Below are 72,089 nucleotides of genomic sequence, written 5' to 3'. Positions count from 1 at the left end.
AGGGAGATTCGAACCAACTAAATATCCAGATGTTACTGTCAGGAATAGCTTTAGTTGTAACAAGCATTTAGAAGACTGATAGACTGTGTCTTGTCGGTAGAAAACAAAGAAGGTGAATAAATTCACTGCTTACGATATGCGTGTCCGTCCTGTCCTGGGTATTGCTGTGCAGTATGGTATCCTAACCAGATAGGATTAACCGAAGATATCGAAAAATTTCGTAAAGGGCAGCTTGTTTTGGTTCTACAATGTAGGCGGGAGTGTATCACGGATGTGATAAGTGAGTCGGGATGGCGTCACTAAAAGATGAACTTTTTCATTGCGACAGAAGCTTTCTAAAACATTTCAGCCAAGAACTTTCATTGGTCTGGGTACTGAGAGGTTTGTTTGCGCGCCGTGTAGGTGGTCAGGTGCGCGCTTCGTAGCGCGGCGCCGCATCGTGGGAACAGAACAGCTAGCCTCGCGCGCTGCAGCTGCAAGAAAATGGGCCTCGTAAGGCAACTGACTACTGCGCTCCGTAAGTCACACTACACCAGTCTGTAATCAGCTGATTTGAAAGCCGACAGTTCTGTCGCATAAACCATTTTTCAAGAAGATTAATAATTATCCCTTCACGCGTACAGTAAAATAAAAAATACACGTCTAAATTCGTAGTATCCCAGTTGTGAATTTACAAAGAGCAGTGAAGAACCTGATGGCAGATAGAACGAATGGGCGAAGAGACAAGGGTGCTGTTAATGCTCTTGCTCGGTTTGGAAGCTCCTCGTAAAAACTAAAATTTATAAGGTTGCCACTAACTAGGGATTGTATTCAATGACTGATTTACAGGTTAGTTTTTCTTAAAAGAAAAATTATAATGGTTTAACTTGTGTGTAACATACTGTTGTGGTTCAAATGGCTCTGAGCACTATGCAGCTTAGCTTCTGAGGTCATCAGTCGCCTAGAACTTAGAACTAATTAAACGTAACTAACCTAAGGACATCACACACATCCATGCCCGAGGTAGGATTCGAACCTGCGACCGTAGCGGTCGCTCGGTTCCAGACTGTAGCGCCTAGAACCGCACGGCCATACTGTTATGATTATAATTGAATTATTTAATTTTTTGGGGGGTTTTCCAACTATCCATCTGTGTTCAAATGTTCAAATGTGTGTGAAATCTTATGGGACTTAACTGCTAAGGTCATCAGTCCCTAAGCTTACACACTACTTAACCTAAATTATCCTAAGGGCAAACACACACACACACACCCATGCCCGAGGGAGTACTAGAACCTCCGCCGGGACCAGCCGCACAGTCCATGCTGCAGCGCCTTAGACCACTAGGCTAATCGCGCGCGGCTCCTATCTGTGACGGTAGCGAACCTCAAGGAGGGAAAAGAGCTGTGTTTTTCTTCCAATCACTTCATCTGTTTATTGTTCTAAATCATTTTCCGTGGAGTGGTTGGGCAGAAGGACAGAGAGGTTTAGTACCAGGCAGCACTGGACTTCAGCTCAGCGCTCTCCGCCTCTATGGTTTCTGGAGTGGGCAAGTGCTGGTCAACGGAATCGTCGGACACTCTTGTTCCAGGTCTTGGTAACTCAGGTTGTATCTCTTGTAGACACTCTGAGATGTGGGTACATGTAGCAGAATGATCTTGGTATACTGTAATTTTGTTTTAAAGTGAGATTTCAGACATACAAGAGAATGATCAAATTCGATAAGACGAAACATACCGTCACATATTTTTATATTGGAATAATACCTGAAAGAAAGACCTTGTCAGAGTTTTAACTGCTAATACGCACTGCAAGTATTTTTTAAAAATGTTGAAAATTGCCGAATTTATAGCTCGCCAGGCGGCTGGAGATATGCGTACCCCTGCCGTAGGTGTAGCGGAGTGCACGTGCGCAACATGACAGGCGCGTATCCTTGGTTTACGGCGCATCGGTAAACAGATAACACTACTCGGGGCGACTGTAGTTTATAAAGCAAATTTCAGTTTCCGTTGATAGTTGCTCTGAAAGAGCTGCCCGCACCTACTGTTAACTCAAATTCGCAATTCATTTAAAGTCCATAATAATTACAGTTGCTTTTGCAGGAGTGTAAGTGTAAACAATTGAACTAAACTGAATTGATATTCATTGTGTTTAACGCTTAATGTTAAGCACAGTCTGCAAACTCAGTTTTGCTTTGTAAAATCTGGCCATGAACTGCATAAATGGAGGAAAAACCTATATGAACTATAAATATGCGCCAAAATGAAACTCGCAAAACTGTAAAAGAAAAACTATCCGAAGAAAGATCTAGTGTACAGTGTGGCCACAAAGTGCCGCTATCCCGCTCCCCAATTAATAACCAACATAAACCTCTAAACTTGAATAAATACGAGGGTTCGAACTTAAATAGTGGAAACTATTTATTCACAACCGATACAACAACAAAAAAAAAAATGGTTCAAATGGCTCTGAGCACTATGGGACTCAGCTTCTGAGGTCATTAGTCCCCTAGAACTTAGAACTAGTTAAACCTAACTAACCTAAGGACACCACACACATCCATGCCCGAGGCAGGATTCGAACCTGCGACCGTAGCGGTCTCGCGGTTCCAGACTGCAGCGCCTAGAACCGCACGGCCACTTCGGCCGGCCCGATACAAAAGAGTTACATGTTTCCACCTGTAGTAGTCACCAGCGATGTATAGAACCCGTTGCCAGCGATGTGGAAGGCGTAATATACCGTTAGCAGAGCCTGTTCTGATGATGGTGCGAATGGAGCGGTCTAAAGTTATGGTGATTCTCCTGTACGACTGTGATGGTGTTATCCTAACGCATTACATTCCTCCACGGCAGACCGTCAATGCACAGTATTACAGTTCGTTTTTGGAACATCACCTGCGACCAGCTTTGCGAATGAAGCGGCGACACTTTCTGCGCAACCCACCCATCATTTTGCACGACAATGCGCGGGCGCATACAGCGCTAGCTGTGGCTGCTCTGTTCGGTCGATGGGACTGGGAAGTACTGTATCATCCACCATACTCTCCGGACGCAAGTCCTTGTGACTTTGATTTGATTCCGAAGATGAAGGAACACTTCGTGGCATTCGCTTCAGAACTGTTCCAGAGATTCGAAAGGCAGTAGACGGCTCCACTCGCACCATCAACAGAACAGGCTGTACTAACGGCATACTACGCCTTCCACATCGCTGGCAACGGGTTCTACTTAACGCTGGTGATTACTTTGACGGACGGTAACAGGTGCAAACATGTAACTCTTTTGTATCGGTTGTGTATAAATAGTTGCCACTATTTAAGTTCCAATACTCGTAATATGAACAACAGTTCTTTAGAGTAGTTTTCTTATGATATGAACCGTGTAGAGCTGCTCATGAGAGGCACTGCATCATTACCGGTGGAAATCTATGAGACTGACTTGTGAGCCTATGAATCGCCGTTGAGATGAACTTTGATAATTACAAATCTTCTTCAACGGGGTTGAGCAAATTGAAGAAAACATACAGTATGGGAGCTCGCAAAACAAAGAAGTTTACTTCAAATAAAAGTATAGAGGAGATGTCATTAATTCGTAGCTGACGGGAAGGCGAAGAATGCTGTTATCTTCACATCTTCTGTGTCGAACAATGATCCGTCAAGTGTCATGAAAACTGCGAGCTAACCGCATTTTATAATTTCGAGGCAAAAAAACACAGAGTCTGTTGAACATTCGATTAATGCTATGACACATTCATATGCAACAAAGACAGTGATACTCATATGAGCATTCCACAGCATTCTATCTGTCTTCAGCGACCTCAGGATATAAGTATTTGAAATAAACGAGAGTAAGCCGGAGTACATTTCCTATAATTTTATGTTTATGGTTATCCTTAATGTGAGTGCTGGTTACTGTCTTACGCAGAATGTTGATTGCCTCATGTGAACTTTGGTTTCTGATGAAATTGAAAATGACTTACAATCGTGACGTCTTAAACAACCCCTAGTTCTTCCACTTTGCAAACCCACGTTCTATCGGATCAGTTCAAATTCTGTTAATCTCTACAGTACTTGTCCTAACCTTTTTTTTTTTTTTTTTAATCTTGCGTCTCCGATGTCACAATTAAATTTGTATCTTGGTAAAGCTTGATTTATGGCCAAAGATAGTGAATTTGTCCCCCTGTAGTCACAGGATATGTTACAGAGCTCAGAAATAAAGTTCAGTTAAATGAGACTAGGCAAACAGTGTGTTTCACTAAACCACAGAGCTCAGGACAAATTAAACCCTATAAACAGTAGGAAACAGGTAGCTTACAGCCCAGTACGCACACTGACAAAAAGACTGTACATCCAACCAGAAGTAATGATGTCGTAAACTGGCTGCAACAACAGATTTAAGAACTTGAAGAATGCATTAAAATCTCACCCTCGAAAAGCTGACAATATCCTAACGCGAGGTATACTACTTCAAAGCGTCCAGCACAACGATAACCGGTGATGACATCGACGTGGGGTTAAGAGAAAGTCTGCAGCTTAGAAACGTTGTTTTTTTCGTTCAGATTCACGAGATAATCTGAGTCAAAGATTCCTGCTCTTGGAACGAATAAGCACACAGCAGTTAACAGTGTCCTGATAGTAAAAGAAGGCTGGGTAGAACAGTCTTGGTATAGGCAACGGAAGGTTCCAAAATACTTAGACGAACCAATGTACCGAATAAATGGAGTATTTAGGAAAGAAGACCGTCAGATTAAATCTGAATCTTTTTTTATTTTTATGCTGCCAATTTTAATTTCCATGGAAACTTATTGCAAGTGCAATTTTCAGGGTGTTGCGCAATTGCACCAAAATCCTTTGGACAATATTATTGTAGTGTATATTGTTTTTGTATTGACTGATCGATTGCCACAGCTGCTTCTGAATAATTTGAACGTATTGGGATGGCAGTATTCGGATTCCCAAAACTTTCTGTTAAATTTTTTTCTGGAAGAAGATTATGATCTGTAAATTAAGATCTTCTGCAAAACCCACCTCATAAGTGGTACTCAGGAAGTCACGGATTCCTCTAGTTTTGCCTTCAGGTCGTTGTGTAATGTTTTTAACGGATAAGCTAATATATGTTTAGCAAATTATTTTGTAGTGTATAATCCCTGTAGTGCATCACACGGGCACTTGCTGAGAATTTAATCCACACACATATTCCGAAAATTACTGGATAGTTGGGTAAGTGGTTTCAATCTACAAATCCAAAGGCTCGCCTCTGGGAGTTGTTTTTCGGGACCGATTCGTAATACGCTGAAAATAGCTACCTCAAGAGTTATTCTTGGAATTTTTGAGGTAGATTTTTGGTCGAGGGTATATAAGGGTCTTCCCTCGAATATCTTATAACTGCGAATTTTCTGCGTGTCTGTTACGCTCTACCGCTAGTCAAACAAGATTGCGACCGTTCTCGCTGATCATATGCGCTCGATGCCCCTCGTTCCATTCGCGTGCGGAATACTTGAGTTGTTTTGTGTTCCACTATATTGGCAAGAAAAACAATATTCATTTTTCACGCGAACTCTATTCCGGTGTCTGACGGCTCACAAGCCTGCACCTAAATGAATCGTTTGATCGACGAAATTGTGACTGACTACGGTGTTGCCCTAGCCGCTGTGATACTATACACAAATGGATTTAATTCAGAACTAAGATTTAATCTCCATTTTTCGCAGCAGATAGTACAAGGACAAACCAATTCTTGGTTGTCAGGATATCAAAACTATTCACAATTACATATGGTGTTTTTTTTTGTGGTCTTCAGTCCTGAGACTGGTTTGATGCAGCTCTCCATGCTACTCTATCCTGTGCAAGCTTCTTCATCTCCCAGTACCTACCGCAGCCTACATCCTTCTGAATCTGCTTAGTGTATTCATCTCTTGGTCTCCCTCTACGATTTTTACCGTCCACGCTGCCCTCCAATACTAAATTGGTGATCCCTGGAAGTCTCAGAACATGTCCTACCAACCGATCCCTTCTTATAGTCAAGTTGTGCCACAAGCTCCTCTTCTCCTCAATTCTATTCAATACCTCCTCATTAGTTATCTGATCTACCCATCTAATCTTCAGCATTCTTCTGTAACACCACATTTCGAAAGCTTCTATTCTCTTCTTGTCCAAACTATTTATTGTCCATGTTTCACTTCTATACATGGCTACACTCAATACAAATAGTTTCAGAAACAACTTCCTGACACTTAAATCTATACTCGATGATAACAAATTCCTCTTCTTCAGAAACGCTTTCCTTGCCACTGCCAGTCCACATTTTATATCCTCTCTACTTCGACCATCATCAGTTATTTTGCTCCCCAATTAGCAAAACTCATTTACTACTTTAAGCGTCTCATTTCCTAATCTAATTCCCTCAGCATCACCCGACTTAACTCGACTACATTCCGTTATCCTCGTTTTGCTTTTGTTGATGTTCATCTTATATCCTCCTTTCAAGACACTGTCCATTCCGTACAACTGCTCTTCCAAGTCCTTTGCTGTCTCTGACAGAATTACAATGTCATTGGCGAACCTCAAAGTTTTTATTTCTTCTCCATGGATTTTAATACCTACTCCGAACTTTTCTTTTGTTTCCTTTAATGCTTGCTCAATATACAGATTGAATAACATCGGGGATAGGCTACAACCCTGTCTCACTCCCTTCCCAACCACTGCTTCTCTTTCATGTCCCTCGACTCTTATAACTGCCATCTTGTTTCTGTACAAATTGTAAATAACCTTTCGCTCCCTGTATTTTATCCCTGCCACCTTCAGACTTTGAAAGAGAGTATTCCAATCAACATTGTCAAAAGCTTTCTCTAAGTCTACAAATGCTAGAAACGTAGGTTGACCTTTCCTTAATCTTTCTTCTAAGATAAGTCGTAGTGTCAGTATTGCCACACGTGTTCCAACATTTCTACGGAATCCAAACTGATCTTCCCTGAGGTCGGCTTCTATCAGTTTTTCCATTCGTCTGTAAAGAATTCGCGTTAGTATTTTGCAGCTGTGGCTTATTAAACTGATAGTTCGGCAGTTTTCACATCTGTCAACACCTGCTTTCTTTGGGATTGGAATTATTATACTCTTCTTGAAGTCTGAGGGTACTTCGCCTGTATCATACGTCTTGCTCACCAGATGGTAGTTTTTTATCAGGACTGGCTCTCCCAACACTGTCAGTAGTTCTAATGGAATGTTGTCTACTCCCGGGGCCTTGTTTCGACTCAGGTCTTTCAGTGCTCTGTCAAACTCTTCACGCAGTATCATATCTCCCATTTCATCTTCATCTACATCGTCTTCCATTTCCATAATATTGTCCTCAAATACATCGCCCTTGTATAGACCCTCTATATACTCCTTCCACCTTTCTGCCTTCCCTTCTTTGCTTAGAACTGGGTTTCCATCAAAGCTCTTGATATTCATACAAGTGGTTCTCCTTTCTCCAAAGGTCTGTTTAATTTTCCTGTAGGCAGTATCTATCTTACCCCTAGTGATATAAGCCTCTACATCCTTACACTTGTCCTCTAGCCATCCTTGCTTAGCCATTTTGCACTTCCTGTCGATCTCATTTTTGAGACGTTTGTATTCCTTTTTTCCTGCTTCATTTACTGCATTTTGTATATTTTCTCCTTTCATCAATTAAATTCGATATTTCTTCTGTTACCCAAGGGTTTCTACTAGCCCTCGTCTGTTTACCTATTTGATCCTCTGCTGCCTTCGCTATTTCATCCCTCAAAGCTACCCATTCTTCTTCTACTGTATTTCTTTCCCCCATTCCTATCAATTGTTCCCTTATGCTCTCCCTGAAACTCTGTACAACCTCTGGTTCTTTCAGTTTATCCAGGTCCCATCTCCTTAAATTCCCACCTTTTTGCAGTTTCTTGAGTTTTAATCTACAGTTCATAACCAATAGATTACATAAGAATACTATATATTCAGTTCATTACACATAACTCTGTTCTAACTAATCTCTTACTTTCTTAAAACAGAGAGTCAGTAAAGCACTTTGAGACATTAAATTTTCAGGGTTCTTGATAGATACGAAGATTTAACTTAATTAGAAGTGGAAGTCTTTGTCTTAAGATTTATCTTAGGATGAAAATAAGGTCTATATAGTTACGAGCTTTGTTTTGAGAATAGTTCCTCAGACACTTTCAGTACAAATGTCCATGAAATGTTTTGCGATTTGCGTATGTAATAGTAAATATACAAGGGGGTATGAAAAGTAATGCCTCCGCGTCACACAAAAATATGCAAAATTATGAGACCTCCAGAACTAGATTGTGTACAACAAGAAGAGAAGCTGTTAGGACGAATCAGAACACTTGCTCTAGGTTGGAGATTTAACGGAGCGATGGCATTTTAAATAACCAAATGTAATATGTTTTTTAAAAATAAACCACAGATCCGTTCCTGGCAAAACAATCCTGGTGTTAGTTTGTAAAGAAGCGGAGAAAATTCTGTCTGAAAATGGAAGTATCTGTATTGTTCGCAACATGTACAACAAGAGTACACAACACACGTCAACATCGGAAACATAGAAGACTAAGCCACTTCCTGTTTTACTTGCTTCGCTCCCAGAGAAAATTCAAAATAGGTGTAAAAGGCTTTTTCCCCGACTGAAAACTAAAATGGTTTGGTTGTCGCCGAGAACTGCAGAGTTAGACTTTGAAATGGTTGCGGTTAAAGTTATAAAAACAGTATGCTCCGAAACATGCATTTTCGATTGCAACCTTCACTTCAGCCAATGTTTGTGGAAGAAATTAGAAGGCTTGAGATTAAGCCTTTGAATACCAGTGATATATGCTGTTCTAGTTTATCTATTTATTTACTTATTTTTAAGTGCCGGTGTCTTTCCTGTCAAACCACCGATGCCATTTATTGCAGGACACAGACATCTAGTGATGCACTGAGGTATTTCTACTAATGTGGCGCACTGTAGCAGTCGCTTACAGCGTTCAGAATAACAGTGGGCGCCGAGGCTGTGCTGCGTGATAGTAGGAAATGGTGAGATGTAGTATTTTTATAGTGATCATACTGAGGAGATAACTGACAGTGAAAGTAAGTATATCTACAGTTACTGTAACCTAAATTTGAGTTTATACTAGTGCTTTTATGAACACTTTCGAAATGAAACCACTTTGGTAGTATATATTTGTAACACAAATTTATTAAATTTTATCCTCATTTTTGCTTGTTGTTTAGGACTGTAACTTGTTTTAAGCGTTATAAGCTCATGGAAGTTTCGAGATGGGGGATTGTTTCTAGGAAAACTGAGAAATTACTTTCAAATATGTGTCATGAAATAATGGGTGGTTGAAAACACCTTGTGCCAGTGGTACCAAAGCGAAACCGCTTCCTTAAATCAGTTCATTGTTTACTTGTTGCCAGTGTCTTGTGTTTTTTCCTTATGATGAAAATGAAGGTTAATTCTGTAAAAAAATTTAAAATTATATTCCAAAAGGAAACCACCTCCTTGAAATACTTTTCTGTTTACTTTTTCCCAATTTCTTCTTGTATTAGTTACTAATTCTGATGATAATAGTCCGTTTTGCAACAATTTTGAAATTAATTTTTTATATTTTTGGTACTCAAAGGGTTAACGGAGGAATACAGGGATTGAGAGAAGGCCAATTACTTTGTCGCATGTGTGCTGCAGTGGCACAACTGGCATTAAACTGTGTTGTGTTGATGAAGCGTGATGGCGATAAATGTTGTCCAGTGGAGAAAAAATCCACGCAGTTCGCAGACTACGTGCTCAATCAGTGAATAGAAAATGTAGTATAACAACTGAAATGTGCGACGTTTTTAACCAGCAGCACAGGACCAAGAACACTCTCGAAGGCTGGTACAAGAAACTCTTAATACATCAAAACATTCTAAGTATGCTTTGTAATAAATAAGCTGAAGGAAGATGTAGTAAATGCTATCTTTGAAGTTAAAAAGTATTCCATTAGCCTGTGTTTCCAAAAAGGAAAAATATACATAAATCTTGACAAAAGATTAAAAGACATTATAAAGATATATAACGACGTAACTGTCGTCTGCTTCACGTCTGCTGTGCAGCGAGCTACCTTAATTTAAGTATTAACTGTATTTTTCTTACTTGTCACTTCTTCTTCCGTGTGTTTTTGCTTTTAGGAAGCTTTAATTGGCTGGCTGGCTCTGAGCACTATGGGACTTAACTTCCAAGGTTATCAGTCCCCTAGAACTTAGAACTACTTATACCTAACTAACCTAAGGACATCACACACATCCATGCCCGAGGCAGGATTCGAACCTGCGACCGTAGCGGTCTCGCGGTTCCAGACTGTAGCGCCTAGAACGGCTCGGCCACACCGGCCGGCGGAAGCTTTAATTGTCGAGTGCTAGTAATAGTGTTCCATAGACTTCGTGTTTGTTTTGAATACAGTCAGAGAGAGTCCCTTTAGTCAACCATAGTGCCAATAGTGCTAGTGTTTGTTTTCAATACAGTCCAGAGACAGGTAGTGCTATTTTCATTGTTTTCTACAAGAAGTGGCTAGCAACCACAGTTTAGTCAGCCGCCTTTAGTGAATTAGCAGTCTAGTTAAAAGTTGATTAACTCTCTACAGTAAATTGATTTCTTAGGATGGATAGGATGTGTGAGTGCTGTGTACGGACGCAGGAGGAGCTGGCCACTGTTCGCGAACAGCTGAACGTGTTGATGGCCGCTGTCAGCCGTCCTCAGGCTGTTGCCTCGGAATGTAGCGGCAGTGGGGAGTCTGGTGCGTCGCATGGTACACCCCAGGTGTTACATGCTTCACCCACTGTCCCTGCTGTCGAGACATCTTCGCGGGTACCGGGCGGGGTTTGGCCACCCTCTCCCCAAGAGGAGTGGCGGGTTCGGCGGCGTTCACGGCGCACGAGGCGGAAGGTCAATGTGGAGGCTGGCCGTGTGGCAGGCGCCCGCTCTGCCTCTGAGTAGACATGTGGCCGTTCCTTCAGCAAGGTCCGAGCAGGCACACGGGGGGAGGGGTTTATTGGTTATTGGGAGCTCCAACGTTAGGCGGGTGATGGAGCCCCTTAGGGAAATAGCAGAAAGGTCGGGGAAGAAGGCCAGTGTTCACTCTGTCTGCTTGCCGGGGGGTCTCATCCGAGATGTGGAGGAGGCCCTTTTGGCGGCTATAGAGAGCACTGGGTGCACCCGACTTCAAATTGTTGCTAATGTCGGCACCATTGAGTCCTGCCGTCAGGGTTCAGAGGTCATCCTCAGTTCGTACAGGCGGTTGGCGGAACTGGTGAAGGCGGAAAGCCTCGCTCGCGGGGTGGAATCAGAGCTAACTACACTCCTGGAAATTGAAATAAGAACACCGTGAATTCATTGTCCCAGGAAGGGGAAACTTTATTGACACATTCCTGGGGTCAGATACATCACATGATCACACTGACAGAACCACAGGCACATAGACACAGGCAACAGAGCATGCACAATGTCGGCACTAGTACAGTGTATATCCACCTTTCGCAGCAATGCAGGCTGCTATTCTCCCATGGAGACGATCGTAGAGATGCTGGATGTAGTCCTGTGGAACGGCTTGCCATGCCATTTCCACCTGGCCCCTCAGTTGGACCAGCGTTCGTGCTGGACGTGCAGACCGCGTGAGACGACGCTTCATCCAGTCCCAAACATGCTCAATGGGGGACAGATCCGGAGATCTTGCTGGCCAGGGTAGTTGACTTACACCTTCTAGAGCACGTTGGGTGGCACGGGATACATGCGGACGTGCATTGTCCTGTTGGAACAGCAAGTTCCCTTGCCGGTCTAGGAATGGTAGAACGATGGGTTCGATGACGGTTTGGATGTACCGTGCACTATTCAGTGTCCCCTCGACGATCACCAGTGGTGTACGGCCAGTGTAGGAGATCGCTCCCCACACCATGATGCCGGGTGTTGGCCCTGTGTGCCTCGGTCGTATGCAGTCCTGATTGTGGCGCTCACCTGCACGGCGCCAAACACGCATACGACCATCATTGGCACCAAGGCAGAAGCGACTCTCATCGCTGAAGACGACACGTCTCCATTCGTCTCTCCATTCACGCCTGTCGCGACACCACTGGAGGCGGGCTGCACGATGTTGGGGCGTGAGCGGAAGACGGCCTAACGGTGTGCGGGACCGTAGCCCAGCTTCATGGAGACGGTTGCGAATGGTCCTCGCCGATACCCCAGGAGCAACAGTGTCCCTAATTTGCTGGGAAGTGGCGGTGCGGTCCCCTACGGCACTGCGTAGGATCCTACGGTCTTGGCGTGCATCCGTGCGTCGCTGCGGTCCGGTCCCAGGTCGACGGGCACGTGCACCTTCCGCCGACCACTGGCGACAACATCGATGTACTGTGGAGACCTCACGCCCCACGTGTTGAGCAATTCGGCGGTACGTCCACCCGGCCTCCCGCATGCCCACTATACGCCCTCGCTCAAAGTCCGTCAACTGCACATACGGTTCACGTCCACGCTGTCGCGGCATGCTACCAGTGTTAAAGACTGCGATGGAGCTCCGTATGCCACGGCAAACTGGCTGACACTGACGGCGGCGGTGCACAAATGCTGCGCAGCTAGCGCCATTCGACGGCCAACACCGCGGTTCCTGGTGTGTCCGCTGTGCCGTGCGTGTGATCATTGCTTGTACAGCCCTCTCGCAGTGTCCGGAGCAAGTATGGTGGGTCTGACACACCGGTGTCAATGTGTTCTTTTTTCCATTTCCAGGAGTGTATTTGTAGTATCGTTCCCAGAACCGATCGCGGTCCTCTGGTTTGGAGCCGAGTGGAAGGCTTAAACCAGAGGCTCAGACGATTCTGCGGAGATCTGGGGTGCAAATTTCTCGACCTCCGCTATCGGGTGGAGAAATGTAGGGTCCCCCTGAATAGGTCAGGCGTGCACTACACGCCGGAAGCGGCTACAAGGGTAGCGAGTACGTGTGGAGTGCACATGTGGGTTTTTTAGGTTAGAGAATTCCCTCCCTAGGCCCGACAAGACGCCTCCTGAGACGCGGCAAGATAGGAGTAGGCAAAATCCAACAGGGATTAACAGTATTAATATGCTAATAGTAAACTGCACGAGCGTCTATAGAAAGGTCCCAGAGCTGCTCTCATTAATAAACGGTCACAACGCCCATATAGTACTAGGGACAGAAAGTTGGCTGAAACCAGACGTAAACAGTAATGAAGTCCTAAACTCAGATTGGAATGTATATCGCAGAGACAGGCTGGGCAGTGAAGGGGGAGGCGTGTTTATAACGATAAGAAGTGCAATAGTATCGAAGGAAATGACGGAGATCCGAAATGTGAAATAATTTGGGTGAAGGTCACGGTTAAAGCAGGCCCAGACATGGTAATTGGATGTCTCTATAGGCCCCCTGGCTCAGCAGCTGTTGTGGCTGAGCACTTGAAGGATAATTTGGATAATATTTCGAGTAGATTTCCCCACCATGTTATAGTTCTGGGTGGAGGTGTTAATTGGCCGGATATAGACTGGGAGACTCAAACGTTCATAACGGGTGGCAGGGACATAGAAGCCAGTGAAATTTTTTTAAGTGCTTTATCTGAAAACTACCTTGAGCAGTTAAACAGAGAACCGACTCGTGCCGATAACATATTAGACCTTCTGGTAACAAACAGACCCGAACTATTTGAGACAACGCAGAACAGGGAATCAGCGATCATAAAGCGGTTACTGCATCGATGATTTCAGCCGTAAATAGAAATATTAAAAAAGGTAGGAAGATTTTTCTGTTTAACAAAAGTGACAAAAGGCAAATTACAGAGTACCTGACGGCTCAACACAAAAGTTTTGTCTCAAGTACAGATAGTGTTGAGGATCAGTGGACAAAGTTCAAAACCATCGTACAATATGCGTTAGATGCGTATGTGCCAAGCAAGATCGTAAGAGATGGAAAAGAGCCACCGTGGTACAACAACCGAGTTAGAAAACTGCCGCGGAAGCAAAGGGAACTTCACAGCAAACATATACATAGCCAAAGCCTTGCAGACAAACAAAAATTACGCGAAGCGAAATGTAGTGTGAGGAGGGCTATGCGAGAGGCGTTCAATGAATTCGAAAGTAAAGTTCTATGTACTGACTTGGCAGAATATCCTAAGAAATTTTGGTCTTATGTCAAAGCGGTAGGTGGGTCAAAACAAAATGTCCAGACACTCTGTGACCAAAATGATACTGAAACAGAGAATGACAGACTAAAGGCCGAAATACTAAATGTCTTTTTCCAAAGCTGTTTCACAGAGGAAGACTGCACGGTGGTTCCTTCTCTAGATTGTCGCACAGATGACAAAATGGTAGATATCGAAATAGACGACAGAGGGATAGAGAAACAATTAAAATCGCTCAAAAGAGGAAAGGCCGCTGGACCTGATGGGATATCAGTTCGATTTTACACAGAGTACGCGAAGGAACTTGCCCCTCTTCTTGCAGCGGTGTACCGTAGGTCTCTAGAAGTGCGTAGCGTTCCAAAGGATTGGAAAAGGGCACAGGTCATCCCCGTTTTCAAGAAGGGACGTCGAACAGATGTGCAGAACTATAAACCTATATCTCTAACGTCTGTTGTAGAATTTTGGAACACGTATTATGTTCGAGTATAATGACTTTTCTGGAGACTAGAAATCTACTCTGTAGGAATCAGCATGGGTTTCGAAAAAGATGGTCGTGTGAAACCCAGCTCGCGCTATTCGTCCACGAGACTCAGAGAGCCATAGACACGGGTTCCCAGGTAGATGCCGTGTTTCTTGACTTCCGCAAGGCGTTCGATACAGTTCCCCACAGTCGTTTAATGAACAAAGTAAGAGCATATGGACTATCAGACCAATTGTGTGATTGGATTGAAGAGTTCCTAGATAACAGAACGCAGCATCTCATTCTCAATGGAGAGAAGCCTTCCGAAGTAAGAGTGATTTCAGGTGTGCCGCAGGGGAGTGTCATAGGACCGTTTTTATTCGCAATATACATAAATGACCTTGTGGATGTCATCGGAAGTTCACTGAGGCTTTTTGCAGATGATGCTGTGGTGTATCGAGAGGTTGTATCAATGGAAAATTGTACTGAAATGCAGGAGGATCTATCTGCAGCGAATAGACGCATGGTGCAGGGAATAGCAAATGAATCTCAGTGTAGACAAGTGTAATGTGCTGCGAATACATAGAAAGATAGTTCCCTTATCATTTAACTACAAAATAGCAGGTCAGCAACTGGAAGCAGTTAATTCCATAAATTATCTGGGAGTACGCATTAGGAGTGATTTAAAATGGAATGATCATATAAAGTTGATCGTCGGTAAAGCAGATGCCAGACTGAGATTCATTGGAAGAATCCTAAGGAAATGCAATCCGAAAACAAAGGAAGTAGGTTACAGTGCACTTGTTCACCCACTGCTTGAATATTGCTCACCAGTGTGGGATCCGTACCAGATAGGGTTGATAGAAGAGATAGAGAAGATCCAACGGAGAGCAGCGCGCTTCCTTACAGGATGATTTAGTAATCGCGAAAGCGTTACGGAGATGATAGATAAACTCCAGTGGAAGACTCTGCAGGAGAGACGCTCAGTAGCTCGGTACGGGCTTTTGTTAAAGTTTCGAGAACATACCTTCACCGAAGAGTCAAGCAGTATATTGCTCCCTCCTACGTATATCTCGCGAAGAGACCATGAGGATAAAATCAGAGAGATTAGAGCCCACACAGAAGCATACCGACAATCCTTCTTTCCACGAACAATACGAGACTGGAGTAGAAGGGAGAACCGATAGAGGTACTCAGGGTACCCTCCGCCACACACCGTCAGGTGGCTTGCGGAGTATGGATGTAGATGAAGATGTAGACTCGCGGAATGTAGGAATATGTTTAAAATCTGGCTTTTCTAGAAAAATTGAGTAAGAATATTTGAATAATTGAATGAATTAAATAGGATAACATGTTTAGTCATTTTCTGTGATAACTGCAGAAAAATAAAAAAAGATAAAAAAATAAAAATTAAAAAATTAAATTAAACTTAGCCAGTCCTAAGCCTGGATAAAATGTGAAAAGTTGTTCTTACTACTAAAACGATCGAAAAGTCCACAGATAAAATATTTGTGGTCAGGAGCACTACCTTCACGTGACTGGTCGCAAATTCCGTAATTGGAAAGTTGCTCGTTTGATAAGATAGTCGCTGTCTGAATTCTTGATTCCTATGGTACATCTCGATACTTTCAGGACTTCTGAACAGGTAATTAGATATTTGTAATGACAAACTAACAAGATTTGTTATTGGTGTGTAGCTACAAACAAAAGAGAGGACCTGTTGCCTAGTGCTCAAGCAAGCGTACTGTATAATGCATCATAACTTCTTATACTCTTGAAGACCTCGTGACAGTAAACGAGAAATCTTTACTTTCAAACGTCCAATTCAAAATTTTTCTTGCCTATAGTTCTTCAGTTTTCTGCCATCGTATTTCAAATGTAATGAGTTCCACCGTAGTAAATACATTCTGCAACTGCTAAAAACCCTGTAAAGAGGAAATTGATGCAGATGCAGGATTTTCTGCGTCGCCGTGGATGAATTCCAGGATGATTCCGCATCTGTAATCTCTCGTCAAGTAACGCACTGATGTCCTACACCATAAATCAGTTAACCACGATCACCAGAATCCAGGGAAAAAAATAAATTCAACCTCCAATTCGCGCCTGTTAGTGTTCTGTTTTTCTTTTTACTATATCACGAACCAAAAAATGTACTGTTTGTTAGCAATTTCGTTATTACCCCTGAGAAACACACACACATATATATATATATATATATATATATATATATATATATATATATATATATCGCGCTTGTGCACGTACCTGCGAAAACGATTTTAATCGAGAGTGAGAAACACAACGAGAGATAAAGATGTAACTTCAGTTACGGAATGAGGAAATTCCTCGTCTTGAATTACTGGAGAGACGTTTCCCACGGTTCGTGTCGCTTAGTCCGATTTCGAGGTTATCATCGAATGGCGAAGAAGAAACTGTTTTTGTCGCGAACGCGTAGTGTGTGTTTACCGGAGCAGCGCCAAGGGCGGCGCGGGCGAGGCGTCCGGAGACTTGGACGCCCGGTAGGGAGGGGAGCGCGACAGGAATGCGACCTTGGAGAGCGGGCTGCTCCTCTACCTGCCTAACCCCCGTCTTTTCATTAGTTTTTTACAGCTCGCCGAGCCTGCTGCCAATGGCACGCGAGAAGTGTACTCGCAGCCGGCCAAGCCGTCTCCGCAATTTAAAACTCTGCGGCCAAAGAATTCCAATGACTGTCGCCAGCGGTAGCATGTTGTTGCACGCCAATGATTTCTAAGTAAATCTAGGCTTACCTTTGGAAGATTTTAAATAGAGCTTCTTATAGCAACTCGTCCTTTGTGTACACAGACCTGCTCATTAAGAGCCAAAAACATCCGACATTTTGCCGACGTATCCTCCGAACATAGTCAAATCAATAAAAGATCGGGTGCCTATTCAGGAAAGCAAAAGTCACATTATTATTTATTCAGGCTTCTGTCGTAATTGTGTACAATTTCTCGGTGGTGACTGGTTTCGAACATTATTTCAAATGTTTGTTAGAGGGTAATTCCACTGATTCACTTACAAGACGCGAACTTTGGCGTAAGTTTTGTTTACATTATCGTATACTGCCAGTTACCGGATTGTTTCAGTAAAGTACAGTTTGTGTTGTTAGTCCAGTTCAGAAATAAGTGAAAAGTTCATACAGTCAGACGCAGTTCCTTGTTTTCTTTTGTCTCGTCACGTAAACAGTGCGAAGTTATTTTATTTAAAAACTTTCGAACTAGTCTTTTGTTTACATACAGTGTGCGTACAGTAAAGTCTATTCAGTTGTGATTACATTATTTAACAGATACTGAATTTAAGTGAGTGCTAAGTTCGTGTTGTAAGCGAAAGTAAATAACTTTTACGTTTTAGAAAACACCTGAGGTGCTAAACGGTAAGCCCATTTTTGCTGCTCATAAATAACGAACATTCGTGTAGTGTGAAGCGTGCTAAGTGATTTAATCCTGTTTTTAAGCGTGTAATCTGTCTTGCAATGCGTGATAGGTGTGGATGGTGCCGTAGGATGGTCAAAGAGGGAGTGGTATGTGTAGACTGTGGGATGGAATTTCGCTGGGGTGATTGTAGTGTGGAACTGAATGGGAAACTCAATGAGGCTCTGCAAAAAAGACAAGAGAATCGCTGAACAGGAGACAAAGATTTGTGCCCTTCAGGATGAATTAGATCACGCGAAATTGGAACTAGACAGACTGAAGTGGGAAAAAGGTCGTGGGAACTGGGTAAAGGTAACACGCAATGGGCGAAAGGGGAACAGCTCATCAGCTTCTTCTATATTTGAACTATCAATATCGAATAAATTTGGCTCGTTATCTGAAGTGGGGAGGGGAGGTGGGGGGGGGGGGGGGAGAGTCTCATACAGCTGTGGGTTACAGTAGAGTGCAGCAGGTTTCTAGCCAGAAACTCAAAGTAGGTCGGTACCAAAAGAGAGTAGGAAGAAAAGAGTCTTGCTGCTAGGTAGTAGCCTTGGGAGGGGTGTAGGCCAGGTGGTGCAGAAAAAGTGAGGAGTAGGGTACCAGATCACAAGTATTGTGAAGCCAAGTGCTGACCTTAGCCAGGTGACAGAGGGCATTGGAAAACTGTACAAAGGTTTTGGCAAAGAGGATCACGTCATTATAGTAGGTGGAGCAGGAAATAGCCTGGCTAAGAACAGAAATAACAGCATTAGGGGTGACCTGGATAAAATAGGAGTAGCAACTACACACACAAATGTGAACTTTGTGGAAGTCCTACAGCGCCATGACCAGCCCTGCTGCTGTGAACCGTGTTAACTCTGAGTTGACCAGGTTACTGCTGACTGAAATGAATTCTCATACGAGAGCAGTGCCCGTTGCTACAGTTGTGAAATGGTGTTGTACTAGACACGGCCTGCACCTGAATAGAAGAGGGAAAGATAAGTTGTCTGAACTTCTTGCAGGAAATGTACAGGGGGCCACCATCACACAATGCAAGATGTGGTTAATGGTGTCAGAGCGGCACCTTTTCCTTAGGTTAGAATCAAGTTTCAGGCATCCTGTTTTGAAAGAAGTCACTGTAACAGTAGAGCCCCACAAGAATGCTCAGAAAAGTAAGGTTAGCTTATTCCACCAAAATATTAGAGGATTGAGTAACAAGGTAGAAGAGCTTCTAGCCTGATTGTAAAATTTAGAGGAAAAGATAGACATCTTGTGCCTGTCTGAGCACGACATAACCAAAGGATTCGATAAGTTACATATAAAAGATTACAGTCTAACAGCTTACTCCTGCAGAACTAATATGGGAAAAGGAGGAGTTGTTGCATATATTAGGGTAGAACACAAGGTCAAAAGCTTTGACACAAGTAGATTTTGTAGTGATTAGCACATAGTAGTGTGTGTTTGTGGATTAATGCTGAAAAACAGTTCACTTTTAATTGTAACAGTATATGGATTGCCACTGGGAAATTTTGAATCATTTATGAGGAACCTGGATTCTTTACTGTGCTGCCTGTCAGACATCAGCAAGCAGTTAATAATCTGTGGTGACTTCAATGTAGATTTTCTAAACGAATCTGATAGGAAAAATGATCTGGAAACCTTATTTGGATACTACAACTTGCTGCCAATAGTTAACTTTTCAACACGGGCAGTAAAGACAGTAGGTCCTTAAGTGCTACTGTTTTATTTGATGAGGCACAAAGCAAGAAAACAACTATTTACCCCGTAATAAATGCTCTCTCTGATCGTGATGCACAGTTAGTCAGGATAAATGACATAGTGCCTTACATTGTGGATACACCTCAGTGGAAGTCAGAATCATTAAAGACTACAGGGCAGATTTTTGGGAAGGTGATGTATGCTAGAATAGTATCTCACCTTGGCAACAATAATTCACTCAGCAAATCACAGTGTGGGTTTCAGAAAGGTTGCTCTATTGAGATGCCATTTACATGTTCACACACCATATATTACAAGCATTAAATAACAAAATAACACCGCTAGGTTTTTTCTGTGACCTACCAAGGCATTGGATTGTGTGAATCATACTATACGAGGTACTCCTAGATAAATTGAAGTTTCATGCGACTGATGATACAGCTAACCAATGGATCATCTCATATCTAACCAAAATAATGCAGAAAGTTGTACTTAGTAGTAATTCAACTAACATAAATCTGACTGGGGAGAAATCGCTTATGGGGGTTCCCCAAGGCTCAATCTTAGGTCCACTACTGTTTCTCATATATGTAAATGATGTACCGTCCATTGTACAACAAGCAAAATGAGTTCATTTAGCACATGACACCAGTATTGTAATCACTCCCAGTATAGATACAGAAATGGAAGAAATGGTGAACAAAGTTCTCAAAAGTATCATTGACTGGTTTTCTGCGAATGGTCTCACCCTGAATTTCACAAAGACATATCATACTCAGTTCTGTACCTCTAGGATTACTGCACCAATGATAAGTGTAACACATGGTGAAGAAATAATACATAGTGTGCGCACTTCAGTATTCTTAGATGTCCATACTGATGAGAATTTAAATTGGAAAAAAAAATTTCGAACTCCTAAAACAACTTAGTTCAGCCATATTTTCACTTAGAATCATAGCAAACTTTGGGGAGAAGAAATCAGTAAGCTGACATATTTTCCTTATTTTCATTCAGTAATGTCATATGGAATAATGTTCTGAGATAACTCATCTTTTAAGACAGAAAGTCTTCATTGCCCAAAAACGTGCTGTAAGAATAATATGTGGTGCTCACCCGCGATCATCTTGTAGACGTCTGTTTAAGGAGTTGGGCATTCTGATTACCGCTTTATAGTATATTTATTCCCTCATGAAGTTTGTTGTAAATAATCCACTTCAGTTCAAAAGGAACAATGAGGTACATAATTACAATAGTAGAAGAAAAGATGATAATCATCACTCAACATTAAGGTAGTCTTTAGCACAGAAAGGGGTGCACAACGCCGCAACAAAAATTTTTGACCGTTTACCCAATGATATAAAAAGAGACAGCAAGGTAAAATTTGAAGATAAATTGAAAAAGTTTCTCCTTGACAACTCTGTAGAATAATTTCTATGTTTGTAATGTGTCAAAGGTGGTGGGTAGCAATTGCTAACTCAATCTACATTTCTCGTTTTCATTTCGGGATGATAATAATAATAATAATAATAATAATAAGAAGAAGAAGAAGAAGAAGAAGAATATGGTGATGTTTAGAGTACAAATAGATGTACAAATTAATTTGCAGTATGAATGAAAACTGACTCGTTCCACATCATGACGATTTATCATGCGAAATAATCCATGTAACATGAAAGTAACTAACTACGTGAAACAGATCTGCACAGTAAGTGTGTTATGAACATAATACAGAAGTGGTACATTTAAGAGACTAATTTATACTAATATTCTGCTATGATAGTCGTTTAAGGCTTCACTCATAGCCTTCTTGACAGCCAAACGCATTTCATTCAGCATCTCCCTATCTACAGTCTTTGCTACAACTGCCTCATAGTCACTGATATTAGTTTCTATATGGGCATTCTCAGAGAGGTCAGATCTATTTGTTGCTATTAGATCGAAGATATTTTCACCATGACTGGGCTTCCAAAGAAGTTGTTCAGAGTAGTTCTCACAGAAGACATTTAGTAACGTTTCGGAGGACGTCCTGTAGCCGCCAGCCGAGGATCTGAATTTCCTTGCACGGCGATCTCTTACTGAAAGCTATGGAGCGTTCACGTGACGAAATATAAGTGGTTGTCCAAGACATCACTTAGCTGCATTCCCGTAAGCTGTCTGAATATTTTATACGCCAGGAGAAACTCATGTTCCACAGATAATGTTGTCTATCATCAGTGCTGCAACTGGCTATTACCGCCGGATAAAGCATGCTTGCATTAATCGGGGAACTTGTGCGATAAAACAACAGACGTTGAAGTTCTCAAAACCTGCGTCAGTTACACCAAGAGCCTGTGCATGAAGTTTGGCGTACAATTAGTGTCACATGAAACTGGACCAAACTTTTCTCCGTCATCTCATAACTCCAATAGGTATCTGAATAATATACTGCAACCTTTGCTTTATTTTTTTTTTTACAGAAATCTACAACTTACGAAATGACCTACGATTATTTCATGTAGTATCTCATAATACTGTCTTCAATGCATTGGTCGTCTATGCTCTTGCACTGGTCTTTTTAATTCGACTACATCTCACATCTTTTATCGGCATTGTACAAGTTGACCTTTAGTTTGTATCACTTTCTCCTAAGAGGAGCCACCTTCTCCTGCGATACTTCTGACACTGTTCTCTGAAGCGTCCTATTTTTAAATAACGATTACTTACAATCTATTGTGCCCGGCTCCTAATACAAGTTAATGTTTCTTAATGTCCCTTTCTATACCAAGCATAAATTACAACGGATCACAGATAGCAAACATTGAATGTTAATAAGATGCCGAAAAGGTGGTCAGACTCCCCACTGTAACCGGCATTGACGGCAGCACAGCACTTACTCAAACGCCTGAAATGTACTTCAGCCAACGGATCGACTGACTGTGCTTCTTTTGTGTGAAAAAGAAAGTTCTCACAATGAGATCTCGCCGCATACTGAAGTTTCTGAATCTACATGTAGGCCTACATACACACTAGGTAAGCCAAAGTATAAACCAAAGAGAACGGTACTTCGTACCAGTATTAGCGCTTTTCTTGCCAATTCCACTCGCCTATTGAGCGGAGGACACATGACTGCATGCCTCTGCACGCTTTTTAACTTATCCGAGTGACATGCTCAAGATTTTCAGCACCATGTTTGTAATCGGATACTATCCAGACTTCCTCTCTGTTATAGCTATTATCTTACATTTACGTGCACTTAAAAATAGTTGACTTAAGTTACACCACGGGGGTAGTTTTGAGATCATTAGACAGCTTATTGAGCTTCTTTGACCACGCCATGTGTCAACTTCGCTTCTATTGAGCATTCGGTGCATAGTATGAGCTACTGGATTCCGACAGTCAAACATTCGTCAAACCAATCAAATATCTCCGAAGACACTCCGTTTGTGGAGTTTTGGTTTGCGGTGGACGATGTGGTTTAGTGCTGAACATTTTTCGGAAAGATAGGATGACGGAATTTGTTTTTAACCTATATCTGCGGTTTGCAACAATTCACATGTCAGTAAAGCAAGCTTGGTCTCATATAAGTCATTTTTCCTGGAACAGTTCTGATTCTCTGAGAGAATCTTCGGGCTTAGAATATACCTGGTTCCTGTAACAGACGGTCGGTCGTCAGCGATATTGGTCTGTAACTCTCTACATCCGATCTTTTATTCTTTTTGTAAACAAGAGTTGTTCCAGACAAAAGTGACTCTTCGCCGCGCGAGAGTTTCTTGATAAATATGAGCAAGGAAAGGGGCTGGTACTACGGGGCGTCAATTTAAAGCCTGAATGGAATTCTGTCAGCGCCACGTGCCTTGTTCACTTTAAGTAGCCTTAATATGTTTTCAGTACTGAAAGTGCTTCAATCAATATCTGTCCTTTGAGAGTCCATGCATTTATTTGTTACTCTCATGCGTAAACGCGTTTTAAATGAGTATCTAATACTTCTAATTTCTGTCTGCTGTCTACAGTCTCAACATCAGAAAGACACAAGGGACACGTAATGGATGGTCTGGAACCGTTTTCACAGATGCACGCGTTGCTTTTAAATTTTCTGTTTGCGTTTCCTGTACTCTGTTTCGTAGTGAGTGTAGGAGTCTCTGTTATCGCAATATTCTCAGAATGCCAGTAAGTGGGTGTTGGTGTCGTTATTACTTTATTTGATACGTCTTTGTCCAGACCTCGGTTTATAATGTACTTCAGCAGCAAAGACTATTGTTCTACCTTTACTCGAACCTGAAGTAGATGTTCACTCTCCGCCCTGTAAATCAACTGTCTATCAGTTCGAACAAATATAATTATTCTGGTAACTTCCTAGATGACATTTCTGTCTTTGGTGACCGTCGTTGCTGTAATAGCATAGTGTCCGTTAACCCCTCTATCAACAGAGACACACTTAAAAAAACCGGGTCTCTGTGTACTCAGCACATCCGAAACATTGTTTTCGCGTGGTGGTTGGCGGATTCGTTGTTAAAGGCACGTGTCAGACAGTGTATTCAGTATTACTTCGTGAGGCCAATTGCCCTTACCACCAATAACGTATGCGTAGTCTTGCCAGTCACCACTTACTACCATCTTATGCTCGATGTAGTCCCTTTCTATCGTATTCAGGCTGTCTATGAATGACTCTACGATCTAGTCCATATTAGTTCGGAGTCGGATTCATTTTGGATCTCACTAGGACTCTGCATTGGTCAATGTCCCTCAATTAGATTGCTGATAGACGTCTTCCAAGGGGGAGCAGACAACTGGAAAAAGATTAAAAAACGGTGAAATGATTACATTCTACGACTCGTAGAATGGAATGTCAGAAATCTGAACGTGGCATGGAAGCTATAAAAATCTGGAAAGATGTATGTAATGGCTTAATGTAGATATTGGAGGAGTCAGTGTATTGAAAAGGAAATATCAGCAGCAGCAGAAAATAGTATAACGAGAGTGGAATCCTTTATGAAAAAGAAAGTGTGGGAAAGAGTGAAATAATGTGAACATTTCAGTGATAGAATTATTTTCATCAGATTCGACAGCATACCAACAAAAACATTTCAGGTATACATGCCGATGTGACAAGCAGAAGAGATTGAACGTATACGAGGGCATTGAAGGGTAACTCAGTATGTAAAAGGATATGAAAATGTAGTTATCTATATCTATATACCTCTATCCATAAATGAAAACCGGCCATAAAGAATAAACAGGAAGTCACTATGCTTGGAACAGCTTTCATGGTCAAACGGAATCCAACATAACCCATAACAAACTTTGGGTCCCCATCGGAGCGCATATCCCTTCCCTCGTTTAGATCAGCCAACAAGGGCCATGTCATCGTAAATGCATGTACACCTACCAACAATGACAACAGCAAAAATCCAGAAATAGTCGAACAATTTTGCGAGACACTAGAAACTGAGACCTCAAAAATATTAAAGCACCACATAAAACTACTCGTAGGAGACTTCAATGCACAGATCGGTAGAGAAGAGAAATACAAAACAACAGTAGGAAATTTTCCTGCGCACAAACGCACCAGAATGGAGAAAGGCTCATTAACTTCTGCAGACAATTTGGCTTAAAGCTAATGTCAGACTTTTTCAGGAAATCACCAAGGAGAAAGTGAATCTGGTCTTCCGCTAATACACATTTAGGCTTCTATTAATAGGAACATGTGGCAATAACCAAACAAAACCAAAGGGAAATCATGACCGTACGGGTCAGAAGAGGACTAGACATAGATTCATATCTCTTTTTAACAGAAATAAAAGCCAAATTTCAGTCTAAAAACCGAACTGCAAAATTCAAAAAGTCCATAGAATAAACACAAAATTTGTTAGATCACAGAAACGAATTCGTTGAAAAGATTCACACAAAGAGCATGGGAAATTGGGATGAAATCAGAGAAGCAATGGTAGGAACGGTGAAAGAACTAGAACAACCACGGAAAAGAAGGGAACATGGGTGGTGGAATAAGATATATGACGAAGCGATAGAACGTAGACTAACTGCTTGGAAAAAATGGAACTCCTTCCAAAAGGTACGACATCGGAACACATTCACTGATATCAGAAAACAAACATCAAAAATTATCCAACAGAGAAATTAAAATATGACAAAAAAACGATTAGACGAAATAGATACAAAATTTCAGACAGAACAATACTAGGGACTTCGACAAAGTTTTCAAAGAAGAAATAAGAGATTGCAAGCCGATGAACCTACAATTCAAAGATTCAGCAGGCTAGCTGATTACCAACGACAAAGACAATTGTGAGTTACGAGCAAAGCCGACCGCGGTGGCCGTGCGGTTCTAGGCGCTTCAGTCCGGAACCGCGTGACTGCTACAGTCGCAGGTTCGAATCCTGCCTCGGGCATGGATGTGTGTGATGCCCTTAGATTAGTTAGGTTTAAGTAGTTCTCAGTTCTAGGAGACTGATGACCTCAGAAGTTAAGTCCCATAGTGCTCAGAGCCATTTGAACCCTTTTTTTTCGTTGAGGTGTGGCAACTGGGAGGTAAGCGGGCAGCTGAAATCATTTATGAAGTTATTAAAGATTGCTAGGAGAAAGGAAGAATGGAGAACGACTAGAAACTAGCTACAACCCATCCACCACATAAGAAGGGCGACAGGACAGATACCAACAATTACCGAGGCATATCTCTGCTTCCGGTCACCTACAAAATTGCATCAAATCAGACAGTACTAATGAAATCAGATTACGATATTTGGGCAGCATAATAACTGACAAATACAAAGTAGAGAAGATGTGAAGTGGAGACTGGCAGGAAAACGTTTCTGAAAGGAGAATTTTTTTAACATTTTAATGTTAGGAAATCTCTTCTGACGGGTTATGTCTAGTGTGTAACCTTGTACGGAAGTGAAATGAGAACGATACACAGTTCAGACAAGAGGGGAATAGCCGCTTTTGAAATGTGGTGTTAAAGAGTAATATTGAGGATTAGATAGGTAGATCGAATAATTAATGAGGAGGTGCTGAATGGAATTTGGGAGTTTTGTGTTCTTGACCGAAAGAGAGCAACACACTACAATTGAGGTGTACATTTGGCACAGAACAATTGTACTTTTATTAACACTAATGAACTGAATAGAAGAACACAGGTGGAGCTGTTAGGCCATGGTCGGCCAAAATGGGTAGGCTGCTCGATGATGGGTGGCAGTCAAAGTCCAGTGAGGCGGAAGCCCTGGGTGGTTGGAGAAGGCTTCTAGTGAGGCGGAAGCCCTCGGTGGTCAGAGGTGGCGACCAGCGAGGCGGCAGCCGTGGAAGGTTGGAGAGGCGTCCAGCGCGGCGGGAGTGAGACGGACGGAGATGGCGTCCAGCGGGGTGGGAGCCCTGGACGGTCAGAGGTGTACATGACGAGCGCTTGCTGAGCTCTGGCCGCAGAGTGGCCGAGCGCCGCCCTAAACATCCGCCTCACAGAAGAATTCAGACCCGCACTCAGTGGGCACGAAATTTTGTGGAAGAGTAGTGGTGCCTACGACGGCAGCAACATGTACTGCAATATGCGTGCTGCCAGTGCGAGACTGGCGTCAACTAGTGCTCTGGCGATCGCTTGAAAACAACCTGACATATTATCGTTGTGTCGCGCACTTTGCATGCCATCTCCCACAGTAACGTTTCCTGCTCACTGTACCCGTGGCAACCTGTGGTACGTACACGCCTGTACGATTGGTTGTACTGCAGGCAGCCACCTGAAAAGGAGTTTATGGCAAAATTCCAACGAAGGAATGGTTGAGTCGATGAGAATCCTCCTCAGGTATCAATGAACAGTGGTTTGGTAATGGGGGTTAAATTGTAGATGGAGATGAAGGCTTGACTACAGCGAGCAGATTCGAATGGATCTATGTAGTTTTGCGGAAACTGAGAGGCTTGCACAGGACAGGCAGCCCCGAAGAATTGCATCATACCAGTTATCAGCCTGAAGACTACAGCAACTAAAGCAATATTTATTCGTACGTAGAATACGAAAGCTAAAATTCTAAGGGTATATATAAAGAATGGGACCAACCATATAGCCAAGAAAAATTGTAGATTTCTGTGGAATTCACATTATAGTTAAAATTAGGGCGATAGAATAGTCCCGATTATCTGTTGTCCATAGTACAATTATATCACAATATCAGTAGATGGCAACACGCATCACTTGTCCAAATCTGTCATTTATTTAGCACAGCACATTTCGTGACGACATGATCCCATTAAAAATGTCATTACGTACAGTATGAAATACACTGAAATGATAGAAATGATAGAAGTCATCGGATGCTCTTAATATCGTGTCATACCTCTTTTTGCCCTGCGTAATGCAAGAACACGATGTGGCATGTCCTCAACAAGTCTTTGGAAATCTCTTGCAGAAATATTGAGCCATGCCTGTCTCTGTGGCCATCCATAATTCCCGTAAATGTTCCATGGGATTCGTGTCGTGCGATCTGGGTGGCCAAATCGTTCGCTCGAGTTGTCTAGAATGTGGCCTGATGACATGACATCGTTGTTTGGGAACATAAAATGAATGAATGACTTCAAATGATTTCCGAGAAGCCAAAGATAACCATTTGCAGTCAATGATCGGTACAGTTGGACCAGGGCATCCAGTCCATTCCACATAAACACAGCCCACGCCATTATGGAGCCACCACCAGCTTGCACGGTGTCTTGTTGGCAACTTGGTTCATGGCCCCGTGGGGGGCACCACACTCGAACCATACCATTAGCTCTTACCAACTGAAATGGGACTCCTCTGACCGGCCACGGTTTTCTAGTCGTCTAAGGTGCAAGCGAGAAGGAGCCCAGGAGAGGCACTGCTGGCGATGTCGTGTTAACGCATAGGCACTCGCGTCGATCGTCTGTTGCCATAGTTCAGAACGCCGGATTTCGCCGCACTATCCTAACGGGTAGGTTCATCGTACGTCACACATTGATTTCTGCAGTTACTTCACGCAGTGGTGGTTGTCCTTTAGTACTGACAACGCTAAGTAAACGTTGCTGCTCTCGGGCGTCAAGTGAAGGCCCCGCGTTGCCCGTAGTGAGAGGCAGTAACTGAAATTCGGTATTCTTGGCACACTTTTCACATTAAAGATCTCAAAATATTGAATTACCTAACAATTTCCGTTATAAAATGTTCCATGTGTCTAGCTCGCAACTACCATTCCAAGTTCAACGTCTCTTAATTTCCGTCTTACGTCCATAATCACGTCGGAAAGCTTTTCGCGTGAATCAAAGAGTACAAAAAACAGCTCCGCCAATGCACTGCCCTTTTATACCTTGTGTACGCGATACTACCGCAATTTGTATGTGTGCATATCGCTATTCCATAACTTTTCAGAGTAATAAGCAAGCAGCAGACATACAAGATTGTGTGTTATACATATCATGGTATAACATTCATAATTTCTGTTCATGCCAAACACTCTCCCAAAGCTCCGTTTACTAACGAAAGTAAGTCAGAGAACAGAGCTCTGGGAGATTGTTAAGCGCTGCTGGCAATTATGAACGTTTTACCACGATACGCACAACAGAGAATCTCGTATGTTTGATAATGTAAATTTGCTGCTCGCTTATTATTTTTGACTGTACCTAGTGTCAAATTAATTTTCAGAACTTGATAATGGGATTATGTCGCCCCAGAACATGTTGTGTTAAATAAATCACATATTTGGGCAACTGATGAATGTTACCCTGTATCACACAGTAATAGGAGAGCTGGAAGAAGCACCGGTATCTAAACGTGAAATTCAAGACAAAAAGTTTTAGGCAGAAAACTCGCGTCTAGACAGTTGGATAGGCGGAGAAAACCAAGAATATCTGAGCCACTTGGTCGGATGCTAGAAAAAGAGCCCATTCTGAGAGAATGAAAGTAATTTGTGCAAAAAGAAAGTAAAAAAAAAGGATATACTAAAAACCCTTTCGTTTTGCGTTTTGTGGTCCTGGAGAGACCACCCCTGAATAATAATACTGTAGTATAGTGTTCTTTACAAGCCTGCTCCTCCTCTTGGACAGCATGCACGAAGGGTAAATGGACGCACGAACGGCCCGGGGTTGCGGCACGAGGCGGTCTGCGCCTTGTTTGGAGTGAGGGTTGCGCCGCTGCCAACAGGAGCCAGCCCGCCCTCATCGGTATTCTCGAGGGCAGCGCGACATTCCTGGCCGGCCCTTTCCCAGTAATTGGACCAGCGAGTGCCTCCCCCCCCCCCCCCCCTGCGCGTCTCGGCTCCACTGCTCACACACTCCCCTATGCTGCGGACGACACCCAAACCTCTGTCGTGCACTCTTTGCATTCACGAGAACACCTTGCGAAAAGAAGCAGAATTGCGCTGTGACGCTTTTGCTCCCAGGTAGTCTTGGTGCACACGCTCCAAGATTTTTAATCTAGATTGGAACGAAGAACGAAGCTTTCTCTGTTAGAAGAGCTATACTGGTATCACATATTTTTTTGTCATCAGTCTACTGACTGGTTTGATGCGGCCCGCCACGAATTCCTTTCCTGTGCGAACCTCATCATCTCAGAGAAGCATTTGCAACCTACGTCCTCAATTATTTGCTTGGCGTATTCCAGTCTCTGTCTTCCTCTACAGTTTTTGCCCTCTACAGCTCCCTCTAGTACCATGGAAGTCATTCCCTCATGTCTTAGCAGATGTCCTATCATCCTGTCCCTTCTCCTTATCAGTATTTTCCACATATTTCTTTCCTCTCCGATTCTGCGTAGAACCTCCTCATTCCTTACCTTATCAGTCCACCTAATTTTCAACATTCGTCTATAGCACCACATCTCAAATGCTTCGATTCTCTTCTGTTCCGGTTTTCCCACAGTCCATGTTTCACTTCCATATAACGCTGTACTCCAGACGTACATCCCCAGAAATTTCTTCCGCAAATTAAGGCCGGTATTTGATATTAGTAGACTTATCTTGGCCAGAAATGCCTTTTTTGCCATAGCGAGTCTGCTTTTGTTGTCCTCCTTGCTCCGTCCGTCATTGGTTATTTTACTGCCTAGGTAGCAGAATTCCTTAACTTCATTGACTTCGTGACCATCAATCCTGATGTTAAGTTTCTCGCTGTTCTCATTTCTACTACTTCTCATTACCTTCGTCTTTCTCCGATTTACTCTCAAACCATACTGTGTACTCATTAGACTGTTCATTCCGTTCAGCAGATCATTTAATTCTTCTTCACTTTCACTCAGGATAGCAATGTCATCAGCGAATCGTATCATTGATATCCTTTCACCTTGTATTTTAATTCCACTCCTGAACCTTTCTTTTATTTCCATCATTGCTTCCTCGATGTACCGATTGAAGAGTAGGGGCGAAAGGCTATAGCCTTGTCTTACACCCTTCTTAATACGAGCACTTCGTTCTTGATCGTCCACTCTTATTATTCCCTCTTGGTTGTTGTACATATTGTAAATGACCCGTCTCTCCCTATAGCTTACCCCTACTTTTTTCATAATCTCGAACAGCTTGCATCATTTTATATTGTCGAACGCTTTTTCCAGGTCGACAAATCCTATGAAAGTGTCTTGATTTTTCTTTAGCCTTGCTTCCATTATTACCCGTAACGTCAGAATTGCCGCTCTCGTCCCTTTACTTTCCCTAAAGCCAAACTGATCGTCACCTAGCGCATTCTCAATTTTCTTTTCCATTCTTCTGTATATTATTCTTATAAGCAGCTTCGATGCATGAGCTGTTAAGCTGATTGTGCGATAATTGGTATCACATATCGGTGTGGAAATGACGAAGAAAATCGTGAAAGTGTACGTCTGGAGCACAGGCTTGTTGTTGTTGTTCTGGTGGTGGTGGTGGAGGTGGTCTTCAGTCCGAAGATTGGTTTGATGCAGCTCTCCATGCTGCTCTATCTTCTGAAAGCCTCTTCGTCTCCGAACAAGTACTGTACAATGGATCTTTCTGAATCTGCTTACTGTATTCATCTCTTAGTCTCCCTCTACGATTCCCCCTCCTCCCTACACACATACACATATACACACACTTCCCTCCAATACTAAACTGGTCATCCCTTGACGTCTCAGAATGTGTCATACCAACGATTCCTTCTTCTAGTCAGGCTAGTTCTTTTCTGAACAATTCCATTCAGTACCTCCTCATTAGTTACACGACTTAGCCTTCTAATATTCAGCATTCTTCTGTAGCATCACATTTTAAAAGCTTCTGTTCTCTTCTTCTCTAAACTGTTTATCGACCATGTTTGATTTCCACACATGCCTATAGTCAATACAATTCGGTACAAACAAATTTCTCTTTTTCAAATGCTCTTCTTCCTATTGCCAGTTTACATTTTATATCCTGTCGACTTCGGTCATCATCAGTTATTTTGCTCCCCAAATAACAAAACTCATCTACTACTTTTACTGTCTCGTTTTATAATCAAATTTCCTCAGCATCGCCTGATTTAATTCGACTACAGTCCATTATCCTCGTTTTGCTTTTACTCATGTTCATCGTATATACTCCTTTCAAGACACTGTCCATTCCGTTCAACTGCTCTTCCAAGTCCTTTGCTGTATCTGACAGAGTTACAATGTCACTGGCAAACTTCAATCTTCTTGTTTTTTCTTTTTTTTTCTCCCTGAACTTCAATCACTACTCCACGTTTCATCTGGTTTCCTTTACTACATCCCCAGTGTACAGTTTGTATAACATTGGGGATAGGTTACAACCCTGTCTCACTCCCTTCTGAACCGCTCCTTGTCTTTCATGCCCCTCGAGTCTTATAACTGCCACCTAGTTTCTGTAAAAGTTGTAAATACCGTTTCGCTCCCTGTATTTTATCGCTGGTACCTTCAGAATTTTAAAGAGAGTACTCCAGTCAAAATTGTCAAATCTTTCTGTAAGCCTACAAAAGGCTTCTATGGAAATGAAATACGAACTTTTGAAAATCTGGAGCAGACGATGTCTTACTGGCAAAGAATGTCAAAAATTAAACGGTCAGATTAAAGTATGGCGTGATCTACTGAAAAGAATAGGCGAGGAAAGAACCCTATGTGAGACCCTTAAGAGCAGAAGGGACAAATTAGTGCGACACTTGCTACGACGTCCAGGAATAGTTGATTTGGCGCTGCAGGAGCAGTAGAGGGAAAACTTACAAGCAGTTGTGCATATATGAAAACATTATCAGAACAGAGCAAAAGACGGAAGAACAGTGTCAAATCAGTCGAAACTACGATGACATCAAAAAACAATCGAACTTGGTTCAAAAATGGTTCAAAATGGCTCTGAGCACTATGGGACTTAACTTCTAAGGTCATCAGTCCCCTAGAACTTAGAACTACTTACACCTAAATAACCTAAGGACATCACACACATCCATGCCCGAGGCAGGATTCGAAACTGCGACCGTAGCGGCCGCGCGGTTCCAGACTGTAGCGCCTTTAACCGCTTGGCCACAATCGAACTTGGGAAGTATTCTCGATTGACTAGTAATACTCAAGAACTGGTTGAATAATAGTACTTTGAGCGGGTTTATTTGTGGCTGAACAACATTTTCTTGGCATCATTCCGATGGATCGTACTCTTCCACTTATCCTTCACCTCCCATCTCAGTGTGTTTGTACTACCCTACTCACGGAAGAAAATTTGAGCGCATTGTAGTGGAAATTACATTCAGTTGATTATGAAACACAGTAACAGCACATTTAAATATTGTGTCACTGACAGCACGATTCACTATGGTTTTGAACTGCATTTTTATGGCGACCCTATGATCCATTTAACAGCTTCTGAGCGTCAGAACTTTTTTTTTTTATATAGACATGCAAACACACACACACACACACACACACACGCAGGCGCTCGCGCGCGCGCATTGTCCCGCAGCCCGACTGGCATTTGGCTAAAACAACGATGCTCGGCAGTGGGCCTGAACTCGAGCATCCCCCTCGACCAAGAACAACGCCGCGACCATAACGGAACAATTCCCTTCTCTGCATCATCAAGTGGGCTGTACCAGTTCTCTGTCTGTGCTCTACCAGAGACATTACACAGAAACATTCGTAATTTTTCCTATAATCCAACAAATATTTTTGTGCTACCTCTTTCTACAGACCTATTACCTCAATCTTAAAGATCCTTAAATCCAGCCTCTACAAGCGCATCAACAAACATCTCGAATGATATCTCTCGCCCCGCACTATCCAGTATTCCGGGCAGTTCTTACATCTATTATAACACTTGTACTAACAATACAACAAGAATCTTCCCGTCTTCTTTCTATTCCTAGAAACTCAAAAAGATCTACAATCATGTATAGCATTCCGGCCTCTTGATGAAACTCTCTGGTCTACCTAATCTTCCATGGTGGGTTGTTGATCCTTGGCAGCAATAACAACACCCACCATTATATTTTCAACATACCTGCAGGCGCATCTCAACGAACCGACATATCACTGCACCTCTGTCTCCCCCAAACAGCTGACGTCCAAAAGCTCGCCATTCAAATTTACCAACTCAAATGCGCTGATGGCAGCACCTTTTTGCTGTCCATCCCGCCCTGTATTCATCCCAACTGTCTCTCTATCTTCACTACAACAATTGCTCCTCATCAGTCCTGCAAAAACCCAATTAATACTCATAAAAAACACCTATGCTTTCGAGCAATGAAAACTAACCATCAAAAAGAAAGACCGCAATAGCCTAAAAATACTAACTAGCCAAACTTGGGTACAACGTCTCAAGACCATCATCCATACATATAAGACCCTTATCCGGCACATACTCAGCTATGGAAATGTAACATAGATGTTGACTCCTTCCAAGTTTGGCCAATCTCTGCAGATCCTTCAAATTCATTAACTGCATCTCACTTTGAGTATCTACCTTCTTCCACCCATGTCTGGTAAAGTAAAACTGTCATAAAGCTAAATGTTGGTTTGAACACTGAAGTGCTTTAGTATTCATTGTTCTATTGGAAATGGTATACTCTTGTCTTTCTATGAACTGACTTACCCAGCCAATTACAGGGGCACCTGCAGTTTAAGGTGGACTCCGAATCACACGTTAACAAACATTTCCAGAGGCGAAACAATTGATAAAAGATAGATGTATATCCTAGAACTGACTGGTCATCGAAACCCAGGCCTTTGGCTCCTTAGTCTGTCACTTGACCACTAAGCCACCGAAGCACACCCATCTCTTGTATTGGTCCATAAAGTTGTAACAACACCTCAGACACCGTCACCTGCCCTTTATCTCCGTGTAACTTGGATCCCAGCTCTTCATTGCATCCACCATCCTTGACAACCCCGACCAGTTGCCACACAGCACATCTACTTTTCTTCAACACAAAACTCTCAGCATCTTTTTACATCTAGACCATGAAATAATTTATGAGATCTAACTACGCTATTAGCTACAGCCTATCCCAGCGAAAGTATCCTAAGCCAAGATCCAAGCGACCCTACTTTTGGCTAACAGAAATGTTATGCACAAGTTATTTTCTACAACCCAAGTATCAGTTTTTCCCCCATCCTAAGTCGTATAATATTCCCAGATACAAATTCCTTACATACAGTTACCAGAAGCCCACGATCATCATCGTCGTCGTCGCTTAGAAAAACGCACGTTATCAACATCACGTCATGTATATAATCACTGTTTCACAGTTATAAAGTATATTTTATATTCCTTTTTATATATATTCCTTGGGCGCTGCCATTCTGTCCCCAAAAGCGGAACGCAAATCATAAATAAAAATCATATTGTTAAACTACCCAAACCACACATTTATTTCTCTTCTGAATCCATTACCCCTACGTTGATATTAGTTTACGAGTTGTGACGCCTCTAATTAGTGGTAAAAGTAATTACAGTGATAAAAGCTTAAAAAAATATTTATCACAATTGGTGTATTGAAACTTTAGATTTCTCGGTGACATATAAAGATTTCATGAATTACTATATAAAGGAAAGACGCCATGCTATCTTTTTCTTGTCGTTTGTCTTTTCGATCTTGTTGCTTACCTCGTGTCTTGTCTTGCGTTTGTTGTTCTGTATGCCATCCGATGTACAGAGCCTTGCTGCCTATTCATGTAAGTTGAATTACCGTTAAACAATAATTATCATTGTTGAATTTTAAAATTTTGTTCTTACTTTTCCTTACGATTTATGTAAATGTGGCCAGCGATTTGTACGGGTGGAAGTTCGTGTGATATTTTAATTCTCAAAAGTAGCTTAAAATTACTTTTCTTTCTTTGTTGCGCTCTGCAGTCTGAACAACCTACATTGTGAAGTTATTTAAAAAGTACGACTTTCAGTTAACACCGCACGATTATCTCTGATTGTTCAAAATTTATTATTACGTAAAACCACACTAGCAGAAGCTTTGGCTTGAGACTGGCGAAGTAATATTTCAGAATTAAACGAATTTTGAATTTATTTTGAGCCAAAAAGAAAAATATTCAATATCCATACCAGAAATAATTTTTCGTGGCAGTAAAATACATCTATGATCTGAGAATAATAATTCCTAACATTGCGCTATTTTTCACTTTACGTAAAAGATGTATTTTAAGTTCAGTTTCCATTATTGAATGTAAGAGGAGAAGTTCATAAAAATAAAAGGTATTTATTCTTGGTTTCCCAATAATTGTTTAGGCAGATACTTTCTCAGTTTCCCGTAATAAAAACAGATAGGCTCTAGTTTAGAGTGACCTGCTCGAACAGCTTAACAGGCCGCGCGCCAGACTGCGAGACAGGGAAGTGAGCCAGACGCGGACCGCCGGTCAACACCGGGCATCCTCACCGTGCTTTTAAGGCGGTTCTAAATGTTCATATGTATGTGAAGTCCTAAGGGACCAGACTGCTGTCATCGGTCCCTACACTTACACACTACTTAAACTAACTTACGCTAAGGACAACACACACACACGCTTGCCCGAGGGAGGACTCGAACCTCCGGCGGGAGAGGCCACAGTTCTTGACATGGCGCCTCTAACCACACGGCTAAAGGTGGTTCTCCACGATCGTTTCGGCAAATACTAGACTGGTCCACAACCGCTGCCTCAGAGAATAAGATAAATAAACAGTTAAAATACGTTAACACACAGAAATAAGCGTAAACCATTCAAGACAGATGCCGATAGCGCTAAAACAAAATAAATTTGAGAAATTGTGAAGGCAGCGGACCGACGTCATAGAGGCTTAGGAAATAGATCAGGTATCAAGTCTATGATCTCATATGTTATGGAGACTTTCTAGAATTTGCATCTACTTTACTTTGCCATTAGTTTATGGGTACCAGAATGAGATTTTCATTCTGCAGCGGAGTGTGCGCTGATATGAAACTTCCTGGCGGATTAAAACTGTGTGCCGGACCGAGACTCGAACTCGGGACCTTTACCTTTCGCGGGCAAGTGCTCTACCAATTTTTTTTAATTTTTTTTATCCCATTTTGTTCTGTATTGTTCGTTGAATTTGGACGGGGCGGGCGTGCGATGATACCCGTTCGGTTTCTTCGTTGATCCGTTCCCTCAGTTTTTTTTTTTTTCACAGAGGGTAGCTAACCAACTGAGCTATCCAAGCACGACTCACGCCCCGTCCTCACAGCGTTACTTCTGCCAGTACGGGTTCATGTCAACATTATCGTACTACCGTATGACATACCTGGAAATGTTCTGAGCGGTCAGTAGTGAACAGAGTAGTAAACTGGAGAGACCACTGTCATATTGTTCTGCTACGCGGGAGAAATTAAATTACTGTTTACTGACACCAGATATACCCTAAGAAGAACAAGAAGAAAAACCGATGGACCAAGAATGAATTATTCTAATGGGACGTAAATCGACAGATGTGATGTTCATCTACGCTAAACAGATGATTACAGTTACAGGAAAATTGGATGATTTATTCAAAAGAAGGAGCTTCACAAATTGAGCAAGTCAGTAATGTGTGGCCCTTACGTGAGCAGTCATTCGGCGTAGAATTGATTGATAGAATTGTTGAATGACCGCCTGAGTGGCATCATGCCAAATTCTGTACAACTGCACATTCTTTATTTTTTACCCTGTACAGCTCCCTCTAGTAGCACAGAAGTTAATCCCTGATGCCTTAATAGATGCCCTATCATCCTGTCTCTTCTTCTTGTCAGTGTTTTCCACATATCGCTTTCCTCACCAACACTACGGAGAAGCTCCTCATTTCTTACCTTATGAGTCTACCAAATTTCAACATTCTTCTGTAGTATCACATCTCAAATGCTTCGATTCTCTTCTGCTCGGATTTTCCTACAGTCCATGTTTCACTACCATATAATGCTGTACACCAAATGTACATTCTCAGAAATTTCTTTCTTTCTCAAATTAAAGCCTATTTTTGATACTAATGCATTTCTCTTGGTCAGGAATTCTCCGTTTTGCCAGTGCTAGTCTATTTTTTATGTCCTCTGTGTTCCGTCCGCCATAGGTTATTTTGCTGCCTAGGTAGCAGAATTCTCTACTTTCATGTACTTCGTTTCCATCAATCCTGATTCTACGTTTCACGCTAGTCTCATTTTTGTTACTTCTCATTACTTTCGCCTTTTTTCGATTTACCCTCAATCCATATTCTGTACTCATTAGTGTGTCCATTCGATTCAACACATCCTCTAATTTTTCTTCATTTTCACTCAGGATAGCAGTGTCTTCAACGAATATTATCATTGATATCTTATCGCCCTGAATTTTAATCCCACTCGTGAACCTTCCTTTTATTTGCGTCATTGCTTCTTCGATGTACAAATTGAGTAGTAGGGGCGAAAGACAACATCCCGGACTTACACCCTTTTTAATACGAGTACTTCGTTCTTGGTCTTCCACTCTTACTGTTCCCTCTTGGTCCTTGTACATATTGTATATGGTAATCCCTATTTTTCTCAACATTTCAAACATCTTGCTCCGTTTTACATTGTCGAACGCTTTTTTTTTTTTTTTTTCAGGTCAACAAGTCATGTGAACCCTTGTCGATTTTTCTTCAGTCTTGCTCCCATTATCAACCGCAACTTCAGAACTGCCTCTCTGGTGCCCTTACCTTTCCTAAAGCCAAACTGATCATCATATAACAAACCTTCAATTTTCTTTTCCATCCTCCTGTATAATTTTTATGAGCAACTTGGATGTACGAGCTGTTAAGCTAACTGTGCGAGAAGTACTGCACTTGTGTGTTCTTGCTGTCTTCGAAACTGCCGCATTAGGTTGTCAAAACCCCGAGCTGGCTGGATCGCCCTGCCCACAATCGTCCAAATGTTCTCAGTTGGGAAGAGATCCGGCGACCTTGCTGGCCAAGCTAGGGTTTGGCAAGCACGAAGACAAGCCGTAGAAACTCTCGCCAAGTGCGGGTGGGCATTAACTTCCCGAAATGTAAGCCCAGGATGGTTTGCCAGGAAGAGGAACAAAACGGGGCGTAGAATATGTTCGACGTACTGGTGTGCTATAAGGGTGACGCTGATGAAAAGGAACGGCAGCTTGGACCACCACTCGTGGCTGTGGGGCCACATGGCGGGCGACAGTCAGCTTGGTATTCCGCCGTTGTCCGGGGCCTCTGGAATCTCACTGACTGGAGTAGAACTGTCTTTATCGATGAATCCCGCTTCGAAGAGTCCCAATGACCAACAGTTTTCGCGAAGTTTTAGCGGACTATATGGCGAATTTCCTGACGTTCTCAAGTAATTTTTATCGTTTACAGACGCCGAATTACGACATAGACTTCTTTTTCTAACGGAACTATATAGTTTTTTTCCGTGATATTTGAAAGGTTTCTAAGAGAACTTCAAGGGCATAACGTGTATGGGACTTGATCAAATGTTGTTGTTGTTGTGGTCTTCAGTCCTGAGACTGGTTTGATGCAGCTCACCATGCTACTCTATCCAGTGCAAGCTTCTTCATCTCCCAGTACCTACTGCAACCTACATCCTTCTGAATCTGCTTAGTGTATTCATCTCTTGGTCTCCCCCTACGATTTTTACCCTCCACGCTGCCCTCCAATACTAAATTGGTGATCCCTTGATGCCTCAGAACATGTCCTACCAACCGATCCCTTCTTCTGGTCAAGTTGTGCCACAAACTCCTCTTCTCCCCAATCCTATTCAGTACCTCCTCATTAGTTATGTGATCTACCCATCTAATCTTCAGCATTCTTCTGTAGCACCACATTTCGAAAGCTTCTATTCTCTTCTTGTCCAAACTATTTACCGTCCATGTTTCACTTCCATACATGGCTACACTCCATACAAATACTTTCAGAAATGACTTCCTGACACTTAAATCTATACTCGATATTAACAAATTTCTCTTCTTCAGAAACGCTTTCCTTGCCATTGCCAGTCTACATTTTATATCCTCTCTACTTCGACCATCATCAGTTATTTTGCTCCCCAAATAGCAAAACTCCTTTACTACTTTAAGTGTCTCATTTCCTAATCTAATACCCTCAACATCACCCGACTTCATTCGACTACATTCCATTATCCTCGTTTTGCTTTCGTTGATGTTCATCTTATATCCTCCCTTCAAGACACCATCCATTCCGTTCAACTGCTCTTCCAAGTCCTTTGCTGTCTCTGACAGAATTACTATGTCATCGGCGAACCTCAAAGTTTTTATTTCTTCTCCATGGATTTTAATACCTACTCCGAATTTTCCTTTTGTTTCCTTTACTGCTTGCTCAATATACAGATTGAATAACATCGGGGAGAGGCTACAACCCTGTCTTACTCCCTTCCCAACCACTGCTTCCCTTTCATGTCCCTCGACTCTTATAACTGCCATCTGGTTTCTGTACAAATTGTAAATAGCCTTTCGCTCCCTGTATTTTAGCCCTGCCACCTTTAGAATTTGAAAGAGAGTATTCCAGTCAACATTGTCAAAAGCTTTCTCTAAGTCTACAAATGCTAGAAACGTAGGTTTGCCTTTCCTTAATCTTTCTTCTAAGATAAGTCGTAAGGTCAGTATTGCCTCACGTGTTCCAGTATTTCTACGGAATCCAAACTGATCTTCCCCGAGGTCGGCTTCTACTAGTTTTTCCATTCGTCTGTAAAGAATTCGAGTTAGTATTTTGCAGCTGTGGCTTATTGTGGCTTATTAAACTGATTGTTCGGTAATTCTCACATCTGTCAACACCTGCTTTCTTTGGGATTGGAATTATTATATTCTTCTTGAAGTCTGAGGGTATTTCGCCTGTTTCATACATCTTGCTCACCAGATGGTAGAGTTTCGTCAGGACTGGCTCTCCCAAGGCCGTCAGTAGTTCCAATGGAATGTTGTCTACTCCGGGGGCCTTGTTTCGACTCAGGTCTTTCAGTGCTCTGTCAAACTCTTCACGCAGTATCGTATCTCCCATTTCATCTCCATCTACATCCTCTTCCATTTCCATAATATTGTCCTCAAGTACATCGCCCTTGTATAGACCCTCTATATACTCCTTCCACTTTTCTGCCTTCCCTTCTTTGCTTAGAACTGGGTTGCCATCTGAGCTCTTGATATTCATACAAGTGGTTCTCTTCTCTCCAAAGGTCTCTTTAATTTTGCAGTATCTATCTTACCCCTAGTGAGACAAGCCTCTACATCCTTACATTTGTCCTCTAGCCATCCATGCTTAGCCATTTTGCACTTCCTGTCGATCTCATTTTTGAGACGTTTGTATTCCTTTTTGCCTGCTTCATTTACTACATTTTTATATTTTCTCCTTTCATCAATTAAATTCAATATTTCTTCTGTTACCCAAGGATTTCTACTAGCCCTCGTCTTTTTACCTACTTGATCCTCTGCTGCCTTCACTACTTCATCCCTCAAAGCTACCCATTCTTCTTCTACTGTATTTCTTTCCCCCATTCCTGTCAATTGTTCCCTTATGCTCTCCCTGAAACTCTGTACAACCTTTGGTTCTTTCAGTTTATCCAGGTCCCATCTCCTTAAATTCCCACCTTTTTGCAGTTTCTTCAGTTTTAATCTACAGGTCATAACCAATAGATTGTGGTCAGAGTCCACATCTGCCCCTGGAAATGTCTTACAATTTAAAACCTGGTTCCTAAATCTCTGTCTTACCATTATATAATCTATCTGATACCTTTTAGTATCTCCAGGGTTCTTCCATGTATACAACCTTCTATCATGATTCTTAAACCAAGTGTTGATCAAATAGTGTCAAGAAAACAGGGCCGCAAGCCACTGTCGCACCGTCAGGTGAAGGGGTTCCACGAACTTCTGCCCTTTACGCCAAATGTAAGCTAGCTCGAAACCCAAGTTCGGTTCGTGTGTTTATTATTAGGTCTGTCGTACCAAGTGCTCAAAATGTTGGACGTGAGCATTGCTACGCGTTATAAAATAATTCTGGAGAAACCGTAGTGTACGTTGAATTTAGTTTGGAGTTAACGGCAGCACATGCCCATTTCTGAGGCATTTTATTTCTTCGCTAGTCTTCGGTTATTCCTGACAAAACTGTTGTTTTAATTTTCGCCACAAATAAAAGTATGGATTTGTTAGTTTGATGGGTGTGCTGACCATTTTGCTATTTCTGAATGACCTACCCAATGCTTTTCAAATGATCACTTAAGAGGGTCTGTCATTACATGCGCAGAACGGGTACATCAGTTATGCTGGTAACTCACTGATTGTCTTATGTACAGTAGGGCAGCAGCATATCTTAGGAACTTGAGATACTTGAATGTATTCAGATTCCTATCTGTAAAAAGGGGACCAATGATGCGGGTCTAGAAAAACAAGCTCTAAACGTTGATAGACTCAGACCGTTTTGTTTTCATTCTTTGAGTCAGAGTGGGTTTTCAACTGACTGTCACTGCGTATTGTGAAGATGGACTTCTACATCTACATTCTACATTTATACTCCGCAAGCCACCCAACGGTGTGTGGCGGAGGGCACTTTACGTGCCACTGTCATTACCTACCTTTCCTGTTTCAGTCGCGTATGGTTCGCGGGAAGAACGACTGTCTGAAAGCCTCCGTGCGCGCTCTAATCTCTCTAATTTTACATTCGTGATCTCCTCGGGAGGTATAAGTAGGGGGAAGCAATATATTCGATACCTCATCCAGAAACGCACCCTCTCGAAACCTGGCGAGCAAGCTACACCGCGATGCAGAGCGCCTCTCTTGCAGAGTCTGCCACTTGAGTTTGCTAAACATCTCCGTAACGCTATCACACTTACCAAATAACCCTGTGATGAAACGCGCCGCTCTTCTTTGGATCTTCTCTATCTCCTCTGTCAACCCGATCTGGTACGGATCCCACACTGATGAGCAATACTCAAGTATAGGTCGAACGAGTGTTTTGTAAGCCACCTCCTTTGTTGATGGACTACATTTTCTAAGCACTCTCCCAATGAATCTCAACCTGGTACCCGCCTTACCAACAATTAATTTTATATGATCATTCCACTTCAAATCGTTCCGCACGCATACTCCCAGATATTTTACAGAAGTAACTGCTACCAGTGTTTGTTCCGCTATCATATAATCATACAATAAAGGATCCTTCTTTCTACGTATTCGCAATACATTACATTTGTCTATGTTAAGGGACAGTTGCCACTCCCTGCACCAAGTGCCTATCCGCTGCAGATCTTCCTGCATTTCGCTACAATTTTCTAATGCTGCAACTTCTCTGTATACTACAGCATCATCCGCGAAAAGCCGCATGGAACTTCCGACACTATCTACTACTTGTTCGTAAGCGACACTTCTTCCTTAAACAAAATTTTGCATAGATATGCCGCATCACTTTGCACTTTACGTAAATAATTTTGGAAGCCATTGCCGTGAAATTGTAGATGCAGTGAAATGTGAAGAGGATTGACTATAGTGTTCGCAGAACACTCCCTTGGTTGATCTCTCTCGTGCTTTCGAGATGCTTCTCTGTGGCATTTCTATTGTGCCTTACTGCTCCTAAAATGTTAGTTTCATTTCTTTCATCAGTTGCCTTTGTTATTCTCCACATTTCCAGTTTCTAGAACATTTTTGATAATGTTTGCAAAGACATATTGTGAGTGCCTGGCACGACGTGGATACTCCTCAGCGTACAACCGCACAGCTGCTCTAGTGGTTGGCGAAATTCAGCGTAGCCGGCCGCGGTGGCCGAGCGGTTCTAGGCGCTACAGTCTGGAACCGTGCGACCGCTACGGTCGCAGGTTCGAATCCTGCCTCGGGCATGGGTGTTTGTGATGTCCTTAGGTTAGTTAGGTTTAAGTAGTTCTAAGTTCTAGGGGACTGGTGGCCTCAGCAGTTAAGTCCCATAGTGCTCAGAGCCATTTGAACCATTTGAAATTCACCGTAAACGGCATTCACTTCTTTGAATGTCGTATACATTGCGAATGTCTCAGTAGCGTTACGAGCAAGTTGCCTGGTTGTTACAGCAGCAGAAACAGACTGATGGGTTTCAAGCGCACAGATAAACACAGGAACCATATCTGAGTTGCGTGTATGCCTACCTTTGGTATAATAGTGTAGACGTATGAGGAACCACTTCTCGTAACGGCGAAACAGTGCCGTGCGCCCCTATTATCTTAATACTATTTGATCAAGTCACATATATGCTATGTAGTAGAAGTTCTCTTAGACGCTCCTTTCAAACGTCATAGAAAAAAGTACATAGTTCATCTACATCTACGTCATTACTCTGCTATTCACAATTAAGTGCCTGGCAGAGGGTTCAATGAACCACCTTCAAGCTGTCTCTCTACCGTTCCACTCTCGAACGGCACGCGGGAAAAACGAGCTCTTAAATTTTTCTGTGCTATCCCTGACTTCTTTTATTTTATCGTGATGATCGTTTCTCATTTCTCCCTATGTAGGTGGGGGCAAACAGAATGTTTTCGCAATCGGAAGAGAAAACTGGTGATTGAAATTTCATGAGAAGATCCCGTCGCAACCGTTCAATTAGGGAAAAAAAAATGGTGTCGTATTTCGGTGACTACAAATGATGATAGTTACTTGCGAATGTCAGGTAATTCGCCATGTTCTCTGCTACAACTTGGCGAAACCGTAGCTCGATATATTTATTCATTCTGGGTATATCTAGGTGGCTCACCTTAGTTGCCCCACCATGACCTTGCCATGACCTTGTGGATAACATCGGAAGTTCACTGAGGCTTTTTGCGGATGATGCTGTGGTTTATCGAGAGGTTGTAACAATGGAAAATTGTACTGAAATGCAGGAGCATCTTCAGCGAATTGACGCATGGTGCAGGGAATGGCAATTGAATCTCAATGTAGACAAGTGTAATGTGCTGCGAATACATAGAAATAAAGATCCCTTGTCATTTAGCTACAATATAGCAGGTCAGCAACATGAAGCAGTTAATTCCATAAATTATCTGGGGGTACGCATTAGGAGTGATTTAAAATGGAATGATCATATAAAGTTGATCGTCGGTAAAGCAGATGCCAGACTGAGATTCATTGGAAGAATCCTAAGGAAATGCAATCCGAAAACAAAGGAAGTAGGTTACAGTGCACTTGTTCGCCCACTGCTTCAATATTGCTCACCAGTGTGGGATCCGTACCAGATAGGGTTGATAGAAGAGATAGAGAAGATCCAACGGAGAGCAGCGCGCTTCGTTACAGGATCATTTAGTAATCGCGAAAGCGTTACGGAGATGATAGATAAACTCCAGTGGAAGACTCTGCAGGAGAGACGCTCAGTAGCTCGGTATGGGCTTTTGTTGAAGTTTCGAGAACATACCTTCACCAAGGAGTCAAGCACTGTATCGCTCCCTCCTACGTATACGTCGCGAAGAGACACGGAGGCATACCGACAATCTTTCTTTTCACGAACAATACGAGACTGGAATAGAAGGGAGAACCGATAGAGGTACTCAGGGTACCCTCCGCCACACACCGTCAAGTGGCTTGCGGAGTAATGGATGTAGATGTAGATGTAGTTGTAGATGTATTTGACGAAATACTGCACGACAGCATCGGACGCCTATTGGAAATCTAGGAGGGACAGAGTTACCTGTTCATCTACGTCTATTATTTGCAAGGAATAATTGGTGGAAAAGTAAGCTCTGTTTTACAGTAGTGACTTTTCTGAAATGGCATCTTCTTGCAAGGCGGGCGCATAAGGACATTTGGGCCACAAGCTGTGTTTACGGTAATGGCGTAATGGAACGAGAGTAGCAAGTGTGAGGAATTCCTTTCACTGGCTGATTATTAGATGGGGGGAGTCGCCCAGGCGGCCAGGCCAGCCCCGCAGCTATGCGCTTCCCTGCGGCTCCCGCGCGCCGTCCAAAAAGAAGACGCGCCCCGAACCAGTCGCGGGCCAATGGGAGCGCGTCACGTGACAGGCGCAGCCGCTGCACCGAAGCGGCAGCGGTCGCCAGTCGCTGCCTGGAGGGCGAGCGTTGCGCATGTGTGCCATACGCGGGGCGCTGCGGAGCCGTGAGTGCGTGCCGCGAGCGTAGAGCGTGTGCGAGCGAGTGGAGCGCGGCCGCCGTGGCCGCTGGCGCGCGGGCTTCCGCGAGTGATGTGCCGCCATGGCGACGCTAGGCCTCTCCAAGGTCTTCATCCTCGACAAGTATTTCACCGAGCTGCAGAAGTTCTGGGAGACGGAGAAAAAGCTGCAAGGTAAGCCGGTGTGCGGTGTCAGCAGGGCAGCTGCGCCGCGGACGAGCCGTTGACCCCTGGTGCTACCACGCACGCTGTGACGTTTCAAAAGCGGACGGCGCGAGGTGGCGCAGTGCCAAAACTCGGGACTCGTATCCTTGAAGGGTTGAGTTCAAACCCACATCTGCGGCAGTAACCTATGTTTTCCGAAAATCTACGCGAAGTCTACATTCAATAGCGGCACGATCCCTACGACAAGGTCATGGTCAGATTCCTTCCTTAATCGCCTAAGCCACTACTGCTCCATTTTTAATGGACGTGACCCAAAAATCTAACAGAGAATAATTTTAAACAAAAAAATGTGAAACTGTATTCAGTAAATTGTGAAAAGAAGGACGTAGAGAGACCGAAGTGTAATTTCAGACTTCTCATTTTGCTGTTGAGAATAAAGAGTGAAACACGCAATTTGTAAATAAACATTGTAAATGTCCTTTAAGTGGCAGACGATAGCATAAAACCAACAGACAGCGAAAAAAAATATTTCCAAAATTATCGTTCTGGCTACTTAATGTGGTATCGAGATGTCTTACTTTAATTTGTATTCGAATATTAAAGCTTAAGTTAGCAATTTAAAAAATTATCTGTCTTTTATGAAAGAGTTATTTCTTGATGATGGTAAAATATGTTTATTGTCTTTTAAAACAACTGTTGATAAAGAAAGTAAAGCACTGCAGTAACAATGTTAGTACGTGCGTAGAATGACTGATTCTACTGTGGTGTAATGTGGCATTGGAACGGGTAAGTTCATGTGTGGCAGAGTGGTTGGTAGGACACATAGGACTGGTTGCCATATGACGTAAGAAAAATAAGGATTGTGAATAGGCCGTATGATTTAGTACTTGTAAGGCTTCGTTCAGAAATGTTCATTAAGTCTGTTCCAAGCTGCTACGTATTTTTCTCGTGTTTAAGAAAACGTGGCCTTTACAATATGTGTGGATAACCAACGTTAGGTTAGGTGTGCATCTCCTAGAGGCACTTCTTTACCGTCATCCGTTGCCAGAAGCTCCAGCGGAAAAGGCTACAGGGATGTGCCGATGCGCGAATGATTCAGACCCTCTTAGGAGTAACAGTGCGTTCATTATGGATAGGCATGAAATAAACGAATTCCAGCTCTCTCTTAGATAGGCTACAACAGCCGGGAAGAACATCTATTCACAACAAATCTCCTGAACATGCCACGAATTTTCTGAAGAGGTATGCGCATGAGCTTTTGTAGTTTGCGTTGCGTTTTGTTTCACAAAGAGCTGTCATTCGTGAACCCAGCAAGCAATAATTGTTTAAGACACCACACATTCTTGAGGAACACAGTTTACGAGGAAAACCCAATCCTTTCATTCCGGTATGGATCTACTGTATTAACTACGATGTTGACGAAACTTTAAATTCTAATTTTATCATCGGAAATCCTCCCATTAGGAGATATCCCTTCCAGTTTCGAGGCTCTGAGATACGGTCAGAGAAACAACAGAGCTTATAAAGTGAGTCCCTTGTCGTAAAACAACGTTTATACTCCGATTCCTTTCCATCAAAGCTAATATGAATTTCTTCCCGCCCCCCTTTCTCCCTAGCTCACATCCGTGGTAAGTTGCTACCACGAACTGTTCACTTCATTGCATTGGCAGAAATAAACACACCAAATTAAGAACGAGATACACTCCTTGCTTAAGGAGGCAGCATTCGCTTAGCCAAATGAATAATCCTAAAGCATGTATTACCTACGGACTTCATCGTTAATGCGTATAAAGTATAAGATGAAACAACTAATACCATAGAGTATTTACTTAAGACAGACTTTAAGGCGAATCATATTTTATTAGGATTAGTGGTCTCACGTTAGGAAAACGGCCTTTCCACAGTGGTAACACCAGTTCCCGTCAGATGACCGAAGTTAAGCGCTATTAGGCTGGGCTAGCACTTGGGTGGGTGACCATCCGAACTGCCGAGCGCTTTTGGCAAGTGGGGTGCACTCAGCCGTTGTGAGGTAAACTGAGGAGCTACTTGATTAAGAAGTAGCGGCTACGGTCTCGTAAACTGATACACGGCCGGGAGAGCGGTATGCTGACTACATGCCCCTCCGTATTCGCATCCAGTGGCGCCTGCGGGCTGAGGACTACACGGCGGCCGGTCGGTACCCTTGGGCCTTCATGGCCTGTTCGGGCGGAGTTTAGTTTAGTTTTTAAAGATCCCATGCTAAGAGATGTGACAGTTAAAATGTATTACCAGACGAAAAACACACCAAGTACAAAGCGTTTCTTTAACATGTTTTACGACCTTGCTCTTCGGAGTGAAACACAAAAGCACGTATGTCACTGTGCAGATATAAGTAGGACGGAGTCCGCAAAATCTCGAATGATGAGTATATCCCTCTTTGACAAGTCGCGATTTTATAATACTGTCACCCCGCTGGAAACCCGAGATCTGTTCATCAACCACGTAAGCACATGCTAATTTACAGTATTACCACTTGTAAAGAGATCTATTCGTATGGTGCACAGCCCAAAAACAGCAATTCCTTTGAGACCCATAGTTAGTGCCATTAATTCACCCACGCACGAAATAGCGAGATATCTAGCAACTTTTTAACAACCGTATATTGGGAAAACTGACTCATATATAAAAGATTCGCGTCATGTCTTTTTAGACATTGCCTTACTTCGAGTCAGTTCCAGTGAGACAATGAATTTTTGAGCAACTTGACGGCGTAACGATGGGTAACCCATTAGGTCCTCAGATCGCTAATTTCAATCGGCTCTGGACAAAGCAAATAAGAAACCATCTCGCTGATGTCGGTTTGTAGATGACACATTTGTGGTTTGGCCCCATGGTAGAAAGGCTTTGGACGAATTCTTTGGTCATCTAAATAAAATTAATCAAAAAATCCAGTTCACCACATCATGGGAATGAAAAATGATAATGGAATATTTTTCTTAGACGTTTTAGTTATGAGACGGTCCTATGAAAGTTTGGAACATAAAAGTTTTTCGGAAAGTAAAACATACCGATAAATATTTGCATAAAAATTCCAATCACTATCCACAACAAAAGAGAGGTGTCATTAAAAGTCTTGTCGTAGAGCCGAGCGGATATGCACATCAGAACTCCTGGACGCTGAAATAAAACATTTGAAGCAGGCCTTCGAGAAAAATGGCTACTCAGGCAAATAGGCAAAGAGAATTGTGCGACCAAGGAACAGAAGACCAAAGGACAAGGATGAACCACAACGACGGAAAAATACAATTTCTCTCCCTTTTATTAAAAAGGTAACGGATCAGATCGGTAAGTTTTTACAGAAACATGACATCAGACCGGTCTTTAGACCAACAAAGAAAATAAGTCAAGTACTCCGTCAGATCTGCGAAGGATAAACGCCCTCCTCTGTCGACATGTGGTGTACACAAAATTCCGTGTTTGTGTGGTAAAGTTTATATTGGAACTACCAAGAGGAGCGTAAATACCCGGCTAAAAGAGCACAAAAGTCTTTGCCGACTAGGAAAAATAGAGAAATCAACAGTAGCGGAGCATGCTCTTCAGTTATACCGCAGTGAAGTTTTCTGAAACAGAAATTTTAACTACAACGACAAATTATTATCCACGACCATGTAGAGAAGCCATTGAAATTTGTAAGCATCAGGATGATTTTAATAGGAAAGGGGAGGCAATGAAACTTAGCGACATATAGACAGTAGCTCTGCAGAATGGCTAGACAATTTTATCTTTGACAAGATGACAATCGATAGTTAAGTTTTATCTTTGAAAAAGATTATCACGTGTTACTTCGACCATGCCCACTTTCCTATAGTATATATGCCGCTCTCGGACGTCCGACCAGTCAGTCGGCAAGACTCAGCGGAGGAGCGCCTTCTGAAGATGTCCAGCGCAGTCCTGGACGAAACGTCAGGAACAGAAAGGTTTCTTGAACCTCTGCCTCACATCCCGACAGGTTTACCAGCAGCTATTCCTCGATGTTTCTACCAACATTTCGCCTGGCTGCACCTCCCGCCCACCAAGATGTCATTTTCATTACAGTCATATCTCTGGAGGAAAAGTACCAACCGTAAATTAAAAATTTGATCATAATTTAGTCGTTTGTTGTAAGTTTTCGGTTTTGCATCGCATTTATTGTAATTATATGCCGATGACGTACTCTTACAAAAGTACCTATGTTGTAAACTGTCTGGTACTGTGTGCCTCTGGCCAGTGAAGTATATTAAAGTGCTCTTCTAACATCATGGAGCGTTCATAGTATGTTCTAAACAGTTCCACAACCATAAAATATAATTGTTTAGTTTTTGCGAAAGTGCAATGTTATAAAACCAGACTTCGACCGCATTTAAATGTAAACAAATGTGTAATACCGGTGTAGAGGTTTTACAGTTTCCTGGGGCTCTATTGCATCCTAAATTATCTGTGAAATATATCGACAGTTACACTTCCTGCCTACGCCGAATGTTACGCTATAGTGCTTCCAAATTACTTATCTGCCGACAACGTTCTTCCCTTTGGACAATATAGTTTCTACTTAAGCAGAAAATCGATTCTTAACATGATAGTTTTTACTATGGTCGTGAGAAAGTAAATAATTACTTCACAGACTTCACTGTCTAATCCAAGAAAACATTACTGAAAATCATTAATTTGTAATGACTGAGAACGGACCATACATTCACACATGTGACTAACCTTTGGCTTGCTGACCGGATTAGTGCTACCAACCATATTCCTCGAGTACTTGTTAGAAACAACATCGATTAAACAAGTACATGAACTGTTAATACAAGTGGAGATCGCTGTATCTGTCAGATATACTCTAGAAGGTGTGGCTGATTTATGAGTGAGAATGTTGAAAAGTCAGTTGTGGGAACTATCTTCATACCTACTCGTTGAGGAGTCGCTGGCCAGCCGGATAGTCGCTGCGTTTGTGAAATGTTCTGGTCACTCCTCAGGAACGAATGCAGTCTTCATTTTAATATTATGTGCTTTCGTTTCTGTTTTGATGAAGAATGAAAAACAGACTGTAGCATTGACTGGGTCTTTATGACGAAATTCTGACTTCGTTCATGATGACTGTCGAATACCTTCTCGTCTATGTGCTTGCTTTACTTTTCTGTATGTTCTTTTGAAGGCACATATTATCTTCCTTGTATGGGCTATGCGACGTTGAGGCACCGAAAACTCCTATTTCCCGGACAAGATTTACCAGTCGCTCCCCCTACAAGACAATGCCTGCTCTTGGTAAACTCCCATTTCTATTAGTTCAAGGTCACATAACGCATGTAAGGAACACAAATACGCCTTCGAGAAGCTAACAAACGGAAGGTAATGCACTGGCGCAGAAACGAAACTGTTTTGGATAACCAGAGATTAACTACTGTATCAGCGACGACACTGTAGAACGTAGTCATCGAATAAGTATTGCAACAACTTCGTACTCTTCTGCGAGCTACGTCTCTCTTCCTCCTTATGCTCATTAATAAGTTGCATAGTTACTCACAAGACCATTTCTCGCTACAGTGTAATTCGAGTGTTTTCTCCTTCACCTAGAATTTCGCGTGGCGCTACATCAGCCTTCAGGGCTTCGTGTGTTTCCCTTGGCACACATCTGTTATGGCGCCGTTGTTTCCGCTGACCGGAAATACGTTTCTTGCTCGTTTCGTCAGCTATATTACTGTTCCCCGACCTGAGAAAAAAAACATGAGGTTGTTTTCTGTAATTTCCGACAGCCTTAACTTTTTTCTCACTGATCAAAATTTTAAATTCGCGCCGTTCAGCACAAGTTAGTATTTTTCTTTTCCTCCAGGGATCCGTTTGGCACAGAACAACCATTTCCCTTTAAAACCTTGCGTTTCTTACTGTCTAGTATAAGATACACTGACACTCCTTACTGGTCTAGCTTCCTAAACCTAGACAAACTTCGCATTGCGCATGAATGACTCTGAAGAAGAGGAGTGGAGAGGGCATTCGCTGACTAAGTAACTTAGTTCACAGTATAACCTTCTAGACTTGTTGACACAGTGGCATATTTAGCGTTGTACTAAGTGACATTGTTTAGTGTACGTGTTGTGTAGGTATCTGTGATGAGTGCGCACTATTGTGTCGTTGACGGGAGTGCGAGAGAAGGGAGAAAATGAAACCGTGTGTCGCAGAACACCATATTAAACAATCTCATGTTCCCACACGCCCTGTGACAGAGCAAAGGGATTTGGGAATCTGCCTAGTTGCACCATGTAATGATCAGAAACTGCACGCTACCGCGTCTCCTATCGTGTCCTTGCCGGCGAGATACTGGCGAGTACGGTGATGAGGCGAGGCATCCTGACCGCCTGCCTAACATCGTCTTGATTTACTTTTAGGAACGCAATAAAGCAGCGATTCTGCGTGACAAGGATTCGAAAAGTCGTTGGTAGGTTTGTGGCACCAAATGTCTACACACAGTTCCCGTAAATTACGGCCGGTGAACTGCAGGCGCGGAGCTGGCGCCCGATAGCGAGCCACGTGCGTTCCGTCGAGTTTAGACGCATTTGGTGGCTGAGATAACAACATGAGTTTACAACCATGCTCCTCAAATCACTGTAGAATGATTGTGGCCTTGTGAAGATACCATCTTCCCACCCCACCCCCCACCCCCCGACCCCCCACCCCCCACCCCCTCCCTAATTATAAATCACTGTCCCCAGCGACCTGCGTCCGTGGCACAGTGTATGTTTCGAGCAGCTGTTCGCACGAACGGGGGCGTATGTGACCCGACCACCTATCTGATGTAATAAGAAACCTAATTCATCTGATCAAGGGACACATTTCCATTGATCCATGGTCCAATCTCTATGACCCAGTGTCCACCACAGTAGCAATTTCCCTCCCTAATTATATATCACTGTCCCCAGCGACCTGCGTCCGTGGCACAGTGTATGTTTCGAGCAGCTGTTCGCACGAACGGGGGCGTATGTGACCCGACCACCTATCTGATGTAATAAGAAACCTAATTCATCCGATCAAGGGACACATTTCCATTGATCCATGGTCCAATCTCCATGACCCAGTGTCCACTACAGTAGCAATTTGCCACGTCGTTAAATGAACATGACAACACGCAGTGGTCGCCTGTTGCGGAGCCCCGTGTCTAACATTATGTGGTGACAGGTGTGCTCCGAAACAGTTGAACCTGCGCCAGCACTGTACTCTGTCGTCAGATCGTTGCCTATCCTTCTTTACAAAATGGGCAGCCTCCGACCTCCACGTGCTGTGACGAGGCGTGGACGTCAAGTACCTGCTGGCAGACTCATGGCTCCACCATTCTTGAACCACTATCCAAATTCCTCACGACAGTAGAAAGTGAACATCGGACCAGCTTCGTTGTTCCCGATATACTCGTTCCCCTGTGCAGGACCATAACACTCTACCCAAAATCGCTTATGTCAGTGGATTTCTCCATTTTCGGATAGTATCATCGCTAAAACTATTCACCGTTCGTCTATGCTAAGCTCGTATGCTTTCCTTATCGCGTAACAGGCCCACAAATACACCAGACGGCATTCGATCTCCCGGTAAACAGTGACGTTTTGGCTCATCAGTGTAAGTCTTCCACCATAATGACTCTAAATGGCAATTTGGAATGGTTATTATCGGTTCGGATGTGGTAATGTTGATGTAATAGGCTCTGCAGATAGGCCTCAGAGAAATGCTGCTGTCAGATCATATCCTTAGAATCCAGTACGCAAGTATCCGCCGAAATATGAAATCAGGTGGAAGTAATCGATATAGTGCTATAATTATTGATAGAAGAGGACCAACGCATAGAACGCTCTCATGTGACCCACTCACGAGCACCCCTCCAGAGTTTGCGGACGTCATCGGGAGCGGTCTGAAAAATGAGTTCGGAGACATCGTAAGGAGGAAACGGATCAGAACATCTGATTTTAGGCGACAATGTGCTGTCTGCAGTAACACAGATTAACTACATAAAATGTACCGTCGAAGTTAAACTGTTAACCACTTCGAGACTAACACCACTTTACGTACGTTCACTTGTGTGATCAATCAGTGGAAGTGTACAGATGGAAACTGATGTCCGAGGACGCTCGGAAGAAATATTGGCTCTTGGAATTTCAGATGAAAAGCAGCAGCACTTTCTGGCTAAAGGCAAAAAGATTTTATTCTAGAATCAGACTTGCACTCACTTGTGACTTGAATACTTGAGAATTAAAGGAAAACCATAGCACTGAAAATAATTATTCGAAATGTTGGTCGTAGAGGCAGAATTGGGAATGACATCTGAGTGGATAACGAAGTCGCCCAACCGAACACATTAGAATGATAAGCGCAAGACATATAACGAGAAGATCAAACGACAAAGTGAACTTACGCAATTATAGCTGGAGAAGCGAAGAATGACGAAGAAGATGGTGAGATGAGTTTGGGATGTGTGGAACACGGCGATGGCCAGAGGCAACACAATATGGGGGCTTGCCAGTGAGACACAAATGACTAATGACTATAACACGAGAAAATCTCTGTACTATTTTAGATGCCAGACCTACAGCGAAAGGTCGAAAGATATCTTATTTCACCAATCTCTGCTAAGACTCAACAGGTGTCTTTGTTTTCGTAATGCGTTAATCGAAAAAAACGCTGTTTATTCGGTATGCGGTGCCAGTTGTCAGCAGATACTGTTCTGGTTGCCATTGCAAAACGAAACCTTGCTTAAACTACATGTGCCCATTCAGTAAGTAGATGGTGCTCGAAATAGTCCGGCGCAGTATTCGGGGTAAGGTTATTTATCGACGCTAATAGCAAAATAAAAGCTGCAATAATAGTTTCCAGCAGCGACCTTGCACACAATGATCTTCACAGCTACGTGATGCACTAGTCTTCGTTTGTGGTGACAATAACTACACAACACAATAACGAAACCGAAAATATATCCAGAAACACAAAAGAAAGACGCTCTTGATCACTCATAAGAGAGACACGTGATATGTATATAGTCTATCTTTACTGGCCTTGATAGTAGTGAGTCTAAATTTAAACTTTCGCCCAAAAGATATATATTGTATACTTGCGAGGAATTGAATCAGACATAACTGGAGTTTAGAGAAAGAGAGAGAGAGAGAGCGCTCCTGTCATCAGGAAGAAGTGTGTTTTGGAGGTATCAGATATTGCACTGGCCGCCCGTGCGACTGTGAAGCAGAGTGGAACATGATCGCCTTTGAACGCGATCATATCGTGGGTGCCTAACACGTCTCTGATTTCAGAAGGACACTAGCCCTTCCCTCGCCGCCGTGCAAGGATGTTGGTGAGTTTCTCGATCGAGGAACCCGGTGCTCCCAAAGTTCACTGCCTTAGACAACAATGTATTGATGAAAACCGCCATCGAATTTCACAGTTTGTAACAGAGAACAAGCAAATCACAGTGTAGTAAATCACACGCCAGTCCAGTGCTGGACAACAGCCACCACCACCGGTGAGCAGCAACGCCACCAGATGCATCTCCACGTTATGGGGTAAGGAAATCGGTGTCCCAACGTGTGTACCTTTGTTCACCGCAAGTTCTAGAATATAGAACTTAGTTTAGACGGAAGGACACCGCCATTGCCAGCTCAAAGCATGGGACACTTCCGTCTGCACTGATTCGTGTCAGCACCATCCAGGCGGGTGTTGTCAGAAGTCTTTACCTGACATGCAATGCGACCTGTGTTACGTATGCCACCGTCTCTCACCACATTACCCAAATGTCAGGTAGCCGTTTTTCTCCTACAACAGTATGTAGCAGACTCGTACCTTGAGCAACGCAATGCCTTGTGCCGGAATGCTTTAAGGAACTCTGCACGGCCACGAGGGTGCTACTATGATCTGCAGGCCAGCCTGACCTTAATCCTATTCAGCACACCTGTGACGTCATCGAGCGAGACTTGCATCCCTCGGACCCAGTTTTAAGCTGACCCCCGTAGCGGTCGGTGTCTTGTGGCGTTCATATCACGACACACCGTCGCTGTCAACTGATTGAAAGGTAATCCTCCGCGTTGATTCTGTCTCATTCAGTTTCTCACTAGCATACATCATCGAAAACGGTGACTAGAAGACGACGTCCACCAGATCGTCGATCAGAGTATATGAGTCACTGTTTTCCGTTTCAAATTTCTGTATTTCGATAGGGCAGAAATCAGTGCACTCTTTGTACATTGACTGCACGGCTGTTACAAAATCATGTGTGGCCACAAAATGATCAGAAACTGAGACTGCTTGGCGCCTTTGTACCTTCCGACTGCCTCTGTTAGCGGTTGCCTCATGGCGTAGCCTTTCGTTTTTCCTCTGCTTCGAAGATCGTCCGTTAACCGCAGCCCGACGTGCACAGCTGGTTCTGTGCTCGCGGTCACATATTACAATCCAGATAACAGGGTATGCCAGTCCCATTCCACAACATCATTTCTGATCATTCTGCACGACCGCATACGTTTCTTGCTGCTCGCCGAGAGGTCGTCACAATTCTGGATTACTGACATTAGGAAAAAAAATCACTTACACGCCATAGCATTGTGTTCCTCGACTCTTCTGAAAGTTCGAGCTGACGAAAGTAGTTGATGTTTCCAGCCGAAAAGATTACGTAATTGAGGCGTAAGGAAAGTAACGACATTCCAGTAAGCGTGATGTTGCAATGGTTGAGACATCGCAGTCGCAGTCCTGAGGAACGGGGCTCAGTGGCTGAAACGATATTCATTTGTATCAGTCTCACATAAGCTAACGACATAAGCAAATCAAATGTCAAAATTTGTTCTAAACTTTTGTTTCGCAACAGTTTTTATCAGGGTCAATATGTCAGATTTAACAGGATGTACACTGAAGCGCCAAAGAAACTGGTACAGGCATGCCTAATCAAATACAGAGATATGTAAACAGGCAGAAGATGGCGCTACGGTCGGCAACGCCTGTATAAACATCAATTATGTGGCGCTGTTGTTATATCGGTTACTACTGCTACAATGGCAGTTTATCAAGATATAAGTGATTTTGAACGTGGTGTTATAGTTGGCGCACGAGCGATGGGACACAACATCTCCAAGGTAGTGATGTAGTGGGGATTTTCGTGTATGACCGTTTCACGAGTGTACCGTTAACATCAGGAATCTCGCAAAATATCAAATCCACGATCGCTGCGGCCGGAAAAAGGTCCTGCAAGAACGGAACCAACGACGAGACGTTCAACGCGACAGAAGTGCAATCCTTCTGCAAATTCCTGCAGATTTCAGTGTTGGGCCATGAACCAGTGTCAGCGTGCGAAACATTCAAGAAAACATCATCGATATGGGCTTTCGGAGCCGAAGGCCCACCCGTGTACCCTTGGTAACTGTACAACACAACGCTGTACGCCTTTCCTGGGCCCGTCAACACCGCCATTGGTCTGTTGGTGACTGAAAACATGTTACCTGGTCAGACGAGTCTCGTTTCAAATTGTATCGAGCTGATGGACGTGTACGGGTATGGAGACAACCTCATAAATCCGTGTCAGTTGGGAACTGTTCAAGCTGGTGAAGGCTCTGTAATGGTGTGGGGATTGTGCAGTTGGAGTGATATGGGACCTGTGATATGTTAGATACGACTCTGACAGATGACACGTATGTAACCATCCTATCTGATCACCTGCATCCAGTCATGTCCATTCTCCATTCCGACAGACTTGGGCAATTCCAGCAGGACAATGCGACACCCCACACGTCTGAGTTTAAACACTTCCGCTGGCCACCAAACTCCCCAGACTTGATCATTATTGAGCATATGTGGGATGCGTTGCAACGTGCTGCTCAGAAGAGATCCCCACTCCCTCGTACTCTTACGGATTTATGGACAGCCCTGGAAGATTGGCTCTGAGCACTATGGGACTTAACATCTGAGGTCATCAGTCCCCTAGAACTTAGAACTACTTAAACCTAACTAACCTAAGGACATCACACAACACCCAGTCATCACGAGGCAGAGAAAATTCCTGACCCCGCCGGGAATCGTACCCGGGCGTGGGAAGCGAGTCTCTGGAAGATTCATGGTGTCAGTTCTCTCCAGCACAACCTCGGACATTAGTCGAGTCCATGCGACGTCATGTTGCGGCACTTCTGCGAGCTCGCGGGGGTGCTACACGATATTAGTTAGGTGTACCAGTGTCTTTGTCTCTTCAGAGTATACACTGATGTACAAAACTTAAAGATAAAAGCAAGTTTCATATTATGTGTCACTGCCAAGTAGAGAACCTCGATGAAACTAGGACCGTAGAACTGCTAAAAAATATTGCAGAAGGAAAATGATAGACATACCCAATGAGACGAACATAAGTGACGCTTTCATTCAAAGACAATAATTACACCGAAGTGACCGCGATTTATAATGGTCCCCTGGACATTACAAAAGGCGGGAAATGGTTCGTAATAGGGTATATGATCATCTGGACGGCAATGCATGTACCGCAAAGTGTTCCCATGCCGGTCACAACGTTCGAAAAATGTTCTTGCGGTTGGGCTTTCCGTTCCTCCACCAGCGCAGTTGACATCTGCTGGAAGGACTTACGTGCACGTGCATGTGCTGCAAGACGTCTCGCCAAGGCATTTCTCCCGTGCTCGATGGGATATAAGTCTGGGGAGCGGGCAGGCCAGTTCATTTGCCGAGTATCCTCTCACTCCGTGAGCTCTTACACCTGAACTGTCGTGTTACTTTATTTAGTTCGTCCTTAAGTTTTGCAGAGCTTGTACGTCCGTAACACACAACTAATATCAGTCGTTTTCGTTTCATGTGTAGACTATCACACAAATCTTGAACTAATGCGTGCATTCAATTACACGTCGTACTGGAAGTTTCTGCAGATACCAAACGAAATTTCTAAACGAGAATATTTTCACATCTACTCCACAAGTCATTGTACCGCACATGACGAAGGGTACTTAGTACAAGTATTAGCGATTTTCTATGCTCTTCCATTCACGTATTCAGCGTGGAAAAAATGACATATATGTCCCTGTACGTGTCCGAATATCTCTTAATTCTCATAATTATTATGTGAAGTGTACGATAGTACAGCAGAATTTTCCCACAGATTTCCTCGAACACAGATTCTCTAAATTTATCGAACATGATTTCGTGAGGACAATAGCACGCGCGGTGGCGCAGTTGTAAGACAGCCAGATGCAGATTCTGCGTGATTTCCCAAAATCACTTAATGCAAATTTCGTGATGATTTGTTTGAAAGAGCACAGCCGATTTCCTTTCCCAGTCCGGTCTTATGTTCCGTCTAAATGACACCGTCAACTGGACATTAAACCCTAACGCTTCTTCCTTCGATGACAACGTCGGCCTTCTTCTGAAGATTCATCATTTACGTCTCTTAAGAATTTGTGTTACAGTTTCATATGGGCTACGTTGAGTTCGTTACGATCCTAGCATTGCATCTCTGATTTAGTTCGATATCTGCTGTCATGCCTACGCGATAGGACCTCCAATCGCTGAAGTGAGTACTGTATGGTGCACGCCTCCACAACTAAGTGACTGACATGTCTTACTGCAACGCGGAGGACCGGTTTCAATTCCTGCAACTGAAAAGAATTTTTTCTTGATTGAAGGACCGAAACGTGTCGCACTCAGCCTCGAGATGTTAGTTGAGAAACTGTTTAAGTGAGTAGCCATGGCTCAAAGGTCTGCCAAACTGACAACGGCCGGGACACCGGTGTCATGATCCCACGACTCTCGATGCCCCATCCGAATGACGCCCCTGGCATTAACAGGCTGGTTGTTTCTGACTGAATGGCTTGTCAGGGATAGTACACGAGCTGGTATAACAGGGTGCTTCAGAATAAGTCGCAGTAGCGTCCCTGTGTTGTTTTCTTTACTCGTGCAGCGCACGTACTGAAAACTCCTCCAACAAATACTGGTATTACGTCAGCCATAAAATTTCGGAAGTGCAGACGCATTTTCTGGTATTTCGGCTGTATATCTTCCGGCCATCTTCAGAGCGAACCGACTGAAGATACAGTACGCTACAGTACATTTTCCCGTCGTTTTAAACCACAGAAACACCCAGGTGCATTGATATCGCGACAGACGGTTTTTTTTTTTTTTTTTTTTTTTTTTTTTTTTTTTTTTTTTTTACTCACAGAGTACGACTGTAGATAGCCTTTCGCTCCATGCGTTTCGTCCCCGATAATTTCAGAATTCCAAAGAGTGTATTACAATTAACAATGTCAATCTTCCTTCTACCTTCATACCTGTAGATAAGCTGTAGGATCAGTATTCTTCGCGCGTTCCTACATGTCTCTGGACCCGGAAGTGATTTTCCATCAAGTCGGCCTTTGCCATCGTCCCATCCTTCCGTAGATAATTCGTACCAGTACTCTGCAACATACGGGGTGACCCAGAAGTCTGTTAATGGTTGAAAATTTAATACTTCACGGAATAATGTAGGTAGTGAAGTAAAAATTGACACACATGCTTGAAATGACACGGAGTTTTACTGACTCAAAAAAGGTTTACAAAAATGACGAACAGATGGAGCTTTATATTATTCAAAAGCAATAATTGGCGTAACAAATGGTTTTTGGGAAAGACGATATTCTTTATAACAGATGCTCGACATGCCGGCCTGTAGTCGAGGGACAATGCTGCGAAGAGCGCTGTACAGCATATCAGTGGGAACAGCGAGAAATAGCCGTCGGATGTTGTCTTGTGGCATCCATAACGAGGTAAGGCGATTACGGTAGACTTGCACCTTCAGGTAAACCAACAATCAATAACCCCACTCATTGAGGTCTGGGGACCCCTCAGGCATGACGGAAGTGGCGGCGCAGCACGCGATCCTAACCAAACGTTGTGCGCAGCGTACCTGTCACTCGCTGTCTCGCTGCAGCTCATTTTGTCACCGACGTGTTGCTGTCCGGCGCCATTTGTTGACCACTTTTTGCATTCGTTTTTGGTTTCAATAATACCTCATATCATTTCAGGCACGTGTGTCAGTTTTTATATATATACCTACCTTATCCCGTGAATTAATGCATTTTGCAAATGGTAAAGGATTTTTGGGTCATCCTGTACTTATTAAACCAATTATCCGGCGATATCAAAGACGGTTTATCCATGTCCCTCCACTGGTTGGGGCCCGCAGCAGCACTGCCCAGATTTCTAGAAAAAATTATTAGTTCCTAGCTTTGATTTGGGAATAATTATATTTCTGATAACTACATGATTATTAGAGTAGATACACCAAATCGGGGCTTATAATAAGTAATCTTTATTTATATATAAATAAAATATAAGTATATATAAAGTAATTAAGATTACTTATTATAAGCAGGGATTTGGTGTATCTACTCTAATAATCGTGTCTTTATCAGACACATGTTATGCTGCTGGCCCTAAAGAAGAAAAATTATTAAGAATAATTATATTATCTACAGTAATGCGGTCATGACTGTGCGGCAGTGGAAATAATAGATCGTTGATAGTTTTGAAAGTTCGAAAACTGTAATCTTCGTGAGTTTACTTCATTAAATCGCATTATACTTGTTAAAAATGGTGAAAGAGTTTTATGTACGTATTATGTTTCACTCTACTCTGCTGTGCACTGTTTTGAACTTACGCCGCAATATTGTCGACAGGGATTGATTGCGTTGCATTGTTCCCTGAGCTTGTCTAAAAATCACTTGTTTATATACCCTCACACTAAGTGACTCAATCCACAGAAACCGTAGACACCTGTTCAACCAAAATTGGTTTGATTTAAGGTTACTGATGATGTAATTCACTAACTACCGTACTCTGTTTTACTTTCTTTCACGAATTCGAACTTAAAACGCAGTATCTTTATAGTTACGGCTCTCTGTACATTTTTCATGCATACCGACACAGGTAAGCCAGTGTGTTCATTCTCTTCCACCGAAGATTGCAATATCGTGTTTCTGGCTTCAAAATCGTTCAAATGGCTCTGTGCACTATGGGTCTTAACTGCTGAGGTCATCAGTCCCCTAGAACTTAGAACTACTTAAACCTAACTAACCTAAGCAATTTTAGAGTGCAAGGCTATACATGTGTTCCAAAATTGAACTGAGCTAGATTTCTCTATGTGAGATTATAAATAATGTTAAAATTTCACATGAAACATCAGAGCATAATGAATATTAAGATAGAATGGTATTGGTAAATTCTTGCATAGACTATCATAGATACAGGAAGTATTCAGGTAGCTATGTTTAAACATTCCTCTATTCAAAATTTAAAAATTAAATTTAAATATGAGATAACATACAAATCAGCAATTGTTAGAGATCAGTGGTTACAAAAGTTAATATAATTAATAAAAAGCATATAATTATACTTAGTATAAAAGAAAATGAGTATAAATAGTGAGTTTTTTAAAAAAACATGGTGTCTCCTAAAACCTGATTCTCACACATGCAATTCCTGAGTGTGGAGGCTATGTATGTGCCTGTAGATTGAACATAACTAGATTCCTCTATTTGACATTGTAAATAAGGTTTGAAATTTCACGTGAATAATAAAACAATATGAACATTAACATACAGTAATACAATTATACCTTTGCAGGCTATTAATCATAATTGATACCAAAGTTATCCCCAACACAAATGAAAATACAAAAATATTCAGATAGCTGAAGGTTATACAAGATCAATTCCTCTATACAAGATTTTATTTAGGACAGTAGATTACTAAAGCAGAAACAATGTTATTATATCTTAAAAGCTAGAAGTGTCTATAGTAGACAAATCAAAAATTAAGTTTCATAGAAGTCTAAAACGTGATAATTCAAGTGTAAAGTTACTTAAATTGATTACAACTAAATCCAGTACATGTGGCAAGACAAGTGACAAGGTTGTGAGCCAGGAAGGGGAATCTGCATGAATGTCCAATGAAATCTCAGATATTCATGTGAGCCAAAACTGGGAGCCTACATTATACGAGGGCAGTTCAATAAGTAATGCAACACATTTTTTTTCTCGGCCAATTTTGGTTGAAAAAACCGGAAATTTCTTGTGGAATATTTTCAAACATTCCCGCTTCGTCTCGTATAGTTTCATTGACTTCCGACAGGTGGCAGCGCTGTACGGAGCTGTTAAAATGGCGTCTGTAACGGATGCGCGTTGCCAAGAACGGGCAGTGATCGAGTTTCTTTTGGCGGAAAACCAGGGCATCTCAGATATTCATAGGCGCTTGCAGAATGTCTACGGTGATCTGGCAGTGGACAAAAGCTCGGTGAGTCGTTGGGCAAAGCGTGTGTCATCATCGCCGCAAGGTCAAGCAAGACTGTCTGATCTCCCGCGTGCGGGCCGGCCGTGCACAGCTGTGACTCCTGCAATGGCGGAGCGTGCGAACACACTCGTTCGAGATGATCGACGGATCACCATCAAACATCTCAGTGCTCAACTTGACATCTCTGTTGGTAGTGCTGTCACAATTGTTCACCAGTTGGGATATTCAAAGGTTTGTTCCCGCTGGGTCCCTCGTTGTCTAACCGAACACCATAAAGAGCAAAGGAGAACCATCTGTGCGGAATTGCTTGCTCGTCATGTGGCTGAGGGTGACAATTTCTTGTCAAAGATTGTTACAGGCGATGAACATGGGTTCATTTCTTCGAACCTGAAACAAAACGGTAATCAATGGAGTGGCGCCACACCCACTCCCCTACCAAGAAAAAGTTGAAAGCCATACCCTCAGCCGGTAAAGTCATGGTTACAGTCTTCTGGGACGCTGAAGGGGTTATTCTGTTCGATGTCCTTCCCCATGGTCAAACGATCAACTCTGAAGTGTATTGTGCTACTCTTCAGAAACTGAAGAAACAACTTCAGCGTGTTCGTAGGCACAAAAATCAGAACGAACTTCTCCTTCTTTATGACAACGCAAGACCTCACACAAGTCTTCGCACCCGAGAGGAGCTCACAAAACTTCAGTGGACTGTTCTTCCTCATGCACCCTACAGCCCCGATCTCGCACCGTCGGATTTCCATATGTTTGGCCCAATGAAGGACGCAATCCGTGGGACGCACTACGCGGATGATGAAGAAGTTATTGATGCAGTACGACGTTGGCTCCGACATCGACCAGTGGAATGGTACCGTGCAGGCATACAGGCCCTCATTTCAAGGTGGCGTAAGGCCGTAGCATTGAATGGAAATTACGTTGAAAAATAGTGTTGTGTAGCTAAAAGATTGGGGAATAACCTGGTGTATTTCAATGCTGAATAAAACAACCCCTGTTTCAGAAAAAAAATGTGTTGCATTACTTATTGAACTGCCCTCGTATGTCTAATGAAGTACATCATCAGTTGTGTGACACAGTCATTGTAAGTTTGGCCCATCTACATCCACATAGTATTAATCAGTATCTATTTCGCTGCCGTTCTACACCTTCTGTCAATATTAATCAGTATCTGTTCTAGTGTCTGTGTCAGTGTCGGAGCTTGTATCTTCCCAAGTATTATGTTGAGGTTCTGTTCCTGTCTGTGTTCTTGTTCTGGCAGTAGGATGTTGATTTTTGTATATGTCAAGCAGTGTCGTTGACAGATTATTTAAGGTGTTCCATTTATCTGGGTCTCGAAGAACCGCACTGACCTCGTCGTCTCTTACAGCAGGTCGTGCATGGTCGAGAAAGTTACACGTTAACAAAACATGTTCAGGCGTTCCAAGAATGCCACATGTGCAAATCTCGGTTTGCCTACTCCCATACGGTGTAGATGTGTTGGGTATAGTCCATGCCCAGTCAAGTAGTGAACCATGCAACGACTTGCATCTACATGTTTTTGTTTTAGCCTCTCAGATACATTTGGAAAAAAGGAGAAGACACGCCGCCCTTTATCTGATGTCTCCCACTCTCTTTGCCACGTGTCTAATTTCCATTTGTGGACCTGTTGTTTAGTTTGTATGTTTTCTCCTGTTATTTGGAATACCGTTTCGAAGTCACTATTCTTGCTGCAAAACATGCAGTGGACTCAAATAGTGATGTGTGATACATCCGCATCGTCATTAGTGGTAATCGAAACTGCACTGAATTTAATCTAGCAAGTTTATGCATAATTTTTGTCTACAGTAAGTTTTATATGTTCTTTAAAGGCGAGCCGTTCATCTAGATGGAATTCTAAATATCTTGCTACCTTTTTCCTTTGTATATTAATGTTATTGAATTTTATGCTAGGATTCCGCTGTAGTACTCCCAAAGCAATAAGTAAACTGTTTTATTTCTTGCTATTTTCAATTTGTTCTGATTACACCAGTAATTGATCATCTGTAGTAGTATGTACATTTATTTTCCAATTGCAGTCTAGACGGTGCAGAAACAACAACCAAAAGATCATACGCGTAAGCGACAACACCTTCTATAAGTGTGTCTCTATCTAAGATGTCCAATAGGGGCTCAGTCGCTATATAGCAAAAAATGGGCCCACAGATTGATCCCTGTGGACATCCCTTGGTTATTCTCTTAACCACCTTCTGTGTTCCTGCTTACCATTCTACAATTCTTCCCTTACAGTAGTCCATAAAACTAGAATACAGGGCAGTAGGTAATCGTATTTCCCTTAGTCTGGTGAATAGTGACGGCCACCAGAGATTATAAAAAGCTCCAGCGATATCAATAAGTACAGAGACCGCATAATTCTCGGTCGTATTCCCCACAATTTGTAGGGCGCGATTTATGGCGTCATCTATCGATTTGTGTTCTCTAAATCCATATTGGTGGGGAGTTAGACCAAAAAGGCGCCTATGTGCCTGTAGTCTATCACACAGGAGCCTCTCCTGCACCTTGGCAAGTGTGTTCAGGAGACAGATAGGATTTCGGGTCAGTTGGGTCCCTATCTTCAGACTTTTTAATAATAACTGCATTAGCCATTTTCCAGAGTGTAGGGATTCTTCCTTGTAGAAGGGCTTCATTAAAAAGGTCAGTCAGATACGGGGCGATCAATGTACTGGCATTCATCAATGTTTCTGTGTGTATTCCATCGGGGCCTGGCGCCTTTCTACACTCCTGGAAATGGAAAAAAGAACACATTGACACCGGTGTGTCAGACCCACCATACTTGCTCCGGACACTGCGAGAGGGCTGTACAAGCAATGATCACACGCACGGCACAGCGGACACACCAGGAACCGCGGTGTTGGCCGTCGAATGGCGCTAGCTGCGCAGCATTTGTGCACCGCCGCCGTCAGTGTCAGCCAGTTTGCCGTGGCATACGGAGCTCCATCGCAGTCTTTAACATTGGTAGCATGCCGCGACAGCGTGGACGTGAACCGTATGTGCAGTTGACGGACTTTGAGCGAGGGCGTATAGTGGGCATGCGGGAGGCCGGGTGGACGTACCGTCGAATTGCTCAACACGTGGGGCGTGAGGTCTCCACAGTACATCGATGTTGTCGCCAGTGGTCGGCGGAAGGTGCACGTGCCCGTCGACCTGGGACCGGACCGCAGCGACGCACGGATGCACGCCAAGACCGTAGGATCCTACGCAGTGCCGTAGGGGACCGCACCGCCACTTCCCAGCAAATTAGGGACACTGTTGCTCCTGGGGTATCGGCGTGGACCATTCGCAACCGTCTCCATGAAGCTGGGCTACGGTCCCGCACACCGTTAGGCCGTCTTCCGCTCACGCCCCAACATCGTGCAGCCCGCCTCCAGTGGTGTCGCGACAGGCGTGAATGGAGGGACGAATGGAGACGTGTCGTCTTCAGCGATGAGAGTCGCTTCTGCCTTGGTGCCAATGATGGTCGTATGTGTGTTTGGCGCCGTGCAGGTGAGCGCCACAATCAGGACTGCATACGACCGAGGCACACAGGGCCAACACCCGGCATCATGGTGTGGGGAGCGATCTCCTACACTGGCCGTACACCACTGGTGATCGTCGAGGGGACACGGAATAGTGCACGGTACATCCAAACCGTCATCGAACCCATCGTTCTACCATTCCTAGACCGGCAAGGGAACTTGCTGTTCCAACAGGACAATGCACGTCCGCATGTATCCCGTGCCACCCAACGTGCTCTAGAAGGTGTAAGTCAACTACCCTGGCCAGCAAGATCTCCGGATCTGTCCCCCATTGAGCATGTTTGGGACTGGATGAAGCGTCGTCTCACGCGGTCTGCACGTCCAGCACGAACGCTGGTCCACCTGAGGCGCCAGGTGGAAATGGCATGGCAAGCCGTTCCACAGGACTACATCCAGCATCTCTACGATCGTCTCCATGGGAGAATAGCAGCCTGCATTGCTGCGAAAGGTGGATATAAACTGTACTAGTGCCGACATTGTGCATGCTCTGTTGCCTGTGTCTATGTGCCTGTGGTTCTGTCAGTGTGATCATGTGATGTATCTGACCCCAGGAATGTGTCAATAAAGTTTCCCCTTCCTGGGACAATGAATTCACGGTGTTCTTATTTCAATTTCCAGGAGTGTATTTTTAAGTTTATCTATTGCTAAGGCTACGAGTGTGATACTCTGATTTACATATGCAGTTTCCATTCCATCACGTAAGTCACGATGATGTCGCTCGTCCTGTATGTATGAGTCATCTGGTAGGAGCTTGTGGAGTGTAAATTTTCTCCTGTTCAGACGTCTAAGCTGGCCATCGGACGACTTTAACCGGCTCTGATAATATACAGAACCTGGCATAGTTACTGTTTTCTTGAAGACCGAATATATTTCGCGTATACCAAACATCAGCGTACCAGGTGCAGAAATTTTGTCACGTCGTTTCTACGAAGAATTTTAATAATTCTGAAGGTGTGTTGTGTACTGCAGGTGCTTTGTTTTGGCTTAAATCTTTGAGTGTTCTATTATCGCTGTATTGCATCATACATGTCATCTTCATTTACTTATTGTTCTCTTTCCATAATATCGTCACCAAGTTTCAAAACATTCGTAGTTCAGTTTCTTAACCTCTTTGTTCCTTCGTTTCAGACATGTGAACCGTCGTTCATTATTTTTCTCCGCAATTAGGCGTATTTTTCCTCGTATTGGTTGATGGTTCGTGAGTGTGGGCCGTCTAGTTCTTAGTTTTAAAATCAGGGTGCAACCCATTGCAAGGAACGATTCGCGTGTTAGTTTACAGCTGCTAGTATGCAGGAAATGGTTACTTCTACGAACAGAAAAGGTATGTAAATTCTTATCATGCCTTAATATGAAACTAAGAATCTGCCTTTTTACCTAACGTTCGCTAACTATTCTAGATGTCGAGAATTAGTACAGTTTGTATAAATTTTGTCCATTATTATGAAATAACCCATTTCCTTAACATCTTATGGTCATAATGCACATTTGTTAATTTCAATGTGGTCTTCGATAATGGAATACAGAAATAACCATTATTTCTATACTGTGCAGTAGTGCATGAAACATTAACTAACGAGCAATTAAAAGCTCTTCTTAGTTTCTGCAATGTGGAATTATCTGATTGGGAAGACGACGAGCTGCTACGATCGCAGGTCCGAATCCTGCCTCGGCCATGGATGTGTGTGATGTCCTTAGGTTAGTCAGGTTTAAGTAGTTCTAAGTCTAGGGGACTGATGACCTCAGATGTTAAGTTCCATAGTGCATAGAGCCATTTGAACCATTTGAAGACAACGAATTCTCGTTTTTGACTGAAGATTGTCCTGCTGAACGTGACGAAGCTGACAGATAAACAATAAGAACGTTAAGATTCCATGCCAGTAGACAGTAGAAGAGGACGTCTTTCTACAGTGAACTCCTCTGATACTGAAGAAGTAGATGACATCGAAAATGTGAATAAAAGGCCAAGAAGAGCTGTGTTGCAAGTAATTTCAGAAGTTAGGTTTTATAATGTTGGCTAAATACCAAAATCTGTTGAGGCAAGGAATGCCTCAAAAGGCAGGAAACGCGGCTGCTTTTCCAAGACAAGAGAGACTTGCATCGAATGTGGAATGTATTTATGTAGTGTGAAAAATAATTATTTTGAAACTTATCGTAGAACGTACCGTGAAAGATTTATTTGCTGGCAGTAGCAATTTATTATTTGCCAGAAATTACTGTATGATTGTTATTTTCTTGCATTTATGAAGTTGTTTCAGAGAATCAGAAAAAAAACCTGTACTGGAAATTACGAATTTCAAAACTATTAACATTAAGAATCCTATTTTCTGTATGCATTATCAAATACAGTTTACTGTTTCAAATAAAATATGTAATTTGCTGAATAACATGTTTTTTATTGGAGAAAGGGGAAATAAAATACAAAGTTAAGTCTAGAAGGTTTTCACGAGAAGTGATGCCTATGGTCCACATATCTGGAGCTTCATGCATGGCTTAGTGACTAATCAAAAATATTTCATTTGCATTTGTAACATGCTTGTATACTGCTTTCCCGGGAAACATGTAAAGAAAAATTTCATGCAATCTTTTTTATCTCAGAAGTGAAGGGGTTATTGTCTTTATGCTTCACATTTCCAATAGATTAGAAGATTACGTGCATTTACGTGTAAAAAAATACTCACCCCCCCTTCCATTATTGAAAACCTTATTTAGATACGTTCAATGCTTACAAATATATTTTAGGGTAGCAGCTTACGTGGCTTACAGCGTAACCTGAGAACGAAAGCGGTCACACGCGACGGTGCCTTCGCTTCTGGTGAAGACTCGCCGTCCAGCATAACGTGTAAGTTGTATGACTCAAAATTTTCAGAGCGGGTCACGCATTTGTGAAAATACAATGTGCACTTGCACCATTCTACATCTATATCTACATATTCATTTATTCTCCGCAAGTCAGCCAACAGCGTGTGGCGGAGGGCACTTTGCGTGCCACTGTCATTACCTCCCTTTCCTGTCCCAGTCGCGTATGGAACGACTGCCGGAAAGCCTCCGTGCTCGCTCGAATCTCTCTAATTTTACATTCGTGATCTCCTCGGGAGGTGTAAGTAGGGGGAAGCAATATATTCGATACCTCATCCAGAAACGCACCCTCTCGAAACCTGGCGAGCAAGCTACACCGCGATGCAGAGCGTCTCTCTTTCAGAGTCTGCCACTTGAGTTTGCTTAACATCTCCATAACGCTATCACGCTTACCAAATAACCCTGTGACGAAACGCGCCGCTCTTCTTTGGATCTTCTCTATCTCCTCTGTGAACCCGACCTGGTACGGATCCCACACTAATGAGCAATACTCAAGTATAGGTCGAACGAATGTTTTGTAAGCCAACTCCCTTGTTGATGGACTACATTTTCTAAGGACTCTCCCAATGAATCTCAACCTGGCACTCGCCTTACGAACAATTAATTTTATATTATCATTCCACTTCAAATCGTTCCGTACGCATACTCTCAGATATTTTACAGAAGTAACTGCTACCAGTGTTTGTTCCGCTATCATATAATCAAGCAATAAAGGATCCTTCTTTCTGTGTATTCGCAACACATTACATTTGTCTATGTTAAGCGTCAGTTGCCACTCCCTGCACCAAGTGCCTATCCGCTGCAGATCTTCCTGCATTTCGTTACAATTTTCTAATGCTGCACCTTCTCTGTATACTACAGCATCATCCGCGAAAAGCCGCATGGAACTTCCGACACTATCTACTAGGTCATTTATATATATTGTGAAAAGCAATGGTGCCACAACAGTCCCCTGTGGCACGCCAGATGTTACTTTAACGTCTGTAGACGTCTCTCCATTGAGAACAACATGCTGTGTTCTGTTTGCTAAAAACTCTTCAATCCAGCCACACAGCTGGTCTGATATTCCGTAGGCTCTTACTTTGTTTATCAGGCGACAGTGCGGAAATGTATCGGACGCCTTTCGGAAGTCAAGGAAAATGGCATCTATCTGGGAGCCTGTATCTCATGATGAAATAAAGCGAGTTGAGTCTCACACGATCACTGTTTCCGGAATCCATGTTGATCCCTACAGAATAGATTCTGGGTTTCCAGAAATGGCATGATATGCGAGCAAAAAAACATGTTCTAAAATTCTACAACAGATCGATGTCAGAGATATAGGCCTTTAGTTTTGCGCATCTGCTCGACGACCCTTCTTGAAAACTGGAACCACCTGTGCTCTTTTCCAATCATTTGGAACCTTCCGTTCCTCTAGAGATTTGCGGTAGACGGCTGTTAGAAGGGGGGCAAGTTCTTTCGCGTACTCTGTGTAGAATCGAATTGGTATCCCGTCAGGTCCAGTGGACTTCCCTCTGTTGCGTGATTTCAGTTGCTTTTCTATCGTGCGGACTTTGCCTATAGGACTGGACAGTTGGGTTTGTTGACAAGCGCGCTAGCGCCAGTAGAGGCGCGGATGGGTTTCCGCGCACCCCCGGCGTCCCACGCGCGGCTCCCAGTCGCCCGGCCTGCAGCAGGTGCCTCTAACGGCCCCCTGCCCATGCCCGGCCCGCCACCTCCATGACGTCCGCTGTGCAGCCGAAGCGATGCCCGGCCGCCACTGCTCCATTTACCATTTCGTCAGCGCCTAGTCTTAATCTACGTAACAAGCACGCTGTAGTGTAATCATCTCATGAAGTGTGAGGATCAGCTCGATGAACGGAATGAGACATTCTGGGGACATTCTGTTTAGGTACACACATATGCGTAAGCAGAGGGTGATCTTCACAAACTAATTTTTCAAGAATGGTTACCAGAGCGATGGGAAGACTACGTGAAAACATGTCTCACACTTCATAGTGAGTAATATCTTCAGACTGGCCTGAAGAAGAAAAATTCTCTTGCTGCTGACTTTGACTGTTACTGTGCAGTACGCACCTTATATTCCTATATCCTCAGATTCGAATAG

This window comes from Schistocerca nitens, chromosome 4, assembly GCF_023898315.1.
Source record: "Schistocerca nitens isolate TAMUIC-IGC-003100 chromosome 4, iqSchNite1.1, whole genome shotgun sequence".
Classification (NCBI taxonomy): Eukaryota; Metazoa; Arthropoda; class Insecta; order Orthoptera; family Acrididae; genus Schistocerca; species Schistocerca nitens.
The sequence above is the reverse complement of the archived record's forward strand: the minus strand, read 5'-3'. Positions refer to the sequence as shown.